Source organism: Pyrus communis, chromosome 17 (genome assembly GCF_041283825.1).
Source record: "Pyrus communis isolate YQ-2024b chromosome 17, ASM4128382v1, whole genome shotgun sequence".
Taxonomy (NCBI): Eukaryota; Viridiplantae; Streptophyta; class Magnoliopsida; order Rosales; family Rosaceae; genus Pyrus; species Pyrus communis.
Genome location: NC_142581.1, coordinates 27,543,122 through 27,613,680, shown reverse-complemented (window position 1 = coordinate 27,613,680; position 70,559 = coordinate 27,543,122). Strand labels below are relative to the sequence as shown.

Genomic DNA, 70,559 nt, shown 5'->3' with positions numbered 1-70,559 from the left:
TGGGGCTCAATTAGCGGAACTTCATCTATGCAGAATCCATCAATCAAGAACTCCATTTTATCCAATTCATCACCTCCCATGTTTTTGGAATCTTCCTCTTTGGCTTGAATAGGGTTGTTTTGGCCAATTTCAAAGCTGTCATTAGCTGCACAAGATTGTTCTTCTTCTCCTTCTTGTTTTTGACTTTGTGATTGGTGGCTTTGATCATTGACATTAGCAATTGGTTTGTGGGTGAGAGGATCAATCCCCATTTTTCTCAACTTCTTCTTGATGTGGGTGTTCCAATGATTTTTTATCTCATTATCTGTTCTTCCAGGGAGATGAGAGGCAATCTTAGACCATCTGCCAAAATGGAAAGTAAAACATCATTTAATTTCGATGATACGATGTTTGAAACCTCTAATGAACAGGTTGGTGAAGCCGAACATAATTGCAATGAGCTTGAAAACTGACTTGATTAAACAGCCTAACCCACATATACAACAAGAAAAACAATAATTGACTTGAGCACACAAGAAAACAAAGAAGAAGAAAAAAAAAAAAATTAAATTAAATAATTGTTTGCAAGTGCTTTTCGCATCATGAAAAGTGGATTGACTTTGTGGCCACATGAAAGCTCCAAGTAAATGTCCTTCAAAGATTAAAAATAGGAGAATATACAGAAGGACGACTTCATATTCAGCACAGTTGAATTCGATGGATATTTATCAACATGCAGTTATTTTATTTATCTCAAGACAAGAGATAAAAAGTTTAAATTAAAAAAAAAAAAAAAAAAAACCAAAGGGAATATATGTTGGAGTGGGTGTAAAAAGCGGAGTAGGATTTTTTCTTCTCTTTTGTTTTCTCTCCTTTCTTGGATTTTTTCTTCTCTTTTGTTTTCTCTCCTTTCTTCCCCTTTTATTTGAAATTAAGATACGCTTATATTAATTTTTTATAAACAGAAAAAGACAAAATAGAAAATGTAAAAGGAAAAAATGAAAGGAGATGAAAAAAGAAGAGAAGAGAATTCTAGTCCGTAAAAACCTTAGAAGTCTCATTTCCGAGGAATTGTGCAAAATCTGGTCTTCTACTTGCATGGTTTTATATTTATTAATATTTTAATTGAATTTACAAAGAACATAATCTGTTATTAACTTTAGGAGTGGCAGACATCTCAACAACTCTTGAAACTTGCTTTTGGAAAAAGCACCTTCCTGAAATGAATAATCACAAACCTGTTGCCAAGTTGAGCATGAAGATCAATGACCATTTTCTCTTCATATTCTGATAAAAGACCTCTCTTCAAGTCTGGCCTCAGATAATTGGTCCACCTCAGCCTGCAACTTTTTCCACACCTTAATAATCCTGCAATTAGACCAATCCACCACATATAGTCAATGAACTGTTTACCATTTTTTTCTTCACTTTTTCTTTTAAATTTCACATTAATTCGGGCAATCATGAATTTTAGTTGCAGGTGGTTTATTAAGCTCACTTCCTCCTCAGATTAAAAAATAAAAAATAAACAATAAAACCAAAAACAAAAGAGTTTGAAGCCACCGTTTTCGGTTTTTTAAGAGGAATGAAAAATAAAAAACAAAGATCAAGAGGTGAAAAAATGAATTAAAACAAACCCCATTTGTGAAAACAAACGAGAAACTGGTTAAATTTTTCAGATTTAAAAGATTAACAGATAACAAATGTTCTCCCACCCTTCTCCTCCCGAAGGAAAGAAAGAGAGTGAATAACAGAGCATTCAAATTTGCAGAAGCTCTCTCTCTCTCTCTCTCTAAAATGGCCATGGAGCGAGAAAAATGAAGTACATAGATGATCTGATATGAGACCTGCAAGCTTAGGGACAGCTCTCCAGCAGCATTGGCCATTGGCGAGGATGAACTTAATGAGCTTCTTGTCCTCTTCAGCTGTCCATGGTCCCTTCTTCAACCCAACTTTGTCACAGCACGGTTGCCTTCCCATTGAATATTCCTCACCAAAATCAACTCACCCACAAATTAGCTATAATATGAATAGCTAGCTCGATCAACTAGTTTTGTGATATGAGAGATGCGCAGATAACAAGGTTAGACTCATACCACTACCCACCCATATATATATATACACACACAACTCATAAAAATATTAATATAACAAAAATAATTCAAAAATACCCCCAAGGCTAAGAAGACTTCCCTTCTATGGACTTTTTGCTTGGCTTAGTTGGTTGGTGTATTTTATTTGTTTTACCTTCTCTCTCTCTCTCTCTCTCTCTCTCTTCTTATTCAACATTTGTAATTCACGAGTTACGTTCAAATCAAGTGGTTAAAAGCGTTTATCTTGACATTAAAACTATGTATTCAGGATATTAAATTCATATTTTTACAATGAAGTAATAAAGTTTTGTTACCGTATTCACTTTTTTTTTTTTTTAAAACACCAAATAATGTCATTACAAACGCAACATCATTACATGTAAGTTCAACTATTATAAATGAATCTTGTATGTATTAGAGAGTGTGTCAGTAATTCTATCGACTTAACGTGGCAAATAATATTCTTTCTTTCAATTTTTCTCCCATTCATATTCATTTTGATTCCCTACTTAATCTTTTGGAAAATTAAGGGAGCTTTTCCTCCTACTTTGTGTGTACAGTGTTGGCATGCTGCGGGTAACGCGTAACACACGTGAGAGGGTCTTAATCAGAAAGCTCCACCTCATCAACATCCATTGCTTGGGTATGAAGCGTGAGACACTCCATTAGTCCATTCCCTAACACACCATTGAACATAAAACGACACCGGCACAAATCTTGAAGACGAAAATATGCCAGGAGGATCCTCGTGGGATCCTCTTTGTGAAGATCTTGGGGATCCTCCAATCACATTCGTTCATCGTATATCGTGCGATCAGAAATTATTGTAATTTTTTATATTTAAAATTGAATATAAATAGTACTTGATAAAAACTAACCGCACGATATATGATGAACGGATGTAATTGGAGGATTTCCGAATCCTCACAAAGAGGATCCGGTGAAGATCCTCTCTCAAAAATATGGAACCCTAATAATATACGCTTTGTACTTGTCGTCCTAACTTTAAAATTTACACTAAAAAAACAGTACCATAGGTATGATGGTTCCTTAATAGTCGTATACATACCAAGCACAAATAACAAATAAAAAAAAAATCAACCAAAATTGGAGATGAATAAGTTCAAATGAGAAGGTTGCTAGCATTCTTCTTTGGTGAGAATCGAACCATGAGGACGTATCCTCATTTGACCACCTTACCTCGCCTCCCTCATCACTTGGGTTTATGAAATTTCCCTCTTTGATCATCATTATTATCACAGACAATATGAAATCTATGAGTCATTTACAACATCAAGTATTTTGTGCAATAGATGAGAAGATTAATTTAAGTGCTGGTATGATTGAGAATTTATTTTTATTTCAATATAATACAGTTTAGTCGCCTTAGTTAATTAATTATCAAGTTAAATCATCATCTACATGTACTTATATTGTTTTAATTTGAAACTACTTCTTCTTTTGGGTCTGATAAATGCACTATACTTTTTTTTTTTTTAATATTTAGATTTTGTACACGCCATATATGGTCCTACACACTTTGGTTTGAAGCAAAATTTTCCATCTGCGTATACATGGAGTTCTTTTAACAATTTGTAATTTTCTAGTTTGGACTGGTAGGAAGTTTGATCAAATATTCTAAGGTAAATTACACAAAACTACTTCAATTAGGGATCGAATCACAATCTCATACCTTATATTTTAAATATTGTAATGTCATACCTCAATTTATAAATTCGTTGCAATGTCAAACTTCCGTTAAGTTTTCTGTCAATTTGACTGTTAAATGATGACGTGGTAGGAGCAAACCCACGGACAAGGATTGTCTGCCCTTCCACTTCCAGTGCCCTCCTGTTTGTGTGGTCACGGTTAAGCTACATCAACATTTTATATTACTATTTATTTTTGTCTTATTATCTCTATAAAAAAACAATATAAAATGTTGACATGGTTTAACCGTGACCACACAAAACAGGAGGGCACAGGAAGACATCGGAAATGGGAGGGCAGACAATCCTTGTCCCAAACCCACTCCTTTGGAATTAATTTTTTTATTAACAATGAAAATTAATTAAAAAAATACTCTCTCCTCCTTTCTACCCAGAAATCACCCCCTTGGTCCTCCCCTTCCTCATCCGTTCCCCTTCTTCCTCGTCCTCCTTAAACACATCCACCATCCTTCAAACTCTTTCAACTGTCGAACCCACTCCCATCCCTAATCCCTCAATCAACCATTGAGTCCGCTGTCGCAGTGAGATTAACGACCATAAAAGATGCAATCGAATAAAATTTAAAATCAAGGGTGCAATCGACGAGATCTCTAGCGAAGCGAGAAAAATAACCTGTGGACATGGGATTTCTTTTCACCATATTTATGTTTGGTGGGGAGTGGGATCGACGGAGGAGAATTGCAGAAGGTTGGGGTGGATTAACTTTTGGAGAAGGGAGCAGGGGTCGACGGAGGAGGGGATGGGGTAGGGAGCTTCGTAGACTTCGTTCGTTGGTGATGGGATGGGGCAGGGAGCAATTCATGGAAGCTTCCCCTTGAGAATGGAGAGAGAAAAGAGGTCACCAGAATTCGCACAGGTTAGAGAGAGAGAGAGAGAGAGAGGCTCTCTGAGATGTCGATGGCAAGACCACAAAATTGGTTTTTGATGAAGCCCAAACCCGAGAACCAATCAGATCGAGTTTAAAACGGCGTCGGAGAGCCCGCTGATGTCGATCCAGGTGAGGAATTTCTCAGAAGATTCGATGCTAGTGTGCGTAGAGGAAGGCTTTAGAACGATGATTGTGGAGTTTGATGATCTAAGCTTGATATGCATGCTACGGAAAGAGCAGCAAGAGGACAGCAATCTTGGTTGCAGAATTTGAAATTGGTAGCTTGCCATCCATGGTCGGCGTCAATGAAGAAGAAAAGGGATGATGATGAAACCTAGGTTCAGGGTCAACACCAATCCATAAACATTACACAATTGAATTTTATTTAATATAATTGTTTTTAATATGTTAGTCAATATAATTGTTTTAACATTTTAAACAATTATTTTTTTTGCCACGTGGCACATTTTTTTATAGCAAGTAATCAAATATGTGAAATTTATATTTACCACATCATCATTTAACAGTTAATTTGACAAATTGATTAATGGAGATCTGACATTCCAACAAATTCATAAGATGATGTATGATATTGCAATGTTTAAAATATAAGATATGAGATTGTGGTTCGATTGAGGTGGTTTTGTATAATTTATCCAAAATTCTACTTCCTTAATTGGTGTCAGTTTTGGTGGAGATTTTATCATTAATAGCCTAAACTTGACCCCCATTTTCATAAATGTCAAGTTTTATAAAAAATTTCAAATATGACAAAACACTCATGCAAAAGTACCCAAATACCCTCAAAATTTGACCCTCAAATGCAGAAGCTGCTATCTGTGTTGTGTCATTGAATGCAAAGCCATTGTTCTACTATCCAGGGAAGAACTTCATGCGAAAAAAAAAAAAAACCCAGAACCTTGTAGGATTCATAATATTTCATATTTATTTTTAAGAACAGTTAAAATACAAACTACAATTGAACCAAAATTGTGAAAAGGATATGGATTTGTTTATCAGATGAAAAGTTCTTCATGGGTGTTGTTCAAATGAAAATAGTGGTTGATGTCTTGAGATGAAATTGACTTTTCACTTTTGTGTTTTCAAAGAGAAAGCTAGAGATACATGTTTATAAAAGGAGAATCAATGATCTTGATTAAGAGTATATTATCAGTAAAAATAATTATAAGTAAAAAAAAAATAGGAATTTTGAGAGAGAGAAGTTGAAGACAATTCAATAAATGTGCGCAAAGCATCGCTTGGTAAAATTGTATCTATGGTGATTTTGAGAAGACGACCTTTGAATTTGGAAGTTTGCTTGGCAATTGGTGTGCGGCTCCACTGTTTTCTCCTCCCTCTTTGGGTTTTGGTTTTGGGTGTAATTGGGTTAAATTATGAGGGTTTTTGTGTCTATGTCTGTTTAAATGAATTTTCTGGTATATTTGAAAGTTTTGATAAAAACTAACATTTTTGAAATTAAGGGTTAAATTTTGGTTATTAATGATAATAACTCGTTTTTGTGAGGATGTGAAATTAAAAGAATCTAACATCGGTGAAAGTAGAAATAATGTAAGGGCTTATAAGTAAGTTGGGTTATTTATCATATTGTCAATTAGTTTTATGGTAGAACCCCAACTTTCTTCATGATATCAGAGCAGGCTGACCCACATGTGAAGCTCAACAACCACACGTGCTCCACGTCACCCAATTTGCATTGTCCACGTGTTTGGCTTGAAAATTCACCACACGTGAGGGGACGTGTGAGGATGTGAAGGTTTTTCAAGCCCCATAGGGGGCGTGTAAATATGTGAAAGTAAAAGAGTTGGTTTTATGGTAGAATCCCACCTTTCTTCAATTTTGGGATGGAAACATTCTCAATTGATGCGTTCTAATGAATCGATTTGCATATCTTGATCACACGTGTCCTTGTTGTCTATATTTACCTCATTTGTACCCGTAAAATAAAATTAAGTCATCACATAAATCTATCAAGTGTGTGTTCGTTGATTATAATTCCTGTTCTAATTATAATAAGGTTTCACCTAAATCTATCTACAAAGTTGTCACTTAAATCTAGTATATGAGTGTGTTCGTTGGTTATGCCAAGTTCCAGCATCGAAACACGACGCGAAGAAAACCTTTATGATAGCATCCCCATTCCAGACGAGCGACATTACTGACAGTGCTGATACTACCAACACCAACAGGATCCTCTCCGCATCATTTTGGTGAGGATTTTGGAAATCCGTGAATCATGTCCGTTCATCGTACATCGTACGGTCAGTTTTTGTCAAATACTGTTTGTGTTTAATTTTAAATAAAATAATTTAAAATAATTTCTAATCGCATGATGTACAATAAATGGACATGATTAACGGATCCCCGAATCCGTACAAAAAGGATCCGACGAGAATCCGAATTCCTACCAACATTCACTTGCAGGGAAATAATCGTAACTTGTCAGCATTATGAAACCCTAACAAAATCTTAGACCAACTACTTTGGTACGGAAGCAAAGGTAACACATAAAAAAGTAAATTACAGCAAACTCTCCTGGATACAATTTTCAGCCTACTCAAGTTGCCAGCCTATGTTTCAGTTCAAATGACAAGTTTTTTTTTTTTATCAAAACCACTTGTGTCTTCCATTTTGGCATGTATAGATGTAGTTATACATCAAAACAACTTGTTTTGATGTATATTTATTCGATAAGTGGAAAAAGATGAAAATGCCCATAGTTGGCTAAACATAATTATACAAGAACGTATTTTATCCTTATAAGCTTCGTTGCATTTCTTGGCATATTTGGATAAAGCTCTATCCCACGAGCGCGTAGACGAAGACCTTCGTCAAATGAAGTTATAATGAAGGAGATATAAAGAAGCAAAAGTAAGGGCAAAATGGTCATTTGATCATTAATCTAGAAGCTCCAGCTTTGCTAGAGTAGCCATCTGAGGCGCCATGTGTGTGGTTGTGATGGAGAGAGGGGAAGAGAAAGGAGGGAAATGAGGGATTGGGGTTGCCCAATCAGGAAGGGAGGAAATGAGGGAAATGAGGAAAGAGAGAACGAGGGAACCAATTTTCCCCTTTTTGAATCGTTTCCCTACGTGACCCGATCCGGTTTTGGGTAACAAATTATGGCGATTTTCATCGGATTTTTCGATGAATTCCACCCAACCACCATCTGCACACTCCACTCTGACCTAATCCAAGCCATTTTGGACTCGGTTTCATGAAGAACGGCACCAATGGGTGCGATAGTTCCTCGCTAGCAATCCACCGTTTTTGAAGTGTTTTCCTTCCACCACCATCACCAAAAGACTCCTCTTGAGCCTAGAAACAAACCCCAAACAAAATTTTTTTTTGGGGGAGGGGGGGGGGGTGTGTGGTGCAGTGGGGAAGTCGAATCGAAGAACACCCATTTTACGGTTTTCGGCAGATCAAGGTGATTTTAGACGTCTTCCCGGCCGAATTGGATTTCAGCTCAAGTATGAAAAATGTTCCCCTCATTGAGCTTTACATGTCTATAAAATTTGGTAATTTTTGAAGTTAGTTGGAAAATTGGGTTTCCATTCAACGAAAACCATTGCCTGCAGAGGTGCGTGGCCAGTGGGCCGACATTGCCTTTTAAGTTAAATTTGATATTCTGATTTCATATTTGATATTCATTTGATATGATTCGATGGTTTGAATCTAGTATTGAACATATCCGCCAGTTGGAATATTTTTAGCAAAATGATTTCAGTATGACAATGAACTAGGAATAGCTTGATCCCGTTTGAGAGTACTAAGCAGTCTAATAAAGAAGTTAGATGCAACAATAAAGTAACAAAAATAAATTTTGAAAATTGTCAAGTAAGGAAATTTATTATGGTTAATAGTGTAAATGTTAACCATGTTAGTGTTTTGGCCAACCACTAGATTTTGCTTCCGATTGGATCGTTACACCAGCCTTGGAATTTCTATGCCAAAATTTCTAATGTTAGAATTTCTAAACAACGTTTGAATAAATTTTAAAATTTTGTTTCAAATTCTCAATAAGATCCACCCTCGTCAAACACTTCCAAGGATGCAAAAAAAATTTACTCTTTCAAAACTCATGGCAAGTGAAGTGCACAACATTTGCACTTTATTAATTTAAACTAAATTCCTATGCCTCAAAAATCAATATACATCAACATTTAGAACAACGGATTGGATATCGTTTGATGGGAAACACTTGAGTGTTGGGGTCGTATATAAAGAAATTCAAAACTTTCATTCTTAAAAACTACATGCATGGCAATAACATTGAAAATTGACTTACAAATATAATGGAAAACCTGAATTTGGCATGAAAATCGTATTCACCCTTCGAGATTAGTTAAGTAATGGCTGATATATTCCCATGGAATAACTTTCAAGATTATTGCGAGAAGAAAAAAATTCCATATCTTTGGAGAGCATCATCCTTAATGCTCAAATTTACTCATTGTCGTCGAGTATTCCAATTTTTCTTACTAAAAAGTTAAGATCCTTCGTTGTACAATTCAATGTCTAAATGAGTCATACATTCATGTGTGCGGTGGGCTATTATTGATAGATTGCATCGGAAATGTACATGTACAAACAGTGTTCATCTTTCTCATTAGTAATTTCTCATGCTGCAACCTCTATGATAGCACTTCTTGTTTCCGCATGTTATGCACTTTTCATAACAAACTCCGTTGGATTCATAAAGTTCGATAACCTGTCAATTAAGATAATAATGCCTGCAAAGGTCTTGATGATTCTCATTCCCTTGAATCAACATGGAATTGTTCTTATGAAGAAGGGATATGGTATGTCAATCATCATCAAGTCCTTTACCCACTTTATTATACTTACAAGCATAGCCATATCTGTTCCAAACAAAACTTGATTACTACCATATAACAGTGGTGTAGAAGAAAGTGTGATGCTGACTAGGCAATACTGTCCAACCCAATTTTCAACTGAGACCTACTCCAGTTTCACAAATAAATCCCGTACCTTCAACGCAAAGAAGTAAGACCATGGACAACCCAAACAACACTATGGCTGAAAATTTCAATGTTTATTTTTGCTTTGATGATGTTCTAGTGTTGAAATTTTCTTGGCCGAAGTGCTAGCGTAAGAATTTCCTTGCCGAAATTTCTAATGTTAGAATTTTTAAAATTCTAACGTTCAAACAAATTTTAAAGTTTTGTTTCGAATTTTAAATAAGATTCACTCTCTTCAAACACTTTAAAAGGATGCAAAATTTTCGACTCTTTAAAAAATACATGCCAATTTTTTCTCTCCCAAAAGCCACAAGATGCAACACCAACATCTTTGGGTGAGTGATTGCTCGAAAAGAACAAGTGCAACGACTTCTCTTTTTTTTTTTTTTTTTTTTTTTTTCAATTAGAAATCGGCTGCACCAATTTCTCAGACAGCAAGTGATGCTGCCTTATCTTTCTCGCACTCTCCAATTGCTTTCAACAAATTCCTTATAACTGTGCTTCCCACTAACCCTAGCTAGTCACAAGCTACATTGTGGGCTAGCATTGGAATTTCCTTGCCAAAATTTCTAATGTTAGAATTTTAAATTCTAACGTTTGAATAAATTCTAAAATTTTGTTTCAAATTCTCAATAAGATGCATCCTTTTCAAACACTTCAAAGGATGCAAAAAATTTTACTCTTTCATAACTCATGGCAATCAAGTAAACAACGTTTGCACTTTATTACTTTAAATTAAATTCCTATAATTCAAAAATCAATATAATACATCAACCTTTAGAACAAAGGATTGGATAGCGTTTGATGGGAAACACTCGAGTGTTGGGGTCATATAACAAGAAGTTCAAAACTTTCATTCTTTAAAACTGCATGCATGGCAATAACATTGAAAATTGACATACAAATATAATGGCAAGCATGGATTTAGCATGAACATCATAATAACCATTCGAGATCAGTTAAGTAATGGCTGATACATCCACATTCAAGAACTTTCAAAATTATGGAGAGATGAAACAAATTCCATATCTTTGGAGAGCATCATCCCTAGTGCTCACGTTGAATCATTGTCGTCGAGTATTCCAATTTTTCTTATTGAAAACTTGAGATCGTTTGTTGTACAATTATATGTCTCAATGAGTCATACATTCATGCCATGCAGCGGGCTATTATTGGTAGATTGCATCGGAAATGTATTTACCTTATGTACAAATAGTTTTCATCTTTCTCATTAGTTTTTTCTCATACTACAACCTCTGGTAAAACTTCTTGTTTCTGCATGTTGTACACTTTACATAACAAACTCTGTTGGATTCATAAAGTTCGATAACTTGTCGATTAAGATAATTACGCCTACAAAGTTCTTGATAATTCTCATTTTCTTCGATCGACATGGAAATGCTCCTATGATGAAGGAATATGGCATGTCAATAATCATCATCAAGTCCTTTACCCACTTTATTACACTTAGAAGCATAGTTTTATCTGCTCAAAACAAAACTTGATTACTATCATATAACAGTGGGTGTAGAGTAAGGTGGGATACTGACTAGGCAATAGTGTCCAACCCAATTTTCAACTAGAACCTACACCAGTTTCACACATCAATCCCGTACTCGAATACAAATAACTAAGACCATGAACAACCTAAACAACACTATGGCTGAAACTTCCAATGTTTGTTTTTAGCTTTGCTGAACTTTTAGTGTTGGAATTTTCTTCGAAGAAGTGCTAGTGTAAGAATTTCCTTGCTGAAATTTGTAATGTAAGAATTTCTAGAATTGTAACGTTGAAACAAATTTTAAATTTCAGTTTCATATTTTAAATAAGATGCACCATCTTCAAGCACTTCAAAAGATACAAAAAAATTTATTCTTTAGAAAGCACATGCCAAAATTTTCCTCTCCCAAAAGCCACAAAATGCAACACCAATGTTTTTGGGTGAGTAATCTCTCGAAAAGAATAAGTGCATCAACTTCTCTTTTTTTCAAGTAGAAGTCGGCTGCACCTATTTCTCTGCGGCCTTATCTTTCTCACACCCTCCAATTGCTTTCAACAAATGCCTTGTATTTGTGCTTCCAGCTAATCCTAGCCAGTCACATGATACGTTATGGGTTGTTAACAAGCAATCAACTTGGGGTTGAAACAAAACAGAAAGGCCCAAGTCTTTTATTTTGCAATGCACATGCACGTCTTTTATTTTGTTCTCAGTCCCAAACAATATGCAAGTCCATTTGGTCATGTCCTTTATCGATCCACGCAGATTTCAAATACAAGTTGGCTTTAACAGAGAAATGTTGTGTTTCAACCTTCACTTGATTTGAAATTGAAATGGTTACAGAGGAACAATGGTAGTTTTGGTAGGCCGAACCCATGGAACTTGACCAAAATGCCGTGGGCCTTGGATCTTGATCACTCACACTCAAGTTATAAATAAGAAAGAAAAATGTAACTAGGCTGAATTCATAGAACTTGACCAATTGGATTGGTGGTAATGGGACTTCAACAATGACAAACCGAGCATATAAGGTCGGCTTGGCTAGCCTTTTGGGGTCCAACCGGAGGCGACCTAGCCGATGCCCACCCTTGGCGCTAGGGTTAGTTTTTGGCTACGTGAGATGGGGAATATGTGTATACGGGTGGCTGTGACACAGACAAGGAAGGGGTACGAATTATAGTGGCAATTCACTACTATTATTTCAAACATGGCCCCCTTTGAAGGCCGCAAGAGGAGTATGAAGGAAGGCCATGAGAATAGGGGTGGGTCCGGTGCCATTCGGTTCCTTTTTTTTGCCAAAATCGAAAACGAACCGAACTTACTATTCGGTCCAATTTTGTTTGGTATTTTTTTTGTTTATTTTCGGTTTGGTTTACTTTCGGTTCCGTTTTGGTGCGTTTTTTGGTTCGGTTCGATTTTTTTTTAATTCTTTGAACTTGATATTGTTATCTTTTTAACCAAATCAAACATCCATAATTCTAAGTAAAAGACAAAACTTTATCCTTTCAACCAAATGAATCAACCCAGCAAGGCTACAAAAGTTGTAAAAAAGTGAGAGATTTAGAGACAAAACGAATATGGAGTGTGAGGTTTCTGAGGATTTTAATGTTGGACCAAAAAATGAAGTGCAACGTGAGAGATTTTTCAGCTTTTTTTTTTTACAACGTGAGGATTTTGTTAGAGAGAAGGCCACTAATGAGGGTATTAATGTTAGAAAATTGAGGATTTTTAATGTTGCACCAAAAAAATTATGAGAATATTTTACTATATAGAAAACAGTATGACAAATAAATGAAAAAAAAAAACAGAGCTCTTGAAAGGCAGAGAGACAAAGTGAGGAGAGATAGGATAATCAAATTTATAAAAATAATGAATTTGAATATTATATAAAATAATTAAATATATTTGTTTGGTCGGTTTTCAAATCATTGAAACCAAAACCGAACCAACCAATTTCAATTTGGTTCAGTATTTTTTATTTCAGTTTGGTGTTCAATTCGTTTTTTTGAACCCACCCTTACGTGAGAGGAGGATGATTATTTCAACTTTTTATACGCTCAAATTCATGTTATGGATTTTTTGAATATTTTATTGCACGATCTATTAACTTGATACAACACAAAAATAACATATTTTGGTTCAATTCTTTAACAGATTGGGTTGTTAGCAAGTCACTCATTAAAAACATGTTCAAGATAGCGGGTTTGACATGAGACCGTCTATTAAGATAACGAATATGACATGAAATATACACAAACACAACAAACAAAACTCGTTTGTAAGTCTAATTTAAAGGCATACGATGCCATTCTAATCTCTCTCTCAATCATGAGTCTCAAAGGCATAAGGTTTAGTTATTAAGGAATGGGCTATAACTATTGAGATACATGGGTTGATAAATGCTCGTAAAGAATACTACAAAGACATGTGAGAGGGATTATAAAATCCTTACGTGGAAGGATTTATTTTCAATTTATTCAGACATGGCTTTGCAATGCTCGTCAATAGCATTTCTAATCCTTTTATGTAATAGTGTATTGTCGATTCCCCACTAACTTGGCCTCATTTCCTTGAAATTTGAAAATCCCTTACCGAAACATAGCATTGGTGTCATATTACCACAAAGAGGGAACTTTGGGTTTATGTGTGCATAACAGGCATGCATGACAAAGGAGGCAAATGGTATTTGTCTAGTTTTCTTTTATATATTCAGGCTTCCTTTCTGTTAAGCAATGAGTCTCCCTTTTGGTCTATTTGATATTTAGGCTCTATGGTATTTGTCAAGTTTTTTTGTCTAGTGGCATTCATAGATTCTTCAAACAGATAAGCTCACAATATTTTGTTCCAAAACACACACCTAGCTAGTCCCTAATTATATATAATAAGACTAGACTCGATCTCAAATGTTAGGTATTTCAGCCACTTAATACTATTGTCTAGTACTATTCTTCACTTGTAAGTGAGAGATCTTATGTTCGATTCTCGCCAAAAGTGAATTTGAACCATATTATTGTTAGTCCATTGTGAAACTTAGCCAACTCCCTTACCCCTTAATGTAGATAATATCGTTTGTTAAAAAGTGTTACGTATTTCTAAATTTCTAATCCATAGTCATGTGCATTTACTAATGAGTGTGCTTAATATTTTTTGCAATTGATTCAGAATTAAATTGCATGAAACCCATTGTTTATTGTCTCTTGTATATGATAAAGATAGGAATTAACCCTAATTTGTGCACGAAAAACTTAACAGAATTGGACAGCATGTTCTAAAGTGATGAGAGGAAGCAAAGGTCCTGGGCGAATTTGATTAATTTGAAACGTCAGGGGTCAAAATGAAGAGTAAGTCAAACTTTAGGGACTATTTAGGATAAAATGAATAGTGTTCATCCTTCTTATTAGTATTTTCTTACCACTGCAACCTTTCTGATAAAACTTCTTGTTTCTGAATGCTTTGCACATTTCATAACTTAGTGTTTGAGTTCGTAAAGTTCGATTACACGTGGATTAAGACAATTGGGCTTACAAAGTTGTTAATAATAATATATATATTCGCTGCAAAATCAAAAGTATTGAGTTTGTCTGACTCCGTCAAAACGCGAGCGGTTACCTTCGAAGCTTGGCAGCTGTGGCACCACTTTTGGATTCCTTCTCCTACCTGCATTTGTGAGAGGCATAAATCCTAGTCTCCTAGCACCGCCTACACACCGCAGCTCGACTTGTTCTCTCATCTCTGACGCATGGCCTCTCAGTTTCTCTAGATGCTCCAGTATTTGTTCGCGACTTCAGCCTGTCTCACCTGCTTCCAGAGACCTCTCATCCAGTTCCCTTCATCTTTCAGGTTCATTATGCTCTTTGCGTTTCTGAATTTGGCTTTTACTTTCTTGATTTTCTTGGAAATAATTTGCATCCCCTACTTAGACGATTGGGTGATGGGCAAACCCTAAGTTTTTTTGCCCAAATTATTAAGGTTGAAACCTTGTTTCTTTTGCCCCTTGTGGGGATTGAAAACTATACCCTACAAATTCAGCTCCTTCAAACACAGAATGAAATCAAATTAGAATGGAAAAGATTTCACTCTATATTTTGTGTAGTAGAGATTTCGGTTAGTATTAAGTTCAACAGCGGGTTGTCTCCTAACTCTAACAAGTAAACACGTTATATGAAGTTGATGAAACCTTTCACAGGAATATTTCACAAATCTATCAACCAATATTATCAACTACTCAGACCGCCCAGTTCGTTATTACAAGTTTCCCAAATGATTTCGAAACCTTGTTTAATTTACTTCCCCCTTCATCTTTGGCATAGAAAACTATAGCTCAATGGGGTGGGCATTGCACATGGTAGAGGAAGTCCAGCAAGAAAGGAACCGCAATAATCTTCCAGAAAAGGTAAGCAAATGTTTATTTATGGCCATAATGTGTTGTGTGTTAGGAAATGTCATGTAAGCCTATATGTTATTGCAGGTAATTTGTGCAAGTGTTATTCCTTACTGGTACAAGTTCAAAGAGGGCGCATCTGCATTTGATGGGTTAATGCAATTAGGCGACTGACAAAGAAAAGAAGGTGACATATCCTTAAACACAAGCCTATAGCATTGTCGCAAACACATCGGGCTTAAATCACGACGCAATCCTCAAGGTTTGGTTTGCAACATATTGCAATACAAGAAACATGTGGCTCGTGCACTACGATGGTTTCGACTGCTATCTCAGCCCTTGGTTAAACCGGAAAAATAATGCTACTAAAGTAGTGCCACTAGAACAGAGTAGTGATGTTCTCAATCCATGGTGGTGCAATTTTATACCGTAAGTATTCCATATTCGTGACCTCATTTATTCTATTTAGTTTTGAAAATGGTGTTGCATTTTAAGTTCAAAATGTGATTTCTGTTTTCATTTGTTCTTTGTTGTACATGTGATGTGAATATAGGATGGTTTTAGAGGTTGCACACTACATGCACAGTCATGGAAGTTATCATGGAGATTTGAGTTACATTGATAGTTTCGTGATGGTGGGGAGAAAGGTCAAGCTAATTAACATCGAGAATGCGTTTCAAGGCATGCATGGCCCACGAGTGTTGTCGCACAAGCTTTCAGACCTAAAGGCGTTTCGAGATTTGTTAAGGGATGAGTTGAAGCCCGAAATTGATTGCGAGGATTTCTCTTTTGATAAGTACTTTACACTAATAGTGAATCAAGGGTAAGATCTTTAATCTATGATTGTATTCATTCGTGTTATGGTACATGTTAATTTTGTCAAAAATAGTTAATTTGTTTTTCTCCTTATGGTTTGTTCAATTACGATTATTTCGTGTGGAGGCTAATCACACATTCGTACCTTTTGAGCCTCGAAGAACGACTTCGGTACTTTTTCAAAGTGCAATGGGCCATTGTACATAGGACCATATTGCTTCCTTCAACGGTGCAACTCATTTTGGATAACAACTATGCATGTGTTGATGGCTTTGGTCAATTCACAGATTCGGTGGCAAAGATTGGAAGCAATTCGGTATTGGTTCATATTAGAGACTATAATAAGGTGCTTAATCCTCTAACCATTATAAGCATCCTTTTTATAGTCTCTGATATGAACCAATACCGAATTGCTTCCAATCTTTGCCACCCAATATGTGAATTGACCAAAGCCAGCAACACATGCAAAGTTGTCATCCAAAATGAGTTTCACCATTGAAGAAAGCAATATGGTCCTATATACCATGGCCCATTGCACTTTGAAAAAGTATACAAGTCGTTTTTGGGGGCTCAAAAAGTACAAATGTGTGATTAGCCTCCACACGAAATAATCGTAACTGAACAAACCATAAGGAGAAAAACAAACAATTAACTATTTTTGACAAAATTAAAATGTACCATAACACGAACAAACACAACCATAGATTAAAGATCTTACCCTTGATTCACTATTAGTGTAAAGTATTTATCAAAATACCCCAAAAAGAGATCTTGATCCTCGCAATCAATTTCGGGATTCAACTCATCCCTTAACAAATCTCGAAACGCCTTCAGGTCTGAAAGCTTGTGCAACAACACCAGCGGGCCATGCATGCCATGAAACTCATTCGTGATGTTAACTAGCTTGACTTTTTTCTCCACCATCACGAAACTATCAATTCAAATCTCCATGATAACTTCCATGGTTGTGCATGTATTGGGAAACCTCTAAAACCATCCTATATTCACATCACATGTACAACAAAGAACAAACGAAAAGAGAAATCACATTTTGGCTTAACATGCAACACCATTGTCAAAACGAAATAGAATAAATGAGGTCACGAATATGGAACACTTACTGTATAAAATTGCACCACCATGGACTAAGAACATCACTACTATGTTCTAGTAGCATTATTTTTCCAGTTTAACCAAGGTCTCAGATAGCAATCGATACGATCCTAGCACACGAGCCACATGTTTCTTGTATTGCAATATGTTGCAAACCAAACCTTGAGGATTGCGTCGTGATTTAAGCCCGATGTGTTTGTGACAATGCTATAGGCTTGTGTTTAAGGATATGTCACCTTCTTTTCTTTGTCAGTCGTCTAATCGCATTAACCCATCAAATGCAGATGCGCCCTTTTTGAACTTGTACCAGTAAGGAATAACACTTGCACAAATTACCTGCAATAACATATAGGCTTACATGACATTTCCCAACACACAACACATTATGGCCATAAATAAACATTTGCTTACCTTTTTTGGAAGATTATTGCGGTTCCTTTCTTGCTGGACTTCCTCTACCATGTGCAATGCCCACCCCATTGAGCTATAGTTTTCTATGCCAAAGATGAAGGGGGGAAGTAAATTAAACAAGGTTTCAAAATCATTTGGGAAACTTGTAATAACCAACTGGGCGGTTATTACATGTTTCCCAAATGATTCCGAAACCTTGTTTAATTTACTTCCCCCTTTCATCTTTGGCATAGAAAACTATAGCTCAAGGAGTGGGCAATGCACTAGCGGAAGTCCAGCAAGAAAGGAACCGCAATAATCTTCCAGGAAAGGTAAGCAAATGTTTAATTATGACCATAATGTGTTGGGTCTATTGTTGGGAAATGTCATGTAGGCTTATATGTTATTGCAGGTAATTTTTGCAAGTGTTATTCCTTATTGGTACAAGTTCAAAGAGGGCGCATCCGCATTTGATGAGTTAATTCGATTAGGCAACGACAAAGAAAAGAAGGCGAAATATCCTGAAACACAAGCCAAGAGCATTGTCACAAACACCTTGGGCTTAAATGACGACACAATCATCAGGGTTTGGTTTGCAACATATTGCAATACAAGAAACATGTGGCTCGTGTGCTACAATAGTTTCGACTGCTATCTCATACCTTGGTTAAACCGAAAAAATAATGCTACTAAAGTAGTGCCACTAGAACAGAGTAGTGATTATCTCAATTCATGGTGGTGCAATTTTATACAGTAAGTGTTTCATATTCGTGACCTCATTTATTCTATTTAGTTTTGAAAATGGTGTTGCATGTTAAGTCAAAATGTGATTTCTGTTTTCATTTGTTCTTTGTTGTACATGGGATGTGAATATAGGATGGTTTTAGAGGCTGCCCACTACATGCACAGTTATGAAAGTTATCATGGAGATTTGAGTTGCATTGGTAGTTTCGTGATGGTGGGGAAAAAGATCAAGCTAGTTAACATCGCAAAGGGGTTTCACGACATGCATGGCTTGCGTGCGTTGTCGCACAAGCTTTCAAACCTAAAGGTGTTTCAAGATTTGTTAAGGGATGAGTTGAAGCCTGAAATTGAGTGCGAGGATCGAGACCTCTTCTTTCAACATATCATTTTACAAATCTCGAAATACCTTAAAGTCTCAAAGCTTGTGCAACAACGCTCGTGGACCATGTATGTCGTGAAACCCCTTCTCGATGTTAACTAGCTTGACCTTTTTCCCCACCATCACGAAACTACCAATGCAACTCAAATCTCCATGATAACTTCCATAACTGTGCATGTAGTGGGTAGCCTCTAAAACCATCCTATATTCACATCACATGTAGAACAAAGAGAAAACGAAAAGATAAATCACATTTTGACTTAACATGCAACACCATTTTCAAAACTCAATAGAATAAATGAGGTCACGAATATGGAACACTTACGGTATAAAATTGCATCACCATAGATTGAGATCATCACTACTCTGTTGTAGCGGCACTAGTTTAGTAGCATTATTTTTCCGGTTTAACAAAGGTCTTAGATAGCGATCGTAGCACACGAGCACATGTTTCTTCTATTGCAATATGTTGCAAACCAAACCTTGAGGATTGCGTCGTGATTTAAGCCCAAGGTGTTTGTGACAATGCTCTTGGCTTGTGTTTAAGGATATGTCACCTTCTTTTCTTTACCGTCGCCTAATCGAATTAACACATCAAATGCGGATGCGCCCTCTTTGAACTTGTACCAGTAAGGAATAACACTTACACAAATTATCTACAATAACATATAAGCCTACATGACATTTCCCAACACATTATGGACATAAATAAACATTTGCTTGCCATATCTTAGAGTTCATCGTGGTTTGTTTCATCATCTCTAGTATGTGCAACGTCCGTTTCCATTGCACTATATTTTTAATCCTAAATGTAAAAGCAGGAAAGAGATTAAAAAAGGTTTTGAAAACATTCGGGAAACACGTAGGGATTAGCCAAACAGATTTACAAGCTTTTCTCTCCCGCCTTACCATGTGGCTGAGCAAATGCCATATCAAGAAAATAGAGATTAAAGATTTATTTAAGGGAGCTCAGAATTTTCAGGCCCCAAGCAACATGTTAGGGCTCTATAAGAGAACAAGTTCAAATCTCCTAAATTAATTAATATTTATTTATTCATTTATGTAGGAAATTAAATCTCATGTAATTTGGTTGGATTAATTATATTTTCTTATTGTTGGTGTCGTTAAAATTGGTTTTGGGAAAAAACTTGCCAAACCTTAACTCACAGCTTCAAGAACACAAAGCCAAATCTGGGAAGGTCACTTAAACAAGTAAATGCATGATCATCATCTAAATGACTACTCGAAATGTAAAGACAATTCCCAAAACCAACCCAATCCAATACATACGACACATAGAAGAAAAAATTATCAAACCTTTCACAAATTCACAAAGGCCTAAAAGGAAGGAGAGAGGAGAGGAGAAAATGGTACCTGGAAACGTCAAACGAGTTGGGGTTCTAGGTTTCACCATTGAGAAACCCCAACACTCGGTTTGCATTTCATTTCTCAACTTTGGAACTCTCTAGTCTATTTAACAAGTTGGGGTTCTAGGTTTTACAAGCCTATATTAACAATACATTTTCCCACAAAACTGAAACGTCAAACAAATTTCTGAGGAAACAAACAGTGGATGTGTAGAGAGAGAGGTACCATTGTTGTGGATTGGAGGGTCGCTGGCTCTTGAAGGGCAGAACGGCTGCTACTTCCTTCTTCTCGATCAAATAGAAGAAACCCGAATTTATTTATGTATGGATAAAAGTTTAAAGGGTGTATGCCTTGTGATGCGTTGTAATTGGTTGAAAATCTTATCGAAAATTATTCATAAAGATTCTGAATAGATAGCGTCATGTGGCGCAACATGATTGGTTAAAAATCTTATCGAAAATCTATCTACAAAATTCTTATTCAATCATGACACATGTCACTACGAGATTGGTTAAAAATCTTATCAAAAATTTATCCACTAAAATTGTAATTTCAAATAACCACACATGGAGTGACAAATTTAGTTAAAAATTCAAAAATAAGCATGAAATTATCTTTTATTATTTTTTTACTTCGCATCTATACAAGTCCTCATCATCGTAGTACAAATAGCTAAAGTTTTAGAGCAAGTACAACCAATGCAGCTGGTTCAAAGCCTGTAAGAATATGCGTGAAGAAAGAGGATCCTAAAAAGGATTTGGAAATCTTTTAATCGTGTCTGTTTATCGTACATCATACGATCATAAACTATTTTAATTTTTATTTATTTAAAATTAAACACAGACCAAAAACTGATCGTACGATATACAATAAATGAACACGATTAAAAGATTTCCAGGATCCTGAGAGGATCCTCATTCTTGAGTGATAACATAGAAATATTTAATTAACAAAAAGGTGCTTCTAATTTGGGATCCTTCATTTGAAATTGAAATGGTTACCAAGGAGCAAAGGACAATATAACCAAAGCATAACACACTTCGCAACTATACAACTCCTGTACAGATCTCTATTCGGAGTATAGCTACCTACTATAGCCACAGAGTCTCGAAACGGTTGTTTTCATCGACATGTCTTTCAGCGCCTGATCTTCGCCTCGAAATGCAAGGGCCATTCGCGGATCATTTTGCTGTTTTGGAGTGTTTGATAAGCCAATCAATGACGACATCTATGTTTACGGAGTCCTTGCATGAAATCATATAGCAGCACACTTCTTTGTCCGTGATTGAATCAAGGCCTCTGAAAACACCCAATGAAAAACATCAAGTAGAAATCAGCAAAAAAATGAAAATGGTGCGTGAAGCATCAACTTGTAGAATATTCTGTACTCACAGCTGATCAACCAATGCTTGCTTGGAAAGAGCCTCAGACTTGTCGATTTTGTTGCCAAGAACAAGTAACGGAATCCCGCTTAAAGAAGGTTTCATCAAGAGGTCGTGCAGCTCACTTCGAGCTATTGGAACACTGTCTCTGTCAGCAGCATCAACTACATAGCTGTGACAACATCCATCATGAAATAACCATTATGTGTACGGAAAAGAATAAACTAATACGACAAGTCTTGAAATCAATTTGCCGTCTGATGAACCATACATTGTTATCTCAAAAGAAACATATATTGTTGAAAAAAACTGATTAATGTCACCAAGCAGAACGATAATGAATGACAGATAGCCTACTTTGTATAATACCGGATGTAAGAATAAATGTAAGGAACCTTCGTTTTTCAATAATATAATTGCCAGTTAAATTGCCATGGTTCTTAGAAGAATAAAATATCATAAAAGAAGAAAGAGCCCCATTTCAGGAACAAAATATAATGTTCCTGCACAGTAGCAGACATTTGCTGGTTTCCTGAAAAGCAATTGATGGCAAAAGAAAGATATGTGATATTAAAACGAGAGAAACTAAGAGATAGTAAATGACTGAAAGACTTACACAATTACAGAGACGCCACGACAGTAACGCTCCCACATTGAGCGGAACCTTCTTTGCCCTCCAAGGTCCCAAACCTTAATTGTCACATTTCCCTTGGTTACTTTTCGCATGTTGAATCCAACCTAGTTTTCAAAAAACGAATATTCCTCATAAGTACTAGAAGTATTACTTTTCATGTTATATGCTTATTTATTTATTTGATCATATAAAATGTCAACTTAATTCCTTAGTTTGTTCAAGAGATATGCTTACAGTTGGAATCATGTCCTCACTGTAGCCCCCTGTCTGGTAAAGAAAACATAGAACGATTAATGTGAAGGGAAAGCAATTGTGCATGGTATAAAGGACATGCAACGTTTGCGTTCACTCACAGCAATGGCATTTAAAAGAGATGTCTTTCCAGCATTCTGAAGCCCTACTAGTGAAAGTTCCATTTCCTGTTTAAAAAATAGGCTGACATGTACGAACACGGTTGGGTGACACAAAGTTAGCAAACTGATAACAGATAAATCCAGAAACCTTTCAATTTGAAACATTTTCATAATAACAGAAAGGCGAACCCCAATAAGACTCACTGCAAACTTTATTTAAGGAAACCTGAAAGTATATAGAAGCCAATAGTTCTCACACGTTACAGCTTTTAAATGTTCAATCATGCCTGTATTCTAAGAAAATTACATGCTTTAACCAAAGGATCGCAATGTGCACATGGATTAAAAGAAGTCATCATATGCAGAATCCAAAAGGATGAAAATGCATCCTCAAACTTGTCCCATATCATATCCAATAGTTTTACTACAGTTAACACTTTCTCATGCAAGGAAATTCAGTTGTAAAACAAGTCTAATGACTCCAAGGTAGAGACCATTCTATCCTTGTATTATGTATTTTTAAAACATTCATGTTCAGCTAAGAAAAGAGATACGTCTCAGTGTCGCTGGAGACTGTTTGAACAGAAATAATAGACGACTTCAGACAAGTAGTTGGGATGGATTAGAACGAACAAACACTTGAGGGGATAAAATAATTTAGACATGTCATATGAATGATATGGGTTAAGATGTTTGAGCTAGCGAGACGGAACATAGTCCATTATGCTTCAAAGTCATCGCCTTGATCGGAATCATCTAGGTATTCTAGGGACTTTCCATTTATATTGCTCATGTTTCAAGGACATAAGAACTTATTTCACTAGACACTGCTCAATAAGAGTTACTACCTCTTCCTAGAACAGGAGAAGTATACAAAATCAAGTGTCGATATCAAGAAACAATATTAGAGAGAAAGAAGAGTTCAAATTGCTCCATCTCTTGACAAAACATTCCCAGATTATATTAGCTAAGATTTGTCAGCTCTTAAATCCATTAGAATCGTTTATCATATGAAACCAAACAGAAAGTTTTTACACTAATCTGGATCAGAGGAGAAGTCTTATATTTGTGTCAGGATTCTGATAAGTTGGAAATTTTAAGAGTTTAAGTTTCCTTATTCTTGCTTCTGACACTTTCTTGTTTTAGTGTTCTAGGTACTGGATCTAAAAAAGCTTTTAAGATAACGTGAATAACAAGTTCCAAAGTTTTTGTATGAACTTTTGAACTTGCACATTAAGTTTATATAGTTCTCTCGTTAAGTTTTTGTCTTCTTTTCTTTTCTTTTTTTGAGTATTACTATTAGAACTTCAATTTAGTGCTCAGTTGATTTTAAGAGGATTTTAGATCTTCTTTATGTTCATGAAATGTGCAATGTGTACATCCATTTAGGTATAGGAAATTCAATATCAAATAACACCATGAAAACTATATGTAATTATTTAAAAGGATTTAGAGCAACACATATGTGCTGCCCCTCAGGGAAACTCGAATTCCAACTTATGCATTGCTTCACTTGGTGGTGTCCAATGTTTCCAATATTTAAGCAGTAATGCAATCAAAACTTCAAAAGTCGTACAGGCATAGACTACAGTTAGCCTATCTCAACAAAGAGTATAATTGGTCTTTCAGTTCTGTAGATGGAAGACTCAAAGAAGGGTACCATTAGGTTCCGGTAACAATAAAGCTACAATTAGGTTTTGGTAACAATAAAGCTACATCAGATATTTATTCAAATGTGTTCTTTATCCCTTGGAAGGGTAGGGAGGGAGGAGTAAAATGAAAACCCTAATAGTATCAACATGACATCACTCCCAAAGTCCCACCAATAAGATCTTAACAATAGCATGGATTCTTTCACCTTCGCAAGTGTCACTACTATGGTTTTAACAATGAAGATGACCTCAATCAGAATAACCACAAAGTTGCAATGTTGACAGAACGACAAAAATCAAATTCCTAAATTTTCTCAGTCCACATATCTTTTCAGCAGCTAATTACACAGTAAGATAATCGTCTTAGTTCTCATGATTTAACTACTAAGTGCTCGAACCCATTGGAGTCACAAAGCCTAAAAGCAACCTAATTTGAGATTGATATTAAACATGGAGTTCTCAACCGAAATTGAACAGTGTGTTGGAATTGGCATAAAATCAATATGTGCCTAATCTAAAACAAGTATCAATATAGGATAAAAAGATTTACGTTTTTTGGGTTCATCTGGACGCAAGCTAACTTTTGTTTAGGAATTTAGTCTAGGATTTGGTTTCCTATGTATTGTCGGATTTGGCTTCCTACTAGGTTTTGGCTGTAACCTATGTCATCTATTAGTCTAAACAGACGATCTGAGGAGCAGTTTTAAACAGAAGATTGTGAGGCGTTCATTGTGTACTTGAGAGCTATTGTGAATTTGTGAGTTCTCATGTATTTGATTGGTGATTAATAAAAGGTTCCATTGGTAGAAAGGCACTCCTCTTTGCATTTGTGGAAACAATCTCTTTGCAAAGCAAGGGTAAGGCTACTTACAATAGACATCCCCCCACTCTCGTAAGCGGGGAGCCTTGTTGGCTTGGGGTCGCCCTTTTGGTAGAGAGATACTCCTATCGGAGGAACTCTTAAATTGTTTTGTGTTCTTTGCAATTTCGTTTATCGCTTGGTTTGGTTTTCGGTTTAAGGAATAACACAAAGCTCAGGGTAATACACAGATTCAACAAAACAAAGCCCATCCGATTAAGCAATCACTTTTCGGTTTCAATTCTACTATTTATTGATTGACAGCAACTTGGCATAGGACGGGAAGTTCTCAAATAAATCAACTTTTAGCACCTCAAATCTTGAAAATACAAAGTTGAGCACATAAATCAGAGAACTACAATACACATTCCAACGGAAACAAATCCAAAAGCTCAAAAAAACAAATTAAACAAACAAAAGAAAGTGAAAAAAATAACATCAAAAAAAAAAAAAAAAAAAAAAAAAAAGGAAAAAGAAAGGAAGAAAACGGAGAGGTTACCTGCGGAGCCAATTGAGGAAGGAATCCAGCAAACCCATTTTTTCGAAACAACTGAGAAATGGAGAATTTGTTGTTAAGAATAAGACGAGCAAGCAAACGGGAGGGAGGAGGAAAAAGGAAGCAGAGGAAGGAAACCAACAAGAAGGGAAACTTGGGCCGGCCCGACTCTGATGATTCCTTTGTTTTTCCCTCTTCTAATTGAGTGATTTTTTTTAATGTGATCGGTACACATGATGATATATCATGTTGTATTATATAAATTGTGGGATATTGTGCTAAAAATCTATTAACTTAAAAAATAAAATTTTTCACCACTTCTATTAAAATACAAAGTGTACCATTTGTGCTCCCGTTACAATAAAAAATTTCTTTCTTGTAATGACCGACCGCTGCTCCCCTGTTTTTTTTTTTGTCCTTTTTTTTTGCCTTTTTTATTTAATCTTTCTCAAGTTTTTAACTGCGGGTGGGCTCCAAACTGACCGAACCGACTGATCGAACCATTTTAGTTGGTTTTTATCAAGAAAATGGCTAAACAATTTAAAAACTAAGCCGAATTGATTTTATGCTGATTTAGTTTGGTTTTGATACTTTTGAAACCGATCAAAATCAAAACGAATGGATTATATATTTTTTTAATCACAATTTTATTATCTTAACCCATTTCGTTTCAGGTTGAATCTTTTCCATTTAATGTAAATTAAGACAGTATTATCATTCGTATTAAAAAAATAAATAAGAGTTATTGTTTAATGATATTCCCCTTAATAGGGCCGCTATTTTAGTGGGTCTATTGACCAACCCACACGATACGGATTGAGTTGGGTTGAGTTATAAACATTAATAATTTATTTATGAGTATAAAAATATACGCTTGTTCAATAAATAGGTCGGGTTGGGCTAAAATATTATTAGCCCGATTGAAACCGAAGCACTCGAATGACAATAACTCTTAAACATACATGTAGATTAGATGGATATATACATATAATTGAGTAACTTTTAAACGTATGTGTTCATTAATTCTTGATTTGAATAGTAAAATTTATGTATTAGTAGTATGTAGTGATATAACAACATCATATCCACAAGACTTAGGCCTAATTTGACACAAGCATTGATTATTTATCACTCCTACTCACATTAAAAATAACAAAGAAACCAATTAAACGCAGCACATGGAACCCGCTCAACCCAACCTGCCAAAAAAATAATTTAGGTGGGTTGGTTTATTCATTTTCTTGAGTGAAAATAAGTCAGAACAATTCCAACCCAAGCCAAAAAAATAATTTAGGTGGGTTAGTTTACTCATTTTCTTGAGTGAAAATGAGTCAGAACAATTCCAACCCGAGTATGTTGGGTTGGTTAACAGGTTGAAGTCTAACCCAACCAACCCACTCAAGTACACATTATCCATGTAGAGAATCCACAACCCAATTTGGGATCCCAGAGAAGAAGAGAACCCTCAAATCACCAAAGTGCTCAAAACTATCTGATAAGATTATTCTCCAAGCAAAGAGATAATGCTTGATTAGCTGAAATTAAAGAACAAATGAAGGCCAGTACTCAAAACTTTAGAAAGCAACTGAAGCATTTTCAAATCAATAAAATTTGCATCGAGCTCAAAGCCAAGAAGAAACAGAAGAGGTGAGAACACCTCACTCAGGCAAACTCAGATTCGCAATTTAGGCAACCGCGTTATAAACAACCGTAATACAGATATCCCCCTCCACAAACATGAAACAGCATAAACGGTAATATACAGGGGGTAAAAGAAGAATGCTAATAAGAACACAAATATGAAGAATGCTAATAAGAACACAAATATGGTGAAAGCGATAAAGAACCATGATCCTGGCTGTAAAGTTTCTCTCACGAAAAACTCAAGAATAAACAAATTATGCCTGACCGGAAGGGCAATGCAGGAAGAATGCAGATCTATGTTCAATCCTTCCGGTGGTATGCGCTTGTCAGCTGAAAAATACTGCTAAGAAAGTCCATCGTCTCCATCATGAGATATATCAGGATTCGGATCATGTCCGTGCTGTAAGCTGGAACTGTAAAGCTCCTGGATTCGGCTAGTCACCTCACCCATTGAAGGGCGGCTATCAGGGTACGTAACAGTACATTCAAGTGCAATCTGTAAAAGCTGAACCATATCCTCCTCAACATTTTGGTACCTGAGAAGCTCGGAGTCAAACACCTCGGCTGTCCACTCCTCTCGAACCACTGAGTGAACCCATCTTGGAAGGTCTACTCCTTCGTCATTCATGATAGCTTGGGTTGGAGGCTTTCCTGTAAGTAGCTCCAAAAGCAATACGCCAAAGCTGTAAACATCTGCCTTTTGGGTTACTTTGCTAGTATCTGTGAGTTCTGGGGCACGATAACCAGAAATGCGGTTTGGAGTAGAGGTTGGGCTTGCAAGATGAGCAAGGCAAAAATCAGAGACACAGGCTTCATAGGATCTAGTGAGAAGGATGTTTGAAGATTTAATATTTCCATGGGAGGTCGTGGGACCCTGAGAATGTAGATATGTAATTGCACGAGCAGCTCCAACAGCAATACCAGACCTTGTTTCCCAAATCAATGGAGTCCTTCCAGAGCCTCTGGCTCCTGTAGTGAAAAGATAAATAAATGAAATGCTAACAGAAAGATGGTGAACAAAGAGAACAAAGAGGTCCGGCAACATTGTTGTTTTCCAACTTTCGATGTGGGTTTTTGAATTTTAGCACCGCTGAAGAGCACAACACTGGCGTTTGGTGCAAGACTGCTAGCATTATTAAAAATTTAACCAATATTTGCTAATTACTTAACAGAAACATTAAATAAAATATCATATTTTACCAACAAATGGAGCTAAGAGCACCAATACATCATCAATATAAATAATAACAAAGGTGCCAAAAACTGAATTGAACTGGCATACCAGTTGTTTCTTACCAAAAAGACAATAAAAAAATTATGCACTGCATATGCACAAATTCAGTCACACACACAGAGAGAATTACAAAAGATGCTTCTTGCTTTCAGGAATAATTATGCACTGCATATGCACAAATTCATCCAATGTGATTTATTGCCAACGAATAATGGATTTAAAAATAAAAGATAGAAACTGCTTCAAGTAGGTCAAAGCTCAGAAGCTTCCAGCATGTCTTTGCACCTGGTCCATGTAAGTTCTGCTAGCATATGGGACTAAATGCCACATCTCTTATCCAATACAAGAGACCAGTAATCAAATAAAGACATCCTTCTTATGCCTATATAGCTTAATACTTTCTTAGGACCTCACATTTTGCTTCTTCCATGTAACAGAAACAGCTCCAATGGGTCACAATCCTAGTTGCTCTCGGACAAAATTCAGTATGATCTATTATTTATTCCGTGTCTTTTTCAATATGTATTGATATGTATAGCAAGCGACGACAAACAGAAGGCTTCCACATTACTAGTCCAATTCCAAAGACGCGACAACAAAACGACAATGCAGTTGACATAGGAAATGTACCAAAAATCCATCCAACGGAGAAACACAATCAAGAAGAACTCAATTAACATGATATACCAACAGAAACCATTTATAGAAAAACAAACGGGAAAATACCAACAAAAATAATAGCTACAAATCATAATGCAACTAATGGAACCCCAGAAAGAAGTGCTCACCGTGCAAAAGAGCAGATAAGCTTCCCATAGGCATGTAATCGTACACAAGAAGCTTCTCATCCCTGCTATAGTAGTAAGCCCTGAGTGGGACCAAATTTACATGATCCATTCTCCCAATCTCTTCAATCTTCTCCTTGAATTCCTTCTCTGATACAGCCACTTCCTTCAACCTCTTCACTGCCATTGACACCACCATATCCAAAGCGGCCTTGTACGTAGTCCCAAAAGTCCCCTTTCCAAGTACCTCAGCGGATGCCCTCAACAAATCCTCCAAATCAAACACCCTCACTGCATCCCCGAAGAACACTAAACTCTTATTCCCACCACCACTCTTCACATTCCCTTTCGGTGCAGATGAGGAACCAGTACTCAAACTCCTATCCATCACCGCCCTTCCACGGGCGGTTTCAGCCTCCTGAGGCCTCGCTGTCACGACAAAGTTTGTACCATTTTCACCATTTTTCTTTCTTTTACACAAAAATATCACAATGGCAACAATCACCAACAACCCAATAATACTACCAATCACAATCCCTGCAATTGCCCCACCAGCCAACTTATTCTTCTTCCCAACACTCTCAGTCTCATTACAGGGCTTCAACGGCTTCCCACAGAGCAAATTCCCCTCAAACGCGTTTTTGGGCCAACTTGAAAGCTTCGCCGGGACCGACCCGTTCAACTGGTTAAAGGAAACGTTGAATTGTCCCAGAGACGACAAACCCAGCTCAGGAATTGACCCAGTAAGCTCATTTTCTTCCAAATGCAGACTTACCAAACTCGTCAAATTATTAAACCCCGGAGAAATTTCACCGGAGAATTTATTTTTATCAAGGTTCAATCTCGTAAGGTTTTTCAATTTGAACAAAAACTCAGGAATTGGACCGGAAAACGAGTTACCTTGCAAGTAGAGTTTCTGAAGGTTGACTAAGTTGACAAGGTCGTTCGGGAGTGGACCGGAGAGCGCATTTACGCGCAGAGAGAGGCTTAAGAGCTGTGTCAAGTTCCCGAGGCCCGGAGGGAGCTTCCCGACGAGTGCCCGACCCGGAAGCCTCAACTCGGTGACCCGGTCCGACTCGCATTTGACGCCGAGCCACGAACAGGGCTTGGTCTCCGTCACGTTCCACCCCATTGTACGGCCTCTCACAGCGGTCCTGAGCGCCAGCAAGGCCTCTCTGTCGGACGCCAGATCAGAATTTGCAGTCAGGAAAACACCAAGCCAACATACCAGTAACGAAATCAGCTTCGGGGGCTTCATTTGTTCAACTCCAATGGCGAAAAACAGAGGTGGGTTTTGTTCTTCGGGGCGCGTTACGAAATGGGTTTCATCCGTTTTGTGAGTTGAACTCGAATTTGGTTGTGTAGTGTCTGTTTGGCTGGCGAGAAAGTGAGAGAAAACGAGAGAAAATTGAAGGAAGGAGGGGGAAGGTTGAGAACTTGAGAGGACACTGAGGTTGTTGCGTTCGAATTAAGCGCACCGGAAATTCAGAAATGGCGTTTAAAACGCGACCGATTCTGTACGTGCAGGTGTAAATAGTTATAATGCAGCCACTGACTTTTTTTTTTGAAACATTAAAGTACGTGTGGGAATGGTTGAAAACTTTGGGGTTTTGGGGAAGGTTAAGTGCCAATCATCAACACAACGGAAGCTTCGGAATGGGACCCATTAAACATTAGGAGTTAGGACGGTCTTCAAGTCTTCAAAATGTAGATGTGAATTTCTTATACGGGTGTGCTATATACATTTTTTTTTTTTTTTCCTTCTCACATACATACTTAATTTACGATCATCAGATCAAATAAATTAAAGAATATCAAATGATAGAATTAACAAAGGATGTGTGAGACACACCCCACTTATTATATAAATTTGACTTTTTAGTCAAATGGTTCATCAGATTGTCAGGTTCTTGAGATTTAAAATCGATACTTGAGATATAAAAACGATACCTGAAATTGTTCACTGTCAATCATTTTGGTTCTTCTATGAAAAATCCCATAAAGAACCCACTAGTTAAAATAAAGGGGTTGATTTGACAAAATACTATCAATTTAATTGAGATTTTTTATAAAATGATTGATGGTGCATAATCTCATTAACGACTTCTCTCGATTTTAAATCTCATAGATCAAAATGACAAGTTATTCTAATCTCAAAGACTATCTTGGCTTAAAAAACTTATAATTCTTAGGCGTGCATTAAATGGTAGGTCTAAATTTGGGAGCATATCATGCCATGACTTGGATGGACTTACCTTTGTCAATAAGAAAATGTATACGGCCAATTAGGAAGTGCATTAAGATACGTCAAACCATTTGTCATAGTAACAAGGAAAGGAAATTGATTTTTACCCAATGTTTTTTTCTCTATTTACACATCTGATTTGTTTATATCGGTTGATTTTCTTCTTCTTCTTCATTCAATCTAACGGTCTATTATCATGGGCTATAGAGAAAAATGATGTCTTTAAATTAGTTCCTTAAAAGATCATTTAGCTAAAAAAGAAATTGTATAAGAAATAATTGATTACATAACACCTTGAAGTTCTCAAATTGATTGGATTTTTTGATAATTTGAAATCGTTTTTGTTTGTAAAAAGATTTTGCTTTTACTTTGTATATAACGATCATTTATTGGAAATATACGGTATAGGTAATGGGATTTTTGGAATGTTTGAGCCTAATCAAATCTGAAATTATGGGAGACTTTTCTGTATTATTAATACCCTAATCGTTTTGGTTAATATATAAAAAATGAGAAGTGTTATTGGCTTTCCAAAAATGTCATTCTACACTCCTCACAAAGTGTATTTTTCTTTCATAATATAGAAAGATTAGAGTGTAGAATACGATTTTTAGAGTACTAATAACAATTCCCTAAAAAATAAGAAAAATAACCCAAAAAATTAAACAAATAAAACCCCAAGAAAGGCCAACCAACCAAGACACACGTCACATGCCTATTAGAACCAGTTCATACTTTTATATAATGTATTTTTTGTTTTGGAATAATTCATATGATACTACGTCTTTTAGTGTTTATGCTCGACATGATTTGATTATACAACAACCTCTCTCACATGAATTATGGTGGAAGTGCTCTCTCAGACAAAGAAAATAATTTGAATTATGGTTTTTCTCTTCAACTCAGTGTTTTTCAAGTTCAAGTGCTTACATTCTTTTTAGTACGTGTAGATTATTATAGAATATCTTAAAAAAGAAAATAGTTTAAATCTCACTATTATGAGTTCGATACTAATTTATTATCTCATCACCTAATGTAAATTATATTTTATCTCACCGTATAAATACACTGTTGTTAGATTTATGTAACTTTAAGAATTTAAAAAATATAATTTTAGATGATGTTTTACCGTAGTGAACAAAAATAATTTTATTTTATTTTATTTTTCATGAAATTGAACATATTTAATTCAAGTCCATGTTTATTTTTTTCAAGGCCATATCTAATTCGAATAAGCTCTTCATGAAATTAAAATCTCATGACGATAGATTCTTTAGTGATTTAGAATGCAATATGATACACCAAGGATTAATACAAGTGACATGACATTGAAAAACACCACTTATATTATGACAGGTAACGTACCTACTTGTATTTTAAGCATGTGAAAAATATCTCTCATACATGATAATATTTAGACATATATGATTGGAGGAGAATTCAAAAAAGAGCTCTTTTATTGTTCTTAGTTGGAGAGGAGACATGTTTTTATTGGTAATAGTTGAAGAGTACAATAATTCCGGCTAACCAGTGCTAGAAATTACAATACCACCAACCAGCTCTGCCGAAATGTGAAATTATTTATTGACCTAATCAAAGTTTCTAAATATTTCTTCCACGCTTACACTCTTAGCTTTGGAAATGCATGGCTTTGCACTTGCAATTTGCTTCACTTGGTTGCTTTGTGTTTGAACTTGATTCAACCGAGCTCTTGTATTCCCTCTTCTCAAATATCGCTTTTTATACACGGATTTAGCACTAACGACAGTACATATTATCTTTATTGTTACAGGTTGTAGCACAATACATTACACATTCAAACCATTGTTTTTGAACCATATGACATAACCCACGTATGAATATGCTTAGATCTTGCTAGTGATATTGATGTTTCGCACTTTGGATGGTTTGGTGGGTCGTATCTTTTGGGACAACAATGGTGAGAACACCATTCTCAACCTGAGCTTTTATCTGATCGACTTTCACATTTTCCGGCAATGCGATTTCCTGGGAAAAGTCTCCTTTTCCCGTCCCCCTCTCCGGCGTCTCCGCGACGTGCCAAACAGTGTCTTTTGCTGCATGAGCCTTCTCTATTTCTTTCCCGCCTTCCCCTTTTTATCTGCAAAATGTTCCCTTCTTCTATCTGCACTTTTATGTCCTCTTTTCTAAAACCTATTTTGCCACAAAATCTCTGTCACAACTGTGAATTGTTGAATCTACTTTTCCTAGTGAAAATACATGGTTCACTCCTAAAAGGAGAATTGGTCCTAAATTTTAGTCAAATTAGCTTTTGTCCTTGAAATAAAAATTCACGAGCATTACGGTGTTATCTAGAAAGACCATTGTTTGTTTTTTATTGTGACAAATTCAAAGACTAATAGTCGCATATTTTTAATTCAAGGAACCAAACTTTATCTGACCAACAAAGCAATGACATGCATTTCAACTTTTATAAGTGATCGTGTTGTTCGTTCTTAACTCTAGTAGGTCACCGTGACATTTGACCAAAAGCGATGTCATATATTTCAACTTTTCCACATGACATTATTGATACAAGATGTCACAATGGTATATTAAATGTAGTTTTCACTAAAAACCCTAATTAAAATTACAGTATAAGGGGAGCAAAGAATCCATATCTAACACATAACTTTTAATTCCAAGTAATAACAATTCAGAGGCAGAGATGAATAACTTATAAACCCTATTAATATTTGATTAGGGAAGGAAAGAGAGAATTAGTGATAGTACCTGGAACATTGATCTTGAATATGTGGGAATTAGGGGATTCAAGCCAGTTCATGAGGGCCGTTGATCCGGACCATTCTCGGAAAATCGGAGGGAGCTATCAGCTGCCATTTGCGTTTGCTTTGAACAATTTTGAAGCAACTAAAAAGACGTGAATGATATTGATATTGATATTGATATTGATGGGGTTAGTATATATTGGCATCGGACTCATCGACAGAACCCAGAAGCTTCTATTCAGAACTTCTTATCCGCTTCAGTTTCCATGCTACTTCTACGACATTCCCGTACGTCTCTAGCCGCCGTTGGATCAATTTCACTGTTCAGAGTGAATACCACGGGTGTCATGGGGTGCCGTATATTTCCCTCGTTTGGGTATTGGGCTATTGAATTGGGCCATGAGTATTAAGACATGTTATACCCTTGCAAATTGACACGTACTAAATTTTTAAATCAAATAATAAAGATGTGAATGTTTATGATTATATTATTACTTAATGTTGACTAACATGCTTATTTTTTAGGGAACTTTAACGAAAAGTTTCCGGTACTATTCACTTAAACGAAAAACCACATTTTTATACTAAAAAGTCAATCATGGTACTATTCACTTTACCCTTTATTTTGTCTTTATCGTTAAAACTCAAAGTTTTGAAGCTCTTTTCATTAGTTTTTCTTATTTCCTATTGGTGACACATTATTTAGTTTGCAATTTGATTTAAAAATTTGGTTACCCTAACATTATCCTTAATAATTTTATTTAGAGCAAGTCCATCCTACCCAATTGCCTTGGCAATTGGGCAATTATTGTCCCAAAATCCAAAATATCATCTCCACCCTAGCGCAAAAAGTCGGGCAAATGGTGGACCCAAAACAGCTCGATGGGCTAGTTAGGCAATTTTTGTTGAACTGTACGCTCGAGTGTTATGTGACATCAACCACGTTTTAAATTTTTTACGTGAAGCGCGTGCACAATACGAGCTCGTGGGTAGCACATTGGCAAACAAAAAAGGTCGGTGTGGCTAACTTGCAGCGCACTTAGCGCAAATTCTGCATGAGCGACATTGCTTGTATACGTCTGTAGCATTTTCAACAGTATTATAAAAATTTGATTTCTAATCAAACGACTAGTACTCGTGGCGAGATGTGGACCATTGAATTTGTAATTGTCATATAATCGCATAGTCAATATTAATCCGTCATTTTCAAACATGAATTTTTTTTTTAAAGTAAAAAAATCCTACTAGCCGTTTTGCCACGTGGCACGACATGGGCTATTGGATTGCAAAAAAAATTGCATCCCACGGTCATTATTAATTCAGTTAGAAAATAATGTCAAAATTTTAAAAAATACAGAAAAATGGAAGAAAAAAAAATCTGAATATTTCCTATAAATACCCAATCATACTTTTCCACAAAACAGAGAGCAAGATTGTACTTTAAAAAAATAAGGAATCCATGACACTTTTTTAATATGGTCAAATTAGAAAGTGAGTACATCACTAGTAAAAATGAAAAGGGTACTGCTAGGTGGACCAAAATTTTAAACTAAATTTTACAAACCAAATTCTATGATTGTTGATGATTGGATTATCATTTAAATGTTGATTAACGTGCAGTGACACATTATTTGGTTTACAAATTAAATTTAAAATTTTGATATACCTAGAATTACTCAAATGAAAAACATTTATATAAATTCATTTTCATTTATATAAATTCCATGGTTTTTAGTATTACCATGAGAATGAGAATATACATATACCCTCCCGAAGTTTTTTGGCTTGTTTCTTCTTCTTGATCTTTTTTCTTACTCAATCTTTCGCATATGTCGATGGATTGCGACAAATGCAAACCAAGCCATCAATGAAGACGACTAGTCTAAATATAAAGAACTAAGGCACGCATAAGGTGACAACTACAGGTGCTAATAAAAACTTTTGATCTCAAAGGAGGGATAATATCGCACGGATAAAGCGCCCACAATAAAGGATATGAAGGCAATCTTTTTTGTACGAGTCGTTATCACTTGTACTATACAAAACAAGATAAAGTGGTAGCACAGTTGCTGCTCTCCTCCTCTTGTTTTGTATGGTATAAGTTATAACAACTCTTTGTAGGCGTCCTACCCGTGAGTTATTATTCTGCTCTTGATATCAAAAGTTTATTAGAGCTAGCAACTAAAAGTGGCTACTTGTATGTGTTTCAGTCCGATATGTTTGATTAATTCTTCTTTATTTGTTGCTTGGTAGTCAAATTTTTCACAGTTGAGCGAAATCTTAAACATTGCAGAAGGAAAAACGTGAAATCAAGCAAAAGACAACGGAAAATAAAAACAAAAACATAAACGTCCTTTCTATAGATCTGAAATGCCAAAAAATGGGAGAATGGATAGATAGCAATAAGGCACATTTACAAGTTGATAAGGTAACTTTTTATGCAATTTGGTCTTGAAGAATGCAAAAGGGAAACAATTACCAACATGTAATAGCCTTTACGATTTCAAGAGTTACAACTACGGTTTCCCCTATCACGAGGGCAATTTTGTTCCTCCATGTGGCCTTCTGCAAGAAGAAATCTTAAAGCATTTTGTGCACATAAACTCACCTTCATACCTTGGGGATTTGCATGAACTAACAAAGTGAGAAATTTTCTTTCTATCGCATTGCATTTACAAGGAAATTAATAGTTGTACGAACATCTAATAAGAAGGAATACATTATACAATTGAACTCCGAATCAAAACTGTAGTGTGTATTATGTATGATGTATATCTGATCTGCCGACAAGTGAAAGCAGATTGGTACCATCAAGTTAATTTTGAAGCGGATTTGGTACTGCAGTTCAAGAACACGCCGCGAAACTGTGTGGACAAGGTTAGGTTCAAATGTTGGATTTGCGTCTGAACAATTTCAATGTTGTTATTGCATTAAAAATTTCTTGCTGAGTTTCCAAGTTTTAAAAGCGCTTTCATAATCTGGACCTTGGTGTGCGCACAACATTCTCTTCATTGTAAATCTAAGGAGGGGTTTCCACAGTTTAGTAGCAATGCATATTGGATGTAACGTCCAACATTGTTCTTCTGCGTATGATGTTCAATTCAATCAAACCGTGAAATCTTATTCATACTCTTTGAGTGGTTAAAAAAGATAAAGGTAAGTTTATGCGTCTACATGAGCACTTATATATGAGTTTATCCGACGAATATTTTGAATGTGATAGCATGTATTTAATGTTTACCTTTAGCTTTAAGTATTGTACTTTGACAAAGGAGTGAGGGGTGAAAATTTTCCTTGTTTCCTCGTTAAACTTTGACATGATAACAAAGTTGTTTAAATAATGGCAATACTTCATGACGAAGAAATTAACCATACAAATTTGAATTACAAAGTGACATTTTAGAAAGTACCAAACAGTCACAGAAAGAAAATATCATCTGCCCTTTTACAAAATGAATATGCATCTGTTTTTTTTCCAACACACTTTTGTTTAAGTGGAGAGGAGATTGGAATCTTTAGCCTTTCTTTTTCTCACCCTCCTTTTAACTTTGATTTTGAGCAAGTGCCCCATCGTACATATTTCCATCATCTTTTCTATGAACTCTACTTTTGGAGAGAGACATAAAGTAATTAAATCAAAGAAATTAAAGCATAAAGACATGGAGGAGCGAAAGTGGACATGACGAAGAGAAAAGATAACCAAAAGCAAGATCACTCGGGAAGCCAATAACTTTGCATGTTCATTATTTATTTACCTGCACAGAAAGTAACGGCCAGAAAATTTTGTTAAGATATTTCTGCAATATGGTATCCGCTTTCTGGTTCTAAAGTTAAAGAAGATTAATAATAAAATATGAACCATGAAATGATTTAAAAAGAAATAGTGAAATGAAGGTAAAAAGAGAGACAATCAAGTGAATATTCTACGTACCATTGCCCCCAAAAATCTTTCTGATGAAACTAAGAAAGACAATGAGTAGGGCAACCCCAGCCAATAATCCAATTATCACAGCAAATGTCTTCTCACCATCACTGGCGGATTTATCTGCCATTCATTGTTGAAAATAAAAAAAGAAAGAGTAAATCCACAAAATAATAAAATTCTATAGAAATTAACATAGTAAAAAAAACATGCTTACTTAATAGAAATAGGAGAATGAATGAATGATCCCAGAGAACTTAGAAATAAAAGAACTAAGAAACAAAATGGGACCCATCGATCTGATCCCTGAATTTCAGATATTTGATTATGAATTTTAAGAAAAAAACTCACACTTTGCGATTCTATGTGTGTTAGTAAACAATTGAAAAAGTTGAGAATGAAATCATTCTCGTTTCCATATTTTATTAAACATACATAATTCATGAACAAAAATCAAGAATAAAAAATTTATTCAAATTCGTATGCCCTATAAATAAATATGCCCATTAAAGAACAAAAAATGCTAGAGTCATCAAATTTCGCTCTCTTCGACTCATATCGAGCTAGGTCCACATAGCTATTTTTTTTACTATTATTAAAAGGAGGTGGGGAGTTCGAAACCATACAATAATTTGGGAGAGAGGGGAATATAGAACCTGAGATGCATAAGTAGAAGTTCAACACTTTATTCACTAAAATATTGAATCAGATCGCTAAATTGATTGTATGACTGTTATTCGCAAAATAACGTGACCATAAAGGTTCCAGTCTAACTTACCATGATGATGGACCTTGGTGTAAACATCAGATCCACCAGTTGAGTACCTAGCGTAGCACTTGGCCAAGAACATATCACCATAAACTGCGCCACCACACTCACTTTTCACCCGTCCTATTGCCTCTGATATGCAATCCTCACACTCGGCCAAGCTTAAATCGCCGATGCATTGAGCCAAACCTTGTACGTCCCCTGAACCACCCACCCGGTACGGTCCGCTAGACCCCACCAAGGCTGCCAACACTGAATCTCTACGGCTCATTCCATCAGCATCATACCCAATCGACGGTCCACATTTCTTCAACACTACAGTCTTATCCTCCAGACCCAAGAAAGTAGTGTTATCATACTTGATGTAGCATCCTTGTAGCTGAAGAGCGCCACCGGAAGTGTAGGCGCAGAGGTGTCCAACCTGGCTCACTGCACGCGCAACGCAGGTGGCGCAGTCGGGCATGGCAAGGTCACCGCGGCATTGGTACAGCCCGTAGACTACGTCTTGTGTGCTTGAGCCCATGATGGTGTAGTTGTTGTAGGAGGAATAGGTAGCTGAGTTAACTAAGGAGGTGAGGAGTGAGTTGAGATTGGACTCGTAGGGTGAGTTGGGTGAGTACTTTTCCTGCGTGCAGCCTCCGAAGACAAAGGAGTCTGTGGAGGAGGAACATGATGAAGGAAGGTAGAAATACGACAGAGAAACAAAGAATGTGAAGAGGGAGAGAATAGTACAACTTGCCATTAGCGAGAGAGAGAGAGGGAGGGACGGAGAGAAATTGCACTTCTCTACCAGTGTCTAGCTAACTTAACACTGGTTCTTAAATCACTTAATAAGGGACTAATAAGTAATAATCAACTTGCTGCTATCTTCTTCTTTTAGGAGTTTTTCTTAAAAAGAACCAAAACAAAAGGTTAATAACATATACTACAAAAGCTGCACCGTTTTTATTACAAAAAATGGATACAACTTTATCTTTTTGGGTATATTATAATACATAATGTGACAGTATTGGGACATATCAAATATATATGTTATCCTTATTCATTACTCTAGCTGCAATCATAACAGATGGGATTGTATGATGTATTTTGAATATGCGGGATCATCTTCAAACTACATGCACATATTCGAGGTGTTTGATCTTGTTTCATTCATCTTTATTGAAGCGAAATGATATAAATTTTAATATTTTGAGTAGAGCGATAGTGTTAGTAGGTTAGTTAATTAGTTGTTAGGGGGAAAAGAAATTGGTGGGAATGACCATAGTGCATAGACATGATTGTTTTTCGCCACTGCTGTAAAGGATCATCTGCATATAGATAGATTGCATATTTAGATCCCACATCGACAAATTTATGACTCCGTCAATGTCGTGACCCAGGAACCTCTACCCCCTCATCGTTTGTATTTATTACGTTGTTGATGTCTTATTTTGAAGTTCTAGTCACAAAATCATTTGACAAGTGATGGACTGACTAAACTCCTTATATACTCTCGGTTTCTTAACTTGCCAACGCGGGATATTATTCACATCATGACTTATAGAACATATAAATTTTTACCTTCTGATTTATGGTACATTTAATGTACAATGAAAAGAACCTCAAGACACAGAAAGGCTTGAACTTCTTTTCTTTTTCTATAATTTCTAGAGGGACCTTATATTCATCGAATCATGGGTAGGCGCTTTACCATGAATTATAGATAGACCTTTTGCGAGTGAAGACACAAACACAACGGTGCACATCCCACAATAGTATTAGTTGCACTCTCGCCTTACTTTACAGGGATAGGACAGCTTAATTACTTCAAGAGAAAGAAACCTTTGCTTCTGTACATTATTTAGCAAAAACTTAGCACAATTAGCTAACATGAAAGTTTTGTATCCTAATCAATGTTTTAAAAGATGAAGGCGAAACTAAGTCGTTTCATGAATAGCCTCGGGACGTGAGGTGATAACCTCGCGATACTTTAAAATTATTATAATGCTTAATTATATAATATAATACCTTGTAAAACAATCAAGCAAGCATGTCAATCAATCAAATATTTGACTATTATTGTTTTTTTCTCTAATTCACATCATAAAATCATAATAACCTAAACTAAGTTAGGAACATAAAATTAGCATGAATTAGATAAAAATTATGCCTAAAATAACGACGTTTTGGGTTTAGGCGGCTTTTAGAAAATAAAATAATAAATTCAAATGCTCAGGTAATGCCTCAACAACAATTAAGCTACCGCTTCAGGCACTTAAGCTAGTCTATAGTCCACTCCCGTTGGACAGAGGCGTTTTTTTGAAAGCCGATTCAAAAAAAACCACCCAGGCTAGTCTCAATACTAGTTTTTTAAAAGATTGATCCTAGCAAGTGAAAACAAAAAATGAACAACTCATAGGCGTAGGCGTCTATCATGCAATTGAACTCCTAACAGACGTGTTAATAATGTGTTGATATTTAGATGTGTCAATCTTTAGTGGCTTATCACTCTAAATTTGGGACTAATTCACGAATTAAAAAGTCATATTGAAAGTTAGATCCAAATGACATTAATCTTATACTCGTGAATTGGAGCTTTTAGCATTTCTTTTGCAGTCTTGTACTTGAATGCACCATATGGCTTTGGATAGTTCTTGTGGATTTGGTGAGACCCTGTATAGAATATTGTTTTATTATTGATGTATTTACTGTTGTAGCTCACTGTTTAAAACTTAAAATTATTCTCTGTTGCATCTATGTCTTGAGTTTGAATCTCTCCTATTTGAATATCGTTTCTATAACATACACACACATATATGAGTTAGGATCCGGGAATACATATTTTGACATACATTTTGTAGGGTCTACTTCATAATGTATTTTAATGATCTGAACCCTCCATATTTTAGTACATCATTCATAAATCATCCTCACAAAAAAAATTTCAAATCCAAAACCACTGAAAATTTCATTTTTTTAAAGAAAATAAGCGAATACAGTTCTACAAATAAACAAAATTTAATCCAACGGTCATATTTTAGATTTGAGTGACTTTTGTTAGACATGATCTTTAAGATAATACATAAAAAATAAAGAATTGGATTGTTGAAACATAACGTGTATGTATATACTCTAGTTATACACTCTCGTGAATCTTGATTAGATCTAACCTAAGAGAGCAAAATGACAATGACAAAGGCATGGTGGGATTTTATACGTACCACAAGTGTGAAGCACCTAGTGTCTTGTGGTGCAAGGCACGAAGAGACCAAGATAAAATACCATAAATTTAATAAGACATTACTGAATTGAATTCTTTGTTACGAGGGAAATACAAAGTAACATACACACACTATTCTAAAAATCTCCACCTAGGCGCTAGGCAATTGGTCACCGTTCCAATTAATGCCTAGGAGTTTGAAAATTAAGAAATGATTCTAGACCTACTGAGGCGCTCGCATAGGACCCCCTAGCCCGCCTAAGCACCCGCCTAGTCCGACTAGACGCACCTTGGCACACGCTTAGGTTGCGACTCATTAGACAGAAAATAGATAACTTTCAATAAATTGTAAGAGACCTCTTGAATACTAAACAAACACAAATTATATGCTTGTTCCCCATGTTTTCATTATGTTCCAATACTTCATAACATATATGTCATTCTATTTTGTAATTTATGATGAAATTATATATATCTTAAGTATATACATACACTTATTTACACGAAATATAATAGATTTATTTAAATCCGCCTAGTCCGCCTAGGTGCCCGCTTAGACTCCACCTAGCTGCCTTGGCGTTACGCATCAACCCATCATCCGATTAACGCCTAACATCTTTTAGAACCTTGCATACACATGCTAGCCTGCCCACCTCTCCTCCACTAAATTCATATATAATTTACTGCAGAGAGCTACTTAACAAAACAAAAAAACAAATATGCATTATGGCAGAGAGAAAGCGGCCGATACCACAAGTGTTTACTGTGCACAGTAGAGTGGGGGTAACAATCTCGAAGCATTGAACTAAGACTGCCCCATTTTTTACAAACACTACAACAAAAAAAACTAATGATGTGCAGAAATCATATCCCGTTGTCGAATTTAATGTTCGTCAAATAGACAAAATTCTGCAGAAGGATTTTCAGGTATTTATATCTAATATTTTTACAGTGCAAAATGGGCAGGACCAGTCTGATCAGGCCTGAGGTATGGAAGGGTATACCTCTCCCAGCCCAAGTTTTGTAAGATTCAACTCCTTGTTCAGGCTGAGCTTCCCAACCCAGATGAGAAAAAGTTAGGCCCGGGTCTATTCCCTAGTCCAAATGATTGAATGGGCCATTGAAAGAGTCCCAAATTTTACCGAGCGACCTTACTTTTTAGGAACGTTTTGACGTAGACGCCTCCTTTTTAAAAGTCATAAACTAAATATCTATTCTTTTTGCAAATTTGATTAAACATTTTCCCTACAATTTTGGTACTTTAATTTTATTTCATTAGAGGTCTATTCACGTCAGTATTCCCTTTTTTCCTTCTATTTTTATGCATCTCTTATTATGATGATTTAAGTTTTTTTTATTTTTTTATTAAAAATTTATTTTAGTAAATTAAATAGAATGTAACAAAACTTGTTGTTAGGTACGTTTGATTATAATGGTCCATTTAGCTTCTTGCTACATTTGAATTTTTGGTACGTTTGTTTTCAAAACATTTTTTTATTACTTTTTGTCCTAATAACGAGTAATTACTTTAATTAATTAGTTGTTAATAGAAAGAGTCGTTAACAATGTAAAATTTTAAATTACTTTAATTAATTATATTTTTTTTTTATAGAAAGAGTCATTAATCAACGGATAATAGTCTTTTTGTTAATTCAAAATTATATGATTTATCGTTATTATTTAGCATTATCTACAATAATAAGGATTTATCTCCGATCAACTAAAAGTTGTTCCAAAGACTAATCTACCAAAAAACAAGACTATCTAGAGCATTGTGTATGAATCAAACATAGTTTTAAACATTCCAAAAAGATGAATATTCATTTTAATATAGTTTATAATTGGGTATGTTTTAATTCGGGATTGGTACATTTTTGTTTGATGTTGGTACGGTTTCTTTTAATGGCGTGGGTGTACATTTAGATTTGAAAAGTTTAAATTTTTAGACTTAAATATAGTTGAAATTATTTAAAATCTATAACAGATATTTAAATGTAAATTAATTTCAATTAATATGAAGTAATTCAAATCTGAGTATCTTAATCAAATGTTTCAAAAGCTTAATGAAAAACTCAAAAAGCATAAAGGTTTAGTCTACAAAAGTCTAAAACAAGGCATCTAATTCTAATTTTCTCTACTTTTTAATGAGTTTGTTTCTCAAAATTTGAATGATTATATCTTCTGTTTACTCAAAGCCTTTAAAAGTTTCAAATGATCTTTCATTTAAAAACTTTGTTTCAGTGTTAATTTTTATGTCCCTGTCTTCTATTTCCAGTGTTACACTCTCCCTTTCTCTATCAGGTGCACATAAACGGGAAAGAGATGGCCCCACAACGAAGAAACATGGCTTCGAGGAGGAAAAGAAAAGAGGAGAAAACACGTAAACATTCTCGTTCCTTTTTCGATCCTTTGCGTGTGTTCTGGGGATAAGGGGTTGGTTTGGCGTCTATAGTTTCTGTTAGGACTGTGTTTGTAGTGACACTGGCATTCCTTTCAGGTTTGAGAGATCAGCAGAGAAAGCGAAAGAAACTGCTGAGAGGACGACATTGAGATGAAGGGAGAATAATTGTTCTCGTAGGACTGATTATATTAACTTGAATGTTCTTCGACTATGTAGTTTCTTAAACAGTTTTGTTCTTGTAGCTCTGTTTTGATTTCAACTTAGTACAAAGACGAAAGTGAAATTACGAGCAATTTACAGGCGATTCATTTGATGAAGGAGTTCCCATTTTTTCCATTTCCTTTTGCATTCCCTTTACATAATTCAATCTCGAAAGTCCATTGATTAGCCGAACAGCAAACGAAGTTGCGACAAACGAAACGTCTTTATTATTTGAAACAATCTTGCTCACATTTTTTAGCTTTGACCAACATGATTGATACAAAATTTTCTGGAATTAGATTCCAGCAAAACAAAAACAAGAAGCAAATGCTTTTCAGTTGTGGCTTTTTTCTTGCTTGTTTGAATCCCATGGGAGAGTACTCTACCTAAATGCTTTTTGTCGAAGATCAAAAAGCAATACTGATATCTCCATCAGCACTTCTCCGAAAGCACTTGTCTATAAACATGCGATCAGATTTTCTTTCCTAGATTTAAGAAGAGGGCCTTGATCCTTTTGTTGCTGAGTTGTTAGTCGATTTACTAATCTGTCCAAGGCTTCTTTCATCCACCAATGCTGACAAACTTCTCTTGCTTCTTCAACACTCATCTATTTTTCGCAATTATTTCCAAATTAAGTCAGCAATTATATTACATTAATTGGATAAAATAATTGGTCAAATTAAACATGCACATAAAAAAAACATACCCAAATTCTTTGCCTGAGGTTCTTCTCTGGCCAGAAATCCAACTGCTCCTGAACAAGTAAAGGAAACATGTAGCCTTCGTAGTGAGAATCATGGCTTTTGCTCTTGAAAAGCCATTTACCCAATTCACGCTGCAAAAAAAATAACAAGAACATCAAAATTATGGCATTTCCTAAATCAATTGTAACAAGCTAGCTAATCAACTAAAGAGTATTGCTACTTGAACCACATTTACTGACCACATTGCTGATCACCTTTCTAATATGTGCGGGTCCCACATACACTAATAGGATCCGCCTCTATCATAGAAGAGGTGATTAGTGAGTAAATACGGTACAAATAGCATTACTCTTAACTAAATAAGTAACAGAGAAGATCATCGCTAACCTCAACGAGTCCCCGTACTCCTGCTTCCTCTAGCGTCTCTCGTTCCGCTGCCCCTTCCTTGGATTCGTCTAGTTCCCATCCTCCCTGTTGGGATTAATGGAAAATTTGTATGATTTAAACTGAACTAATTACTGCAACAAATCACCATTAATTTGATAGAGAAGAAGATTAGGGTACCTTTGGAAAGAGCATCCCCTTTCCCTTCTGCGAGCTAATGACAAGAACTTCAAGTTCTTGTACATCATTCTTTAAGGGAGTTTGCTTGGAAGCGTTATATCTATACGGAATACATCTGCACAAACAGTACAAAGGGCAATACCTCCATCAGTAACCAAAAGCATAATTTTTCTTCGTTAATATAAACAATATTACTATTCTAAGTTATACTAAGCGAAAGAAGAAGGGTTTAAACTCGGGACACAAAGGGTTGAAGAAGAAGATGCCCCTCCACTATTAAGTAATGTGGCAGATATACAAGTTGAGAGAGGGAGACTAACCCTACAACTTGGCGATGACCTTTGCTGTAACGCTGCATATGCCTTCCAGTGCGAGATACCAAAGCAGCAACCATGTTTTCTTGGGGTATCAAAGCTACCATGTTTTGTTTCAGATAGATTCTTGCAAGTTAGAAACCAAACCAAACCCACCCTTCGTTTATAAACAAAAATAAGAGGAAAGTTTCCAAAAACAAAAAAACAAAAATAAGAGGAACAGAATCTTTGGAAAATCAGAAAGTTGTACAGTATTGAAACCAGAAAAATATATTATATTTTGTTTTATATTTATTGCTGACCACTAGTAATATATAAAGGAAATGAAAAATTAGACATATTGATGGAGGATCCTGACTTCCATGTGTTCTGTTATCCAAAAAAAGGACAGCTGACCTACTCGTGCCATCCCATATAATTAGGTCATTTTTAATTAAGAAAATTAATAAAAATAATTAGAAAACTTTAAGTTTTAACGATAAGGATAAAATAAGAAGTAAAGTAAATAGTATCAGAATTGACTTTTTAGTATAAAAATATGGTTTTTCGTCCAAGTAAACAATACTGGAAGTTTTTCGTTAAAGTTCCCTTTTTAATTGGGATGAGCGCGGTTCAGTTTGAGTTTGTTTAATATAAAAAATACAATCGAATTAACAAACATTTAGCTGTTCAATTTGATTTGGTGTTGATGAATGCCATCATTGAAATATTACCATACCAAATTATTGTTAATCGCTTTCGTTCAATTGGTCTAAGAATATTCTTTTTTTTTAGTACATCGATATTTTTACACTAAGGAGAGGAGGTTCGGCTAAGCCACACAATGGACAACCTAATTTGGTATCGAATTCGTCATTCACGAGATTCGAACATAAGGCCTCTCACTTTCAAGTAAAGAGGAATACCACCAGACCGTAATATTGAATGATGGTTTAAGAATATTCTAACATATAAATAAAAAAGTCCCCACATTTCAAGTGTCACATCCCGGCCCGGGACGGATCACTTCCCGGGCCCGCTCCACCACCGTAGCACGATATTGTCCGCTTTGGGCTTACCATTCCCTCACGGTTTTGTTTTTGGGAACTAACGAGCAACTTCCCAGTGGGTCATCCATCATGGGATTGCTCTAGCCCCCTTCTCGCTTAACTTCGGAGTTCCTACGGAACTCGAAACTAGTGAGCTCCCAAAAGGCCTCGTGCTAGGTAGGTATTGGAATATACATTTAAGGATCACTCCCCTGGGCGATGTGGGATGTCACAATCCACCCCCCTTAGGGGTCCGACGTCCTCGTCGGCACACCATGCCCAGGGTTAGGCTCTGATACCAATTTGTCACATCCCGGCCCAGGTCGGATCACTTCCCGGCCCCGCTCCACCACCGTAGCACGATATTGTCCGCTTTGGACTTACCATTCCCTCACGGTTTTGTTTTTGGGAACTCACGAGCAACTTCCCAGTGGGTCACCCATCATGGGATTGCTCTAGCCCCCTTCTCGCTTAACTTCGGAGTTCCTACGGAACTCGAAGCCAGTGAGCTCCCAAAAGGCCTCGTGCTAGGTAGATATTGGAATATACATTTAAGGATCACTCCCCTGGGCGATGTGAGATGTCACATCAAGAGTTTTAATTTTCTAAACATCCACACATCTAACACGTTAATTCGACCAAAAGATTAAATTTTTCAGAACATTATCAAGTCCAAATACAACTAGAACTTAGTATCAATTAAATAAAATATCATACTAGCAAACAATTTAGAGAGTTTTAACGAAAATATCACGGTACTGTTCACTTTAACGAAAAATCACATTTTTACACTAAAAAGTCAATCCTGGTACTATTCACTTTTTAAGCCCTTTTTATTTTATCTTTATCATTAAAACTCAAAATTTTCGAGCCTTTTTTATTAGTTTTCCTAACAATTTATTGGTTACAATCTTATACTTCAAGAGTTTTTTGATCCAAAAACATTTTCTCTAAAGGCTCTTTCATTTTAAAAGTACTTCTAAACAAGTCTTATGTTTAACCCTCCAAAATATTTTTTACATATAATTCATGCTCTTTTTTTTTAGTCTCCAACAATAATTTGATAATGTTCTGAAAAAATTAAAGAGATTTGGTCATGTGAATTTTTTTTTCCTTCTTTTTTTATTTTTTTTATTTTTGCGCATTAGGCTCATGGATTACACAGCATGTGAGAGGCACGTTAAGGGACAAAAAAGTGTGTTGGGTCCCGCAGTGCAGCACATTTAGTGCAATTGACGGGTAGGCGGCATGGCCCTTTTATAGTCGTTGGATTTTCAAAGGTAAAAAATCTGGACCGTGGCTTTCAATGGTAAATAAAAAATATGAGGAGGCAAATAAAGTGTGGTGGGTCCCGCGGAGCAGCAACGGTCCAAATCTAGCAGATATTTTTGGGGTTTCCCATCCTCTTTAGTGTAGATTTAAAGAAAAAATATGTGACATTTTTAGGGTTAAGAATTAAAAAAAATATGACAAAGATATAGTCGTTGTGCCCACCTGGCACAATCTGGGTTGTTAAATTGCAAAAAGATATTAATCTAATGGTTCATATTAATTCAGTTAGATAAAATTTTGAAAAATTAAAAATACAGAAAAGAAAAAAAAGCAATTTCCTAGAAATACCCAACCGTCCTCTTCCACCCTACATCACATCTCAATATTTTCAAAATTCATACCGGATCATGACACGTGACACTAGTTAAAAATCTGATCTAAAATCTATCTATAAAAATTATAATTTCGAATGATGACACGTGAAATGACGAGATTAGTTGAAAATCTTCTTCGAAATTAAACGTAATATTATATTTTTATTAATTAAAAAATAATTAATTCAATTATGATGTAAAAAAAGAAAACTAATGAAAAAACTTGAAAACTTTGACTTTTAACGATAATGACAAAATAAAGGGTAAAGTGAATAGTACCAAGTTTGACTTTTTTAGTGTAAAAATGTGATTTTTCATTAAAATGAACAGTACCACAGACTTTTTGTTAAAACTTTTATATAAAAATACACGCAAACTGTTACTATTCACTAACACAATAATTGCCTATTGTCCAGTTGCCCGGGAAATTATTGCATTGAGGAGTGGACTTCTTCTTACGCCATAAAAATGGAGCCTTTTAGACCAAGACTTGCTTTCCTACATGTGAAGGGTAGCTTTATCTAGAAGAGGATCCTCTCCTGAGCATAGGATGGGGATCATTCTGACCACGAAATCTAGACCGTTTAATTTTAATTCAACGGTTGAAATTATTATAACTTTTTAGAGGACTCTCTGTTTAGAGCCGTTAGATTAAAATTGAACGATCCAGATTTCATGATCAAAATAATCTTTATCCTGAACTCAGCAGATGATCCTCTTCCGCTTTATCTAGCCAGCTTATTGCCACTCTTCATTAAACTTCTTGCAAATGATAAAAATATATTTTCTTTAAGTGCAAAAAATTAAATAAGAAATTTTAATAGTGTTTACTTAAGTAGCATTATTTATAATTAAAACTAATGAAAAAGATTTAAAAACTTTGAGTTTTAACGATAAGGACAAAATAAAGGGTAAAACGAATAGTACTAGGATTGATATTTTAGTGTAAAAATGTAATTTTTCGTTAAATTGTACCGAAAACATTTCGTTAAAGTTCCTTTATTTATATCCTTACGTGTTGAAAAAAAAAACTAAGGTTAATAGGTATATTTTTTGTTACAAGCAATTAAAATTTAATTGTTACATTAACCACATAGAAATTCAAAAATGATTCATGCAGCTAAATATCAGATTTAGTGTATATGAAAAATCGTAAGTTAAATGCACATGAAACATGGATTAATTTACGCCATATTATATTAGGATAGCGGTTTCAAGGGGTAATTTCAAATTTTCATTAGAAGGGTTCATCCCAACATACTTAACTCTCACACTTGGAATGAGAAAAAGTTTGAACTCGGGACATGAGGAGCTGAAGATGAAGGCTCTAATCATTAGTAATCCATCACTTCCTAGATTGTTGACAATATTTTAGGAGTTGTCGAAATAGTGGAACTGTAAGAATTTTGTTATAATATGTTTATATTTCTCAGTCCTACTTGTCGGATTACGCTGATATTTTTGGTACCTAAATAAACTCCACACATGTTGTCAAGATTTCATAGAGATAAGTTAATATGCCCTTAATACCACTATGATATTGTCCTTGAAATTGCATATTGCTACATACATTGCACATTATATGTGCGGGTTTTATCACAAAAGTCTTGATATTATTAATGATAAAACCATTCAATTATATTATAACTTATTTTTCAAGTTTTCAACACACGAAAATATGCAAGTTCGGACATCAAATTGTTGATTAACAATCGTCGTTATTCTGAGCCTTGAAATCAAGCAGTATAAATTTTAAAACCCACCAGAAAATATGAGAGGAATCTCAAGATTTATTGAATGAGAACTTATAATTATAATTGTTTTAGAGTTTGTTTTGAAATACTTTTAAAATGACTGAAAACAGTTTTGGTAAAATTATATTTTAGCTTTAAAAGCACTTCAAGTGCTTTTCTACAATTTGCTTGCATTTTTAATAAGAATTGGTTTTAAAAACACTTTCACCAAAAGTATTTTCAGTCATTTCAAAAGCAATTCCAAATAATTTTTTGAACTAAGTAGTATTATTCTATTTATGCGAATCTAAATCATATTGAAGGAGACTTTGAGGAACCATCAATTGGCCAAGTCATGCTATGTAGCCAAAATAAAATCTTAAATATAATGAACGAGACTCTCAAAGTCGCTATCATCAATTGTGTCCACTTGTAAACTTTTAAAATCAATAATAAAGTCCACTTCCTAGAATATTGAAGAGGTTAAGGCTCACAAGTAACCATTTCTCTTACGAAACTAATATCTTATTTATTTATTTATTTAGTTAAAGATTAAAGCAAAATATATAGTAATAATAAGAAAAAAGAAAAGAAGGAAGGATTGGAATGAGGGAGTAGGGTAAAATATTATACAATATTAAAACTATAAATTAAGATCTAAACAAACTACTTTTCTTTTGACGTTTTTATTTTATACATTCTCCTTCGTTTCTCGATCATACATTGCTGTTTATTTTTTCTTTTATATTTTAAAATGAAAACTAACCATAAAATAAAATATGGCTGTCAAATAAAATGAGTCTGAGAACACTCCAAACTTTGTTCATTTTTCTTTAACAATTTGTGTCAGTTTTTGGGGCATCTTGAGTTAAATCTTTTGTTAATTTGGACTCGTGTAGATTGGAGTTTTCGTGGTGTTAGGTTTTCTTGAGTAGTTTCTTATTTTCTTGTCATAAAAAAGGAATTAAAATAGTTAAATGTGAAAGTGAAATAATTGTTGAAAAGAGTCGACCATATAATGATGACATGAAATGAAGCAAACGGGACCCCTTGTGAGTCATCGACACGTACTCGCATGCATGCCTCACCATTTGTTAGATAACATTAAAAAGTTAAAAAACAAAACAATCAAATGGTCCCCATTCCCCATCCTCTCTTTTCATTTTTGCAATTAGTGTTCATACAAATGGAATGAGATTTTTTCCTAATCTTTTTTATGAGGATTTTAGAGACTCTTAAATCGTGTTTCTTTATTGTATATCGTATGATCATAAATTATTTATTTTTATTTAAAATTAAATATAAACATTACCTGATCAAAACTAACCGCACAATATATGATGAACAAACACAATTTGAGGATCCAAAGAGGATTCTCATTCATACAAATGGTTTCATTCCCCATCCTCTATTTTCACTGCTAGATATTTTTAAATTTTTAAATTTAAACTCATCTAATATTGATAAATAGAATAGTGAGGAAAAAAATTTCTTGCACATAAAGCATGCATAAGATTAAAAAGTCGTGCTCCAATATTCTAGTGAAAAGAATGTTAAGTTATTATCCATGTGTACCCTCAATTCTAAATTATTATAATTTTTTATTTTAAAATAATTACTAGTTAATTTGTTTCGATTTATCATTGGATTTTGAACATGATAGACAGTCAAGCTTAATTGTTATTTAAGTACTAAGAAAACAGAAACGATAAGGACATTATATTGTTTTTCTTTCTTAAAGTTTTAAATTTTATTTTAATTGTTGAATTGAATAAATTAAATAATGGCGTGTAAATGTTTGTAGTTATCATTTCTCTTAAAAAAAAAAAAAAAACAATGGCGTCATTTGAGAGTTGAAAGCCCTTCCGATTCCCAAAGTATAGTTTCTAGAAGTTCAAAGATGGAATAATGGAAAGTTGTTTATCCTTTGATGGTTTAGTGTTTAGTTGTGTATCCATTGATACATTGATGGCGCGTTTACTAATCCGTAATTAAATTGAGAGGAATTGAATTGAGGGAAATTGAAATGAGGTAGAATCAAAATCAGATTCATGTTGAAATTGTTTACTAAAACTGTCTGAAATCGGAGTATGAATGATGTTGAGTCCATATAAGTTGTTTACTAATTCACTTCAATCGGAATGAAAACTAGGTTGATTACTATATTGCCCTTACATAAATAAATTATTTTCATACTAATTAATTAAATTAAATTCTTAATTAAATTTATATAATAAAATTCATCTATATAAGCATATATAAATAAGTTTTATTTATTTATTAAAAGATGGCAAGAATGATGTTTAGTCCATATAAGTTGTTTACTAATTCACTTCAATCGGAATGAAAATTAAATTGATGACTAAATTGCCCTTACATAAATAAATTATTTTCATACTAATTTATTAAATTAAATTCTTAATTAAATTTATATAATAAAATTATCTATATAAAAATATATAAATAGGTTTTATTTATTTATTAAAAATGACATAATGAGTGTCAAGTGAAGGGCAATGTTGGGATAATAAGAAATAAGTGAGGGCATAATAGGAATAAAAGATGCATTCCCGATTCCCTTACCCTCAGGAATTCAAATACCTCACAAACTAGGGAATCCCGTTCCTCTAATTTCAAGAATTGGGCTCCACTACTTTTTTGATTTTTTAATATTTAGTAAACACCAGAATACTCCATAATCAAAATTCAATTCCATTTCCTTATTCCGATTACCCTTACATAAATGTGCTATGAGAGTGGATCGTGAATCGATATGGTTGTAAATTCTAGGTTAAATCAAATTTTTAATATAAAACAATATTATTTTTACGTTAATTCAATTTAAACGGCACATAATCAAACTCGAGTGTGAGGGGTACACATCCAATTTAGACAAAGTAACTTCCCCTGTCGACATCATTTTTTGTTTTGTTTTTCTTAATCCCATCTGCTTTTTACACGTTATGAATGGCCTTTTTTTCGGTTGGATTTTTCCATCTTTGTTTCCATCTCCCTTTTTCCCATTGATCTAAGCCAGAGAACGACTCGTGACAGTGTGTGAACGCACCCAAGTTACTCCCACTAGAAGAAACCTTATCCAAGAGAAGTTTTATGGACGATTTGAAGCTTTCAAAACCTCTGGCCGAAACCTCTGCCTAACCTTTCCAATGTTCCAATTGAAAGTTAGCTACCACAAAAAATGCACTTGTCCTTTGCGTTGAAATGGCAAGAGTCACGTCTCTCGAGTGTAAAAGCATCCTCGTCACGCCCACATGTCAAGAAGAGTACAAGTCTATCTATGTAATATCCTTTTTCTCTATAAGAAAAAAATGTCTTTCCTTTTGTTTAAGTACGTATAAAGTATGTTTTTTAAAGCTTGAATGACGTGTTTGATATATATAAGATTAAATAAACTTCTGCAGAGAAGATGTATATGATTCTAGTTTTGTTAGTTCACTCCATGTTTAGTTTATTTAAGACTGATGATGAATGTTCCAATCCAGTCCTAAACCGGCCAAACAAACGCTCTCGAAATTTCTTTTGTTAATGCATTGTATTTGTGCATGCAGTAGAGTAGTGATGCTAGGGCCAACATGTTAAAAGGTGAATATATTCATGAATCCATTCCCTATGCATGTTACCATTTCTGTACTCTAAGCATCTTAGTTGTGGAAATACATTAAGCTAGCCAAACAAATCAACTCTTGTTCGTGATACACGATTCATGAATAAGTCGGCGAGATTCTCTTAAAAAAACCAAAGAAAAAAAAAAAAAAAAGTCGGCGAGATATGTCGGCTAGGATTGAAATTTAACAACGCAATTGTTTTTTATTTTTTTTTTATTGTTATATATGTATATACATCGTTATGGTACATGCATGCCAGGATCCTCTCCGAATCCAATTCCTTCTAGATTCTTCTTTTTTAAAGGCCAAGTTAGCGTCGTGGGTCTTTCCGGAGCTAGTTATTGACAATGTCGTAATAGTCATCGTCAACATACTCCAGCTCAGCGTGTAGAAGTTTATCGATTAACAAACAAAAAAAGTGAAGAAGAAGATGCGGAATTAAAGAAGGATTATTGAAGAAGAAGAAGACGAAGCAAAAGCAAAACTGCAAAGAAGAAAGAAGGAGAATTCGGGGATCCGAAGAGGATCCTCTCCGGGCAAGCTGGGGTTTCATGGTAGACAAGTCAGAGTATTTATATAGATCGTCGGAAAGTTAAGATTTCATCATAAAAACTTGACATTATGAAGAGTAATTCAAATTACTTATAAATCCATGTAAAGTATTTAATGTAGAATTCTCTCAATATAAAAGACATTTTCTTTTCTTGTTGAATCTCTCCACGTTACGTAACGATGGGATTTCTCCAATAGGCACATCACTAGGAGAAATATTTCAACACCTATGTGAGTCGGCACATGTGGTTTCCACCGTGACTTTTGGGTTGCAAGATTACCTAAACAAAACAAACTCTTCTGGAAAATGACTTTCAAGTTATCCCAAATCCCCAACAAACCTATCATTTCAAAAACTGAAGCAAAAGTCTTAGTATCTTTATCAAATCATAATACGATTGTCTTGTAGCCAAAATGATCAGTCAAATTGGCATATCTCTTCACTTTGGTCCTTGACAATGAAAACAACAAGTAATTCTTGAATTTGTCCACTGTAAATTATTTTAATCATTCCTTAAAAAATCTGTTAATATCCTCATGGACCACTTCTATCACTTTGGTCCTCGACAATTAACAGACTTTCACAAACGGATCATAATAATTTACAGTAGACAAGAATCACTTCTATCAATTTTTATTGTCATGAACCAAAATAAGAGTTATGCCAATCTCAAAGACTAAAAAGCCTAATACATTTCCCTAGCCTATATATTACATTGTAAACCGTTAAAAGTTAAACAACCTGAGTAATTCAAATCTTAGAACTCCCATACGCACAACTATACAAAAACAGCAACCTAATTCGTTAGAAACAACCATACAACAAAATACATTGTTCAACCCACTGAATGAAGGAACTAATCTGGTCCATCTGAGTCTTCATCAGATGTAACCTCCGAGCCTTCTTCCTCCTCTTCATCATCTTCATGGATCCTCAAGGCTTTATTAGCAGTCATCTTCGATAGTGCTGCAGTCTTGCTTGCTCTCTGTGAGCGAGCGCTTATTTTGACAAGATTATTAGGAACCACCGAGGTTGGAGAACTATCGTCATCATCTGAAGATGCCTCTTCAAGCGCCACTCGTCTTCTGGAACGGGCTGGTTTGGTTGAGCGAGGAGCTGGGGTTTGCGGCATTTCAACAGAAATATTGAAATCCAAGTTGAACTCTAGTTTTAACTTACCTGCAAAATATATATAAGCAGAAGAATTAGAAGAGATTGTGATCATAAACGAGCTCACATACCCACAGCAAACATACACGAAAACTGCTTAAAATGATTGCAATCCAATATGTCATTTGTCAATGAAACAACCCTAGTAAGGTAAATCATCTTAATGAACAAATAATCCTTTGCATGGGGTTCCTAATAGCATGTTAAGGATTTTACCAAATATAAGATTAGCTTGATCTTGCGACATTTCCTGATCTGGATGCCTATCTTGTGCCTTGAGATGGTCAGCCATCCGCCTTAACTCTTTGACAAGATCTTTCTCTGCTGATACAGATTCGACCACACGAATTAAAAGCCTCCTCATTAACTGGATTGCCTCTTGCTCTGATAACCGGAAATGAAGCATGACAAGTACTCTGCATAATGCCGACACATATGCCTTCTCTGCAGGTGTCTTCTTTGTACCGAAAGTGGCAACCTAAATTAAGAAGATATCAGTAACTAAAATCATAATCACAGTTTCAGAGAATGGCATAAAGACCAAAGTTTTGGAAGTTGAAATATTAACTTATAGCTGCGGGCCAACTTAAGAAATAAAGAATACTACAGTTACCTCTGCGGCTATGCGTATGGCAAGCCCCTCCTCACCACACTCAAGTGGAGGTTCTTCTATCACTTCTGGTAGTTCCCCGGTATCATTTCCTTTCTCTGTCCCATTTTTATACAAGGGAGCCTGCATGATGTGCAGCATAAAAAGTGATACTTGGACTGCACGCTTACGCATATTAGAAACCACGGTAGCAGAACCTCCAGCAGTGCCATTGATACCCGGCCACATAGAACGCATGACTGGAAGGAAAGCCTTGGATATACACTTCTGCATCAAATAAACACAGGATTTCAGGCTATTGGCATCATCTATTGATATGCTAGAGGCACCTCATGTTAGACAAATAAGCACTACTTGCCTTGTGATTAACTGCGAGGGAAGGGTAATTCTCAAAGAACACAGATAAACACTGTTTCAACCTGATGAAAAGTTGAGTACTAAATTAGAACAAGTTGGTTTTCTCCAAAATTAAATTGGGATGATTATACTTGAAAAAAAAGATACAGAAACAAATAAGGCACAAACGCTACCTCTGCAAGTCTTTAGATTCGTTGCTGAAGTACAAGGTAATGAGCTTGGATAAAAGTAATGGATGTAAAGAAGCAGGCATGCCTTGGTAATTCTCACTTAGAAGAAGAATTTTCGCAAACCCCTCACCAAGAGCACAATGAATCGACTCATTTTCATCACTTGCTAAAGAATTGTCCCAATCATCTTTCATGATTCCAGCATACAAAAGATCTAGCAATTTAATGTTCGATATCCCATCTGTATCAGAAAGGTTTAAAGGACTAGAAGTTATATCATAATCTTGACATTGTGGTGAGCAGCCCATCACCCTATCAACTTCCTGAGGATTATGCCACATCCCAAGATCAAATAATGCCTTGCAAGCAACTATGCTAATTGGACCTGGTCCCTTAATAAATGAAAGCTTTAACTGCTTTACTAGTTCCTGGCTTGGCTTTTTCTCTAACAACCCAAAAAGCCCAAGACACCTGACTGCTATCCTTTGGACTTCCAAGTGAGAATGTTTTGCCTGCAAATCACAATCAAGAAAGTTTGTAAACCCCTCGAAATAAAATATAACAAGGAGAGGTTACTATGTTGTGTGGACAAGTAGAAATGTATAAAGTAAGCATATCATACGACATGCATAAAACGATGTCAAGCATGCCTAAATGCCTTTCATTTACCTTAAAGTTGTTATACAGTAAAGAGACGAAATAGATTACACCTTAATAATTAGCCCCTCTGCTATCTCCTACGTTGGAGTGTAGGCAAGCACTACAAAAACTACACACTTGTTCCCAACTTTTTTAAATTTAAACTAAGTACATGAAAAAAGTTTATTACCGCTGGAAGCAATAACGATTGCAGTAGTTCAGTAGGCTCAATAGCTTTCCCTTGAATCCAATGATATGACCTTGCCTTCTCCAAGCAAAGGCCGAAAACAGCAAGGCAGTGCATCCATTGCAGAAAATCCGCTGTTCTTTCCCTGCAAGGGCGAGCAAGTTCCTCTACAACCCCAAGAACAACTTCTTCAAATTCACCACTACCAGCATGCACCTTGCTTGCTAACCCAAACACCGCTTCAGCCCAATCTCTATCACCACCAAGATTTATTCCATCTCCTATAACAACCATGTTCCCACACTCATCAACTTCATGGTCAAAAGGCTTATGCAGAAGTTCCAGCACAAATGTACTAGCAATCTTCCGGGTTGTAACATCTGAAAAATCAAGCATTGCACCAAGCAATAGTAGCTGCCGACATGCAAAGCGATAATTTGGTCCTGATTAAGTAATATCAAGTTAGGATATATAGTTGGATATAAATCAATGTTCTCAACCAAATGGAACTTGCACTCACCAGCATCTATGTGAGCTTTGACTAAATCTATATAATCAGAAATTGTTGCTGGTAGAATTTGCTCAAGAAGGTCACTGGTGTCTGAAGCTTCCGCTGCATATACTGCTGCTTCAGTGCCCATTGTTGAAGCAGCGTCAGAGCCTTTTGCCTGTTCAAGCACAATTTCTGAGCTTAAACAAAGAGGGGCAAGTTTGCTCAACAATATAACATTGGAATATATGCCCTAATATACCATTCCAGACATGGTTATATATGCCTTTTTCCACACCTACTGGTCACTATCCTCAAATTTCATATATGCCCTAAACTTCTCAATTATATTTCCACCCTATTCTATATTCTTAAACCAAAAACACAGGACAATTACAGAACAAATCACTATAAACGTACTTGTGCTTCCATCTGCAGGTGCCTACATATCATCCTCCAATAAAGGGCTACCTCCGCTTCCATTAGTTGAATGCTTGGCGTGCAACGTTCTGAATCGCCTAACAACAAATTGGAAGCATGACCAATGGAAGAGGCTAATATTCATACTTTATACACATGCACACATATAAAGAGCAGTTTTTCTTATCAGAGACAGAGAGTAACATTTTGTGTTGCCAAACCATGAATCAGGATCATCAAACAAGTGGAATCATATCTAAATGTATGATCCTCATGAGAATTTTACCATGGTAATATATACTCACTTCTTAAGAAAAGAGCAGACAGCATTGTTAAAACCACCCAACAATGTATTTCAGTGAATTGAACCGTCCATTTCAGGTCCATATCCAAGGATCAACCTTTCAAAAAGTAGTCACACAAGAAATTGTAGACGTCTTATTATGACCAAACAAATAGACATACATAGTGTTTCCGATAAACACTAAAATGAAGAAGACTGAACAAAAGGGTGCAGTCTTTTATTTGGCCAATTTTCGCAGGGAGGTTTTTAAATTGGGACATAAAAAGGGACGGTTTGAATCATGAGACCATAGTACAAGTGGTACTATGCCAATATTGTCTATTGTTTTAAAAAAAGGTACATTCATTGCATAATCTTTTACAATGCTATGAAAAACCACCAAGATGAATCAGGTAAGATATCTAATCATTTTAGCTACCCCTTAACTGGGACCCAAAATTCATTAGTTCAAAGAACTGAAAGATTTAGCAAAGCCTACTGTGGTACGGAATCTATGGACACAACATCTCTAACCTTTTTACCTATACGCAATTGTATTAAGTTTGGTAGCATGAATGATTTGACAACAAAAGAATGCAACATTTTCAGAAAATGGTCGGAACTAGATGAGTTTCCAAAGCTATGTATCAACATCCTCAAAATTATTGAAAGTGAAGTTTTAAAAAAAAGCAAAAGAAGATTAATTTACTATAACATTTAGCTTAATATATCACCCGTTCAATCAAAGCCATGATTACGTGTTCATGAAAAACTGAACTTAGTCATAATGACAAGTTCAAAAGACGTTAAGTTCTTTAACTTGTTTTATTCAGATGTACTTTAGCAGAAGTATACCAAAATATACAGTTTTCCCTCGTACGGGAGATGTATTCAGCCTCCTACTCTAGAAGACAATAAATCAAAAGGCATAGTCGTCTGTGTGCACGCTTTCTCTTCATTGTCAACTTCCAGACCTTGAGTGACTATCCCAAATATATGGTCAAGTTTATTCCAACATGTTGGATTTGGAAAAGATTTTCTGGAAAAGAAAATAAAACGCAATACATACATGCAAGTAATTAAAAAAAGAGGTTCAGAATACTATCACACCTTCAGTTCTCTCATCCGCAGATGATATGTAGTGCCGAATACTTTCACCATCATGTAATTTAATTAAACCATCTTTGAACAACGCACAAGCCACTGACTCCCCAACCAATTCATAGGTTTCAACGTCAAGATACTTGAGTAGTTCTAAAGGGTCTCCTTTGCAGCATTTTCTTAACCATTCATCTTTCATTAACTTTAGACACTCATTTGAAACAGCAACAGAACGATCAGCAAGTCCCCTCTGAAGAATTAATGTTCTATGCTTGATACTACAAAATCAAGAAAATGAAAGTGAGAAACCAAAAACAAAAGACAACACTCCAACAATTAACAGTTGAGGAGGGTTACTACATAGAAAACTTGTAGCTCACATATGACTAGACACTGGTAAACACCACAGTTAATTGAACAAAGGACTCAAATGCAATCATCAAATAATAATGTTGTCAAAAGATTCTCCCACTTCGTTTGATTTTAAAATTCAATGTGTTTAATTGTATATGGACAAATTTTTGTACTGCTCCTTGGTTTTCCATCAGATCTTGTAATACTACTTCAGGAGGTTAAAGGGGATAGAATTGGAATTGTACCATAAACTCACCTTAGACTTTGAAGAGGAAATTTACTAGCTAGAACATGGTATGCTGCTTTGCGCACTGATTCACTGACATCTAATGTACAATCAATGATTGCTTGTGCGGTTGCATTTGAAGGAGGCAAAGATAGCACTATTGCCTTCCGAACCTCCTGCAAAAATGACAAAGTCAGAGATCCAAGAAGCAACTTTCCACATAATTATTAAGTACTATAAGATTGAGAGTAAAATACCAACAGATTACCGCAAATTTTTCAACATAACATTTCCTTTGGTAATAATAGTATTACAAGCTATCCATTAGAACAGAGTATACAAACTTTTGTGTGCGATAACTGCAACCCAAATTTGGGTATACCTAAAATATACTGAAATGCTTCTGAACAAGAAACAAGTGTCACATTATAACATGGAAATGATGCTGATAAGGGAACTGTACAAGAAGAGAACATGGGTTTGTATGCCTCTGTTGGTACTATACTTTGTTTGACATAGAGATTAGTGTTTTGAATTGTGTGCATATAACAAAAGAGAGGCACTCACCACAGTTTGCTCTGCAGGAAGCATCTCAAGAAATAAATCAAGGATATCACTGTTCTCGCAATCACTTGCAAAACGCGAAAGAGCTCTAACTGCACATGTACGGATTACAGGGACCTTGTCCCCCACACGCAACTTCATACAATCTATTACTTCATCCCAGAGATCACTGCTCACTTCTGCATCATCAGGTAATTGCACGATGATCTGCAGGAACAATAAATTATGTCAAACCAGGGGGAAGAGAAAAATGTTGCAAAGTATGAAACTTGTGCAACCTATGAACAAAAAAAAAAAAAAAAAAAAAAAAAAAAAAAAAAAAAAACCTCATGAAAAATCGAGGCAAGGGTAGCAGTATTACAATGAAGCTCCAGCCAAGAATGAGTGAAGCTAATGAATTATCACCATTTAAGTTAGATAAATAAAATGTTACTTACAGAACTCAATTTTAAGATAGTAGTAGCTCAAAAGTAAAACATTAAAGAAAATAGTACCCTCTCCTCAAATCTCATGACCTTCGAAATTATACCGATCTTCAAAACCATACACATTCAAACCCCAAAAGTTACAAAGCCTTAAAACCCTAAATCCCAATTGCCTCTCAATTTCCCAAATTCAGTAACCAAACTAAAAACCCTACCTCAGAAACAGTCTGGCAGGCTCGTGACCTCGGAGTCTTTGTAGCGGCTGAGGACGCCGGCAAAAGGAACCTGAGGAAGTCCTCCAAGAAAGCGTCGGATTGGGAGGCATTGCCGGAGTCTCGGGCAGTTGCGAAGGTGGAGACGAACCGGACGATGCGTTCGGCGGAGGCGTTGGGCCTCTGGAAGGCGAAGAGGGGAAGTAGAGTTTTGCAGAATGCAGAGAAGAAGAGAGAGGATGACGACGTTTTGGAGCGGAGGGCGGCGAGCTCCTTGAGCTTGCGGTTGTGGCTGGCGTTGGAAGTCCGAGCGTCGTCGAGGATTTGAGCGATTTTGAGCACCAAGCGGTTCTGTTCTTCCTCCGTCGGTTCTGCCATGGCTCTCTGTGACTGAGTCGGTCGGTCTCAGCCACTGAGGAAATGGATCTGACGATTATTTGGCAGTTCAATCAAGGGTTCGGAATTGCCATTTTTGAATTCGAGCGGGAGTTTCTGCTTTTTTTTTTTTTTTTTTTAAGAGAAAGGAAATGTCAATTGAATTCCAAGCCCAAGTTATAAGCTGTTGAAGCCCAACGGGCCAACGCCAAGGAAAGTTATTAGCAATACTAATATTTTTCTCTTTCGTTTTGATATGGGTGCCTCATAAATTTTTGGGGCTTTTAGATCCAGGTCCAAAAATGTAGAGTGTTTTTAGGAGTGAGTCCAGTTATTTAATTATATGTTTTTATTTCTTTTATACTCATTTTATATTTTCTAAAAATATTAAAAATCAATTAAAATCTTCTAATATTATGCATTTTCCAACTCCAAAAGAATATATTTAATATCTTATAACAAAAAAACTAATATACTAACATAAATTTATCTACAAAACATTCTACCCTAACTCAAGTAACAAATATATGAATGTATATAATACCTATATGTGAGATATGAAACCTAATTAAAATGTAGAAAAAACATAACATACCTACAAGTAAGACACATTAATATGTGACAGGTTGATTATAAAAAAAGAATCTGTCATATAGGTAGATAAATATAATTAACCTGTGATATAGGTTGATTATAAAAATTAAAAATAAGATCTATAAATGGGGTTTAAAGTAGGAGGAAGAACGAGAAATAACAAAAAGATAAATAAAAAGAAATAAGCAAAGAGATAATTGGGAAGAAATTTGATTTTTATAATAAATCTTATTATTGAACAGATAACTATTGATAATTAAATAATTAAACATAACAAATTGGACTTATTTTAATAAACTGGACTATTCCTACTATTGCCTCAAAAAATTGGACTTATATCAAGTTTCCCCTTAATTTTTTAAGATTGTGCTATTCGCACACATTTTTTTACCTTCCACACGTCGTTCTTAATTTTCAACCGTCAGATCAAATAATTGAAAAATATCAAAGTATAGAGATTAATAAGGTTGTATAGCAAGTAAAAATTAGTGTGTGTATGTAGCACCACCCCTTTAAACTAAACATCTATTCACTTTAAAATAGAGATTAAACATTCTTCCGGCAATTTTGATGATTTTATTAAACATTCCTCCTACATATCTTTTTAGTATATTTGGAATATAAATGTACCAAACGTACCACAAATCGATACATTAATTTTCAAATGTACCAATCGGTATGTTTATTTTCAAATGTACCATCAATTTCAATCACTTCGAATGACTTTTTAATGTAGAAGATACTAATTTAATCAAAACATAAAAACGCACAAATCTTTAGCTTTTGAAATGTAGAATGTAAATGGTTGAATCTAGCTTTCTCTTTTATTATTTTTTTGGGTAAATATCAGTTTATTACTCTCAAATTTCGTGGTATTCAACATTTAGTACATAAAGTTTTTTTTCGTCCTAGAGCCATACCTGAAGTGCTAATTTTGAGACAGTCTCATACATCCGTTAGTCAAACTATTAATTCTCCCGTTAAGTGATGATGTGGCACCCATGTGGACAATGATTGGGCGTCATGTGTCATTAAAAAAATTTAAAAAAATAATTAAAATAATAAAAAACCAAATCCCCACCCGTGCCCACTTCCACCTCTCTTCCTTCTCCCCTCTGCAACACCCTATTCGGCTCCCCTTTTTCTCTCCCCCATTTTTATCCCCCCTTCTCCACCATTCATCTCCTAACCCCACCTCTCTTTTCCTCTTCCTTATCCTGCACCCCAACCCAAACCCAGACCGAAACCCCACATCGAACTTCACTGAATTCCCCTCGAAGTCCACTCGCACCTTCAACAGCCATTTGGAGTTAATGGCTTCCTTGGACAAGTTCTTCATGCATCGCCATCATAACAAGGTACAAAGCTTTTCTCTCGATTGGGTTTCTGAGTACAAAGTTGGGGAAACAGATATTGAAAATTGCTGCTCTGTTGAAAAATCTAGGGTTTTGGTGTAGGATAAAGAGGAGGAGGATGGGGGTTTCGGTTTAGTTTTGGGTTGGGGTGCAGGATAAGGAAAAGGAAGATGAAGGTCGGGGTTAGGATGGATGTGCAGAGGTTGCGGTTGATTTTTCGAGATTTTCCGTCAAATATGCAGGAGGGTTTTGGTGTAGGATAAGGAGGAGGAGGAGGGTGGGGGTTTCGGTTCAGTTTTGGGTTGGGGTGCAGGATAAGGAGGAGGAATAGGAGGGTGGGGGTTAGGATGGATGGGCAGAGGTTGCGGTTGATTTTTCGAGATTTGCCGTCAAATATGCAGGGAGAGTGAGAGAGAGTGATGAACGATGGGGGGAATATGGAGGGTGGGGGAAGGTGGTGGTTGCGTACAGGGAAACGGGGCCGTCAAAGATGATGAGGGTTAAGTGGGTGGAGTCGAATAGGGAGGGGGAAGGATGGATGTGCAGAGGTTAGGTAGCTGCAGAGAAGAGAAGAGAGGGGGGTTGGGGTAGGGAAGACGATAGGGTTCTGGGTTTTTTTTATTTTTTATTTTTTTATTTTACTTATATTTAATTAATTATTTTAATATTTTTTTTAATGACACATGTCGCTTAGTCATTGTCCACATGGACGCCATGTGATCACTTAACGGGAGAATTAACAGTTTGACTAATGGATGTACAAAACTGTCTCAAAATTAACACTTTAGATATGACTCTGGGACGAAAAAAACTTCATGTACTAAATGTTGAAAACCACAAAACTTGAGGGTAGTAAACTGATATTTACCCTATTATTTTTTCTCCCTGCTTTTGGCTCTTTAATCTTCATCGTGGGATTGAAGTAGTGTTCATTTTCAAAGAGTGGTGGTTTCGAGTTGTAGCATTTCTTCATCTCAGCTTTTTGGAAAATGACTAAAAGGAGTATATTAAGCACGGAGAGTGCTCTGATGATGTGTTCCCAAGGACCATGTACACCAAGAAGGTATGTACCATACATCTCCTGGACCATCTTCAAGTACATGACCTTTAGAAACACATCGTCATAGCAATTTCCGTGCTTACTATACTCCTTTTAAGCGTTGTTTTCCAAAAAGCCGAGATGAAGAAATGCTACAACTCAAAATGCCTCCCTTTAGTTCACTACACATGGAATGTGGCCGACCAATGAATCAATGTATGTAGCTTTCGACTGCACAGAAGATGACCTTTGATGCAAATAAGGTAATTACGTAGATACAAATTACTAGTTCTTTTACTTATTTACATCAAGGTCATCCCATGTGCAGTCGAGGACTACATATATTGATTGATTAATAGGCCACAGCCCTTGTATAGTGAACTAAAAAGAGATGGTTTTGAGTTGTAGCATTTCTTCATCTCGGCATTTTGGCAAACATCGGTTGACTAGAATTGAACATGCATCAAGTACTGGTATGGCGTGTAAGCCGATGATGTTGCGATAAGCAAGAACAAAATCATAGTTGAATACCAGGTACGCTAATGAACATACAAACAAACTACGAAGAATATTTTACCAACGAAAAAAATAAAGAAATAAGAAACCCTAATTTAGATGGGCTAGGCCCAAACCTAAACAATAAAATAAATAACTAATTTTCCAACACCCCCGTCAAACTCAAGACAATACACAACATGAGGTTGTCAACAAGTAAATGCAGGTGCAAGCTCCGTTAGGCAAACAAGGTAAGACAATTTAAGGGAGCATGCGATTCAAGTGAGCAATTCAAGCAAACAAACAATTCTACTAGACTGGAAAACTGAATTGGATTGGGCTGGGCTGGGCTGGACTAGTCTTAACTAGACTTGACTGGATTAAACTAGACTAGACTGAAACTAAACAATTTTAGCAGCTAAGTAAGCAATGGCTTTTCAACAGTAGGGTCGACAACAAGTTCAAGATTCTGGGCTCGATGGTTCCAGCAGATATGACCAGGGTGCAGCAGCAATGGCTTTTCTCATCTAATACGTATTCTCCAACTAATTCAATTAATAAAACAAAACAAAACAAAAAACCTAGAAGGATAGTTTAATAGGACTTCTTCTTTTTCGTGGGATTTGGTTGAAATAGACACATAAGACTTCAAGTTACGGCTCAAAGAACCCTAAAGCAAGGGAAATTTTAAAAGCCCCAAAGTATTGGTGTTGAATAATTCATATTGTTCCAAATGCTAGTATCTACTTTCAAAAAAATTTAGAGATAAGATGCTATATAGTTTTCTTCTACATGTTGATGAAGATCCCATGCAAGATTTTTCCTTGTAATGAAGATAATGTGTAGATTTTGCTTTCCAAGCATTGTATCCTCCCATTTTCATTTGCTCTACAGAAACCACATGCATGGTGGCCTGACCTCCTTTTGGGTTTTAGCCATGAAAAAATAAAGTTTATGGCTTTTTATCTTCAAGTCGTGTGTTTAAAAATTTTGTGTTGCATTGTTTATATTTTATATATTCTTTTATTGACATGCATTTCCAAGTGGTAAAATTTTTTACACAATTGAACCAACTTTTACAAAAAAAAATTTAGCTCGAAACAGCTCGAGCTCAGTATCAGGCTCAAACTTTTTAAGCTCGCTCGAGCTTGGCTCATATAAGAAGCAAGCCAAGCCTAGTTAGAGCTCGAAAAAAAAATACACAAGCCAAACTTGACCACAATGATATTTGGTTCGGCTTGACTCGTTTACAGCCCTAGGAATGAATGTTCTTAACCACTTTTACTATAGTATTTTTATCACAAATGGTCCCTGAGATTGACTGAACTCTTCATTTTGATTCTTGAGTTTCAAAGTCGATCAATTTGGTCCCTTACTTTCAATAGCGCACACCAATATGTTCTTTCTTTAGAATTCAGTCAATAATTCTATTAGTGTGCTGGTGTGGCACACATATAGGACCCACAAATCCAATAATATAGTGACATGTGTATTTTACAAAAATAATGTCAAGTGTCCATGTCTATTAAAAAAATCTTGTTTAGATTTTCATAAATTAATTGTGGTATATCTTAAAAATCTAATAAGATAACCTCATAAATACAATTAACAATTGGAATTTTTTTTATTTGATTTTTTCTGAATATTTTTTTAATTTTAAAAAGTTATTATCATAGAGAATAAAAAGAACTGTTGGATTAAAGTGATAATTTGAAATGGACGTCTTAGATTTGGCCAAGTGTCGAGTACATTGGAAGTAGCCTTTTTGGTGGGCCCTAGGCTACAAAATATGTCACCCCACTCTTCTAGCTGAGTGCGTATAGTGCACGTGCCCAACGCAAAAACAATTAAAAGGCCTAATTGACGTTAGCTCCATGGATTTAGATCTGGACTCAGAATTGACATGACTGCCGTCATGCTGGTAAACCTTGACGACCTAAAAATGGGTGGATGTGTGTTTTGGATTGGGTTTATGATCTAGCCATGTCAATTTAACATGAATGGAAATGATATTTTTTGAGCTATATTCTCCTTTAAATGTGCCATGCTCTGTTTGTTTGATCTTTTTTTTTTTTTTTTTGGGAAAATGCGATATCATTTCATTCAAATCAAAGGATCATTACAACAAAACATCTTTCAAAAGGGGATCTAGAATCAGATCCCCCCGGGGGGGGGGATCCAATTCCAAGTACAATTGGAATTTGAAAGAAGAGCAGAGCGTGCTAGCCGGTGGCACAACCATTTGCTTGACAACGAACATGGGTAGAAATAGCTCTTGTGACTGAGACAAGGAGGGCCTTTGAATCCTCAATAATATGTCCAATGATAGACAAATTAATGGAGGGATCATTAAATGCTGCCATAATCTGGAGAGAATCGCTTTCTAACATGAAATTTTGAAAACCCCTTTAAGTCACCAACAAAACACCATTTCTAGTAGCCAACGCCTCACTAATCAGAGGAAAGCCAATATGATCAAAAGTTTTTGTCAAACCCGCCACAAAACATCATGATTATCCCGAATCACCACGCCGATACCTCCCCGTTTGGATCATTCATTCCATGCACCATCAGTGTTGATTTTAAGCATAGAAGAGGGAGGGCATGACCAATGAGAAGTAACAAGAGGAGAAGGAGGGGAAGGGTAACTAGGTAAGGAGCGATTATACTTCTGCCACTAACAAGGACAACTAGATAGGACGATATCAGGACTTTCGACCTTATCATTCTAGAGCTTCTCGTTCCTTGCACCTCAGATAGCCCACATCACCACAAGGCAAACATCGAAATTAGCAACTAAAAAGTGTTCAGCCCAAAGAACCATACAACTCAGCATATCTGAAGGGAGAGAATCATGGGGATGACCAATAGGAGAGGCTAACCATATGCATTTGGCAAAAGCACAATCCCACATCACATGCAAGGTAGATTCTTCAGGGGCACCACATAGAGAGCAAAGAAGATCGGAATTCACCTTTTTTTTTTTTTTTCCTCAGGTCCATCTTGGTGAGGATAATATCTCTATCAATTTTCCAAACACACAACCTTGGCTGCCCAGAGTTTCTTTCAGAGAAAAGCCAATGAATTCGCATTAGAGGACGTCAATGGAGCCTCTCTTCGCCGTTGCAGAGAGTCTAGTGTAACATGGTATGCACTTTTAACCGTAAAAGATCTTATTTTATCATAATGCCAGATCAATCGATCATCCAGGCAACAAATGCTAAGTGGAAAAGACAAAATCACATATAATTCAGTATCAATGAAGAGACTCTTAACAAGTGGGACCTTCTAGCACCCAGTATGATCGATGAGATCCATGACATAAGACACCCCGCATGATAAAGGTTTTGGGGAGAAAATTTTAAGACTTGAAAGCAAAGGGAGAAATCAGTCATTCCATATGTGAATTGAATCTCCTTTACCAATTTGCCATCTTGAGCCCGAATTCATGACACTTTTTGCAGTGCAGATACTTTTCCAGCCATAAGAAGCATCCGACTTGATCATAACCTTAAGGAAGAAGCAATGAGGAAAATATTTGGCTTTCAGTGTGCGCGAAACCAAAGATGAAAGCTCAAAGAGAAACTTCCAACCCTAATTGGCTAGGAGGCCTAAGTTAAAAGCGTATAGGTTCTTGAATCCCAAACCACCATCACTCATTGAAAGAAATAGTTTATCCCAAGCCAACCAATGAATTTTTCGAGCATCACCAGCACCACCCCACCATAACTTTGCCACTAGCCAATTTAAATCATCACAAAAGGATTTGGGAAGAAGGTAACAGCTCATCGAGTAGAGTGGGATGGATTGAGCCACTACCTTGACAAGGATCTCTTTACCAGCGGCACTGAGAAGATTTCATTTCCAACCATGCAACTGTTTCCAAAGGTGTTCCTTGATATTGTTGAAGCAAGTAGTCTTGTTATGGCCTACAACCGTAGGAAGCCCCAAGTATCTATCGTGTTTATCAATCCAAGAGACACCCAACTCACCAACTGAGAGTTTCGGTTCAAGTTCTTGCTGAAAACAAACAGAACTTTTCGATAGGTTAACCATTTGCCCCGATGCTCATTCATATGCCCTAAGAGAGTGGACTGGATTTCCTCACATGCTGCCTTAAACGCAACAGAGTAATGCACGCTATCATCAGCAAAAAAACATATGTGAAATTGACACGCCTGACCCCGATATCCTCCAAACACCAGGGTAGGCACGTGTTGCCCAACACCCGAAGGTGACGAAGCCATACTAATATGCATGAGAACTATGAAAAAGAACGAACATAAATAAAACTCATAAATTTAACCATAATGAATATGCAATTGTGGAATGTGTTTAGAGCATACAGCTAAACCAAAACATTGAAGAAGGAATAATATACAAATGTACGAACAAAAGAATGAGTCCTACACCTAGAAAACTAGAAGCTACAGCATCGAG

General features: G+C 35.7%; 7 protein-coding genes and 3 long non-coding RNA genes across 12 annotated transcripts in view; 2 read left to right on the top strand and 8 right to left on the bottom strand.

Annotated features, from left to right (window-relative positions):
- LOC137708873 (transcription factor MYB20) overlaps nt 1-2,084 on the bottom strand; it is a 2,462-nt gene extending 378 nt beyond the window's left edge. Inside the window, exons 1-3 of the mRNA XM_068448034.2 lie at nt 1,827-2,084; nt 1,218-1,347; nt 1-342 (exon numbers count right to left, since the gene is read on the bottom strand). The exon at nt 1-342 is cut by the window's left edge and continues 378 nt beyond it. Of these exons, the coding sequence (XP_068304135.2) occupies nt 1-342; nt 1,218-1,347; nt 1,827-1,959 (605 nt within the window). The 5' untranslated portion in view covers nt 1,960-2,084. The remainder of the gene's footprint in view (nt 343-1,217; nt 1,348-1,826) is intronic.
- A 12,519-nt stretch (nt 2,085-14,603) lies between these two features.
- Nucleotides 14,604-19,451, bottom strand: LOC148689754 (uncharacterized). The gene is made up of 2 exons (XR_015958610.1): nt 19,317-19,451; nt 14,604-15,200 (listed from the first exon to the last, which is right to left on the bottom strand). It is a non-coding gene; the product is annotated as an uncharacterized LOC148689754 (long non-coding RNA).
- LOC137709414 (uncharacterized) lies at nt 14,871-19,089 on the top strand. Of its 2 annotated transcripts, XR_015958609.1 has the most exons (4): nt 14,874-15,008; nt 18,123-18,200; nt 18,281-18,625; nt 18,863-19,089. It is a non-coding gene; the product is annotated as an uncharacterized LOC137709414 (long non-coding RNA). The 2 variants fall into 2 exon arrangements; XR_011064855.2 differs by lacking the exons at nt 18,123-18,200; nt 18,281-18,625; nt 18,863-19,089 and adding exons at nt 15,479-15,561; nt 15,637-16,454 and having other exon boundaries at nt 14,871-15,008.
- A 1,866-nt stretch (nt 19,452-21,317) lies between the features above and the next one.
- Nucleotides 21,318-25,915, bottom strand: LOC137708197 (ADP-ribosylation factor-like protein 8c). Its single transcript, XM_068447216.2, has 6 exons — nt 25,739-25,915; nt 22,729-22,810; nt 22,610-22,642; nt 22,358-22,479; nt 21,752-21,913; nt 21,318-21,658 (listed from the first exon to the last, which is right to left on the bottom strand). Exons 1-6 carry the CDS (start codon nt 25,774-25,776, stop codon nt 21,541-21,543), a joined length of 555 nt encoding a protein of 184 aa, XP_068303317.2. The 5' UTR covers nt 25,777-25,915; the 3' UTR covers nt 21,318-21,540.
- Nucleotides 25,916-27,328: 1,413 nt separating this feature from the next.
- Nucleotides 27,329-30,992, bottom strand: LOC137708098 (putative inactive receptor kinase At1g48480). The gene is made up of 2 exons (XM_068447090.2): nt 29,402-30,992; nt 27,329-28,348 (listed from the first exon to the last, which is right to left on the bottom strand). Exons 1-2 carry the CDS (start codon nt 30,654-30,656, stop codon nt 27,723-27,725), a joined length of 1,881 nt encoding a protein of 626 aa, XP_068303191.2. The 5' UTR covers nt 30,657-30,992; the 3' UTR covers nt 27,329-27,722.
- Nucleotides 30,993-33,391: 2,399 nt separating this feature from the next.
- LOC148689753 (HSP20-like chaperones superfamily protein) lies at nt 33,392-34,739 on the bottom strand. The gene is given in 5 exon segments (XM_088688528.1): nt 33,392-33,556; nt 33,558-33,758; nt 33,760-33,815; nt 34,395-34,488; nt 34,683-34,739. Coding segments are annotated over 5 exon segments (456 nt in total). The 3' UTR covers nt 33,392-33,508.
- A 3,172-nt stretch (nt 34,740-37,911) lies between these two features.
- PDLP7 (plasmodesmata-located protein 7) lies at nt 37,912-39,971 on the bottom strand. The gene is made up of 3 exons (XM_068448417.2): nt 39,091-39,971; nt 38,322-38,435; nt 37,912-38,145 (listed from the first exon to the last, which is right to left on the bottom strand). Exons 1-3 carry the CDS (start codon nt 39,821-39,823, stop codon nt 38,138-38,140), a joined length of 855 nt encoding a protein of 284 aa, XP_068304518.2. The 5' UTR covers nt 39,824-39,971; the 3' UTR covers nt 37,912-38,137.
- A 4,559-nt stretch (nt 39,972-44,530) lies between these two features.
- Nucleotides 44,531-45,001, top strand: LOC148689752 (uncharacterized). The gene is made up of 2 exons (XR_015958758.1): nt 44,531-44,663; nt 44,781-45,001. It is a non-coding gene; the product is annotated as an uncharacterized LOC148689752 (long non-coding RNA).
- An 88-nt stretch (nt 45,002-45,089) lies between these two features.
- LOC137749483 (nudix hydrolase 18, mitochondrial) lies at nt 45,090-46,781 on the bottom strand. The gene is made up of 5 exons (XM_068489579.2): nt 46,474-46,781; nt 46,154-46,268; nt 45,977-46,060; nt 45,592-45,720; nt 45,090-45,492 (listed from the first exon to the last, which is right to left on the bottom strand). The coding sequence occupies exons 1-5, from the start codon at nt 46,572-46,574 to the stop codon at nt 45,343-45,345; spliced, it is 579 nt and encodes a 192-aa protein (XP_068345680.2). The 5' UTR covers nt 46,575-46,781; the 3' UTR covers nt 45,090-45,342.
- Nucleotides 46,782-55,653: 8,872 nt separating this feature from the next.
- EMB2656 (ARM repeat superfamily protein) lies at nt 55,654-62,740 on the bottom strand. 2 transcript variants are annotated; one of them, XM_068489385.2, is made up of 12 exons: nt 62,265-62,740; nt 61,628-61,831; nt 61,091-61,236; nt 60,490-60,758; nt 59,097-59,194; nt 58,707-58,854; nt 58,190-58,629; nt 57,364-57,872; nt 57,192-57,252; nt 56,837-57,100; nt 56,440-56,701; nt 55,654-56,232 (listed from the first exon to the last, which is right to left on the bottom strand). In XM_068489385.2, exons 1-12 carry the CDS (start codon nt 62,637-62,639, stop codon nt 55,910-55,912), a joined length of 3,099 nt encoding a protein of 1,032 aa, XP_068345486.2. In that variant the 5' UTR covers nt 62,640-62,740; the 3' UTR covers nt 55,654-55,909. The 2 variants fall into 2 exon arrangements, with proteins under 2 accessions (XP_068345486.2, XP_088545467.1); XM_088689341.1 differs by having other exon boundaries at nt 59,097-59,185.
- Nucleotides 62,741-70,559: the final 7,819 nt, after the last annotated feature.

Coding starts and splice junctions, on each gene's coding strand:
- LOC137708098 (XM_068447090.2), bottom strand. CDS start 30,656: ATGAAGCCCCCGAAGCTGATTTCGTTACTGGTATGTTGGCTTGGTGTT. Junction 28,349..29,401: donor CTTATCTGCTCTTTTGCACG/GTGAGCACTTCT, acceptor TTTTCACTACAG/GAGCCAGAGGCTCTGGAAGG.
- LOC137708197 (XM_068447216.2), bottom strand. CDS start 25,776: ATGGGTTTGCTGGATTCCTTCCTCAATTGGCTCCGCAG. Junction 22,643..22,728: donor CTCTTTTAAATGCCATTGCT/GTGAGTGAACGC, acceptor TTTCTTTACCAG/ACAGGGGGCTACAGTGAGGA. Junction 22,480..22,609: donor GTGAGGACATGATTCCAACT/GTAAGCATATCT, acceptor TTTGAAAACTAG/GTTGGATTCAACATGCGAAA.
- LOC137749483 (XM_068489579.2), bottom strand. CDS start 46,574: ATGGTAGCTTTGATACCCCAAGAAAACATGGTTGCTGCTTTGGTATCT. Junction 46,269..46,473: donor GGTCATCGCCAAGTTGTAGG/GTTAGTCTCCCT, acceptor CTGTTTGTGCAG/ATGTATTCCGTATAGATATA. Junction 46,061..46,153: donor AGGGGATGCTCTTTCCAAAG/GTACCCTAATCT, acceptor TAATCCCAACAG/GGAGGATGGGAACTAGACGA.
- EMB2656 (XM_068489385.2), bottom strand. CDS start 62,639: ATGGCAGAACCGACGGAGGAAGAACAGAACCGCTTGGTGCTCAAAATC. Junction 61,832..62,264: donor CCTGCCAGACTGTTTCTGAG/GTAGGGTTTTTA, acceptor TTGTTCCTGCAG/ATCATCGTGCAATTACCTGA. Junction 56,233..56,439: donor TCAAGCTAATCTTATATTTG/GTAAAATCCTTA, acceptor TATATTTTGCAG/GTAAGTTAAAACTAGAGTTC.
- PDLP7 (XM_068448417.2), bottom strand. CDS start 39,823: ATGGCAAGTTGTACTATTCTCTCCCTCTTCACATTCTTTGTTTCTCTG. Junction 38,436..39,090: donor CACCAAGGTCCATCATCATG/GTAAGTTAGACT, acceptor AATGAATGGCAG/ATAAATCCGCCAGTGATGGT.